This window comes from Panicum virgatum, chromosome 2K (genome assembly GCF_016808335.1).
Source record: "Panicum virgatum strain AP13 chromosome 2K, P.virgatum_v5, whole genome shotgun sequence".
Classification (NCBI taxonomy): Eukaryota; Viridiplantae; Streptophyta; class Magnoliopsida; order Poales; family Poaceae; genus Panicum; species Panicum virgatum.
This window is the reverse complement of record NC_053137.1, coordinates 50552304-50623456: the sequence shown is the minus strand read 5'-3', so window position 1 is coordinate 50623456 and position 71153 is coordinate 50552304. Positions and strand designations below refer to the sequence as shown.

Here is a 71153-nt window from a genome sequence, read left to right as displayed (position 1 = left end):
GCGCGGCGACGGACGACGACACGGCCACCCGCGAACCGTGCCGGGACGCGGGAATTTAACGCGCCCGAGCCCGGCGGGGCGTCGTCGTGTTGCCTTCCTTCCTCCGTTCGCTGCATGCATTCGCCGTAGTAGTAACGCGTCGCGTGGCACGGCATTGGCATCACGTTAGGACTTTGGATTTGATCGAAGCCGTTCCGATCCGTACGTGGCCACCAGCTCATCGCCGGCGGCGCGCTTGGAAGTACCTTCGCCCTTCGCCTCCGGCGACGACGCGGCGCCGCCGCCGCCGCCGTGGCCCGTGTGCGCACGAAGATCCGGGCATACGTACGTGCGCGCGCGCTTTCCGTCGCGGATCGGAGGAGATCGAGCGATCGACGATGATCGTGCGCGCACGACGTGCGGCGACCCTATACCGCGCTCGTCGTCGAGTCGATCACTGGATAGGATCCAGGTCTGGTTGTTAGTGACGGCGACACAGAGCGTTCTGCTCCCTAGCTCCTATACCGCGTACAGAGTCAACAATCAAAACACTTTATTGTTCAATTATAATTATACCATTATTTTTCTTAACTTTAAGATTTTTTCCTTGATGTTCACAAGTCAACTTGATTTTGCCCCTAGTCAGTGGTCAGCGTGTTTTGGTTGTTGACTAGGAGAAAAATCGTGTTCACTTATGAATAGTAAGGGTGGAATTATAAATTAAAAAATGAAGATAAAATTATAGTTGCACTATAAAGTAGGAGTAATAAGAATACAAATACCCGGCCAAAAAAACTACTCTAAATGAATCGAACATCTCATGATACTATTTGATTGCGCAACCCGAGCTCAAGACAATGACATCGTATCCTTATCTTATTTTTAATCCTTTTCTTATCTATTTTCTCCGTTCCAAATTGTACATCGTTTTGGCAAATCTAGATATATATTTTTTACTAAGTGCCTAGACATAATATAAGCTTTTATATAGCTAAATTTATATATCTAAAAAATTAAAACGTCATATAATTTGGAACAAACTTGAGAACGTATATTTTTTTGCAAAACACATATTCACCCACCTCTCTTGCGAAATCCAGATCCTTTCAACTTTTCGGCGGAACCCCGACGAATAGAGTTATGTTGAAGATGGCGTGGGAAGCCATTGGTGCATATTGCGCAAAGTTTATATAAAATTATCTAAAGCATCTCAAGTTCTCAACTGCTTCAAAAGAAAAGAAAAATCTCAGAACTACAGTAGTCTTTGGCAAATTAAAAATAAAATTTTAGATAATAATAAAGGTTGAAACTAAAAAAAGAATAGGGTTCAGCTGGGCCAAATGCAATGCGCAGACGGGCCCGCTATTCGCGGCCGATGGTAACTAGCTTGACATCGTGTTTGAAAAACCAGATAAACGGGAATTTTTTTTATTTTTATATTTTTTTTCGTCGATTTATCAAAAATATATGTGGCTATAATTTTTTTTCAAAAATGTCACCCTGCCGCCGGTTGGTTCGGCGGTAAGGAGTTACCGCCGGTTCATCCGGCGGTAAGATCCTTGGCCCACGGCCCATGAAAGATACCGCCGGATCAAACGGCGGTAGCTCCTTACCGCCAATCGATCCGGCGGTAAGTACTACCGCCGCGCTGTAGCCCGGCTATAGCCGGCTGCTACAGCCGGCTGTAGCTGGCAGCGCCCTACCGCCGTTTTAAACGGCGGTAGGTGTTCCCCATATTTTTTTATTGTTTTATAACCTTTCACTGCTATAATTTTTATTTTTAATTGTTTTATAAGCTTTCACTGCTATAAATAATTGTATAATTATTTTAAAGACTATCTGAACTGTAATTATTATCTTTACATTTAGAGATATTTCAGAAAATAATAGAGATAGCGGAGGTTAGGGAAATATTTTTTAAAAATTTATACAAATTAGATTTAACTCTAATAATATGTGAAAATATATTTTCATGAGATATTCATGAGTTTCAATTACCATTTCGATGTCTTGTCATCTTGCATCAGATTCTTCTGCACCCCCACTATAATTAAAAATATGGGAGTACTTACCGCCGTTTCAAACGGCGATAGACATGCGTAAACCATGCCTATAGACCAAATAGCTCCATCTATAAATAAAACATCGCCCCATCTCATATGAAGTCAGTAGCCATCTCATACGGAGTCTTTAGCCATCCACGCACGGCCACCATGTCTTCCTCTGGTTCTACCTACATTCCGTGGAACAAAATTAGAGAACATGTGCCTCAAGGAGTGCAGGTTCCAATGTGCTTCTGCGGTTCGTTGTGCAAGCTGATGGAGTCCAAAGTTTTGGGCGATGACTTCGGTAGGCGGTTCTTCATGTGTGAGAACTACGAGTTTGATCCGCCAAAGCGCTACGGCAAGGATAAAGCGAAGGTATCACCTCGCACTATCTAGTTTGCGCCTTCGGAGTTCAGTATGTTAATTCTAACTCGGCTTCGAAATAGAGTCCACCACCTTTTTGTGATTTCATACAGTGGCTGGACACGGAGCAATCGACCGAAGCTAAGGAACACGTTGAGCGCCAAGCAAGGTGGGCTGCGGAAAGGTGGCAGCGAATGCTGCAAGAGGAAAAAATGGAGGAGAAGCGCAAGAAAGATAAAGAAGAGATCGAAAAGAGGTTCGCAGAAGTTGAACGTCGGCAGGCGGAGGAGCGTGAAGCTGATAGGGAGAGGAAGCGAGAGAGGGCCCGCCATGCGAAGGAGGCGGGACCCGAGGCTATTAGGAAGGGGAATTATCCTCGGTGCACTCAGTAGATGACTATCATGTAATGTTCGAATTTCATATTCCCTAAGGCATGTTAGGTCTAAATGGAACACGACGTTACCGTGTTCCATGTACATGCCAGTGCAATTGTTTTTGTAATTTCAATCTCAAATTAATCGGCATTGTGTAATTTGTACTAGCTGCAACTAAATTATTCAGAAGCATTGCCCTACAAATAAACTTTTCAGACCGACGCGATAACAACTCCGTTGGCATATATCGGCCAGTACACACAATAAAAACAATGAAAACAATCACCGTTCAAACATTGAACACAAATTAAATAGTGGTCCACACAATTCAACGCACAAAACACATGACATGGCATGTCAGGACCTGTTGCAAACTACGGTAACGAGGTCCAATACTAAACCTAACATGCCTTAGGTAATTCGAACAAACATTACATTATTTATTCAGACGTAGCAGTACAACATCAATCATTCACGGGCAGTACCCTTATCACATCCCGCAATGTCTGGTTTTGCACGCTCGCCTTTGCGTAAATCTTCATTCACCTTCTTTAACCACTCCATATATTGCTGATCACGATGGGTGATCCACGTGTCGATCCACTCATGGAAATGACACCAATGAGTATGCGTATCATCACCAGCGTACTTTTGCAAACAAGAAACGATTCAAAATTAATAAAAATAATAAAAGCATATTTACAAATTAATCTATACCTGTGATGTTGCACCTCTTTTTTGGACTTCCTCGATATTCTTGCAACACCAATATCTCTGGCCAAAAGTCTCGTAATCACGAGATATGTTCGGAACACAACGCATTTGGCAGTAGCAATCTGGTGGCTCTACACCTTTCGGCCATACCTTGCAATTTGTAATACAACTATTGGGATCGTTAGGAAAGGGTCCTAAATTAGCCTCCATTTCCCGACGGAAAGCTGCCCGGGAGAATGAGGAGCTCATACCTGTTTGGTTGGGCTAATTAAAAAAAAGTGGAAACTGAATTGCAAGTCTGTGCTCTCAGGAACCACAAGGTTCTCTTTTATAGACGCAGGGCTGCTTACATGTCCAAGCACTTTGAACACAGATATTATCTCTCACTGCTCCATAGTCGTCCACGGTTCTGCACTCGCACGCTCCACAGTGCGCACTCATTCCACTAAAAACAACAACAGGACCTCTCACTGCTCGTACCATCAGCACTCGCACGCTCCACAGCGTTCACTGCTACCACTTTAAACACAGATTATTGCATCGACCTACTCATCGCATCGCCCACTTTAAACTCGTCGTACTGTCACTGCATGGACCTACTCGTGATTATTGCACTGCCCTGACACATCCCATCGCCCGGAACACTACACGGTACCGGCGTAATCGTCACAATGTTAACCATAGGAATTACATCATAATACAACGTTAATGAAACACACAGCAGAAATGCAGTGGCATGGCAGAACCCGTTGCAACTACGGTAAACAGATTTTGATCTAAGCTAACATGCCTTAGGTAATATAAAAAACCCAACAAATACAACGATGCAACATGTCACTTGGACTAGGTAGTCCTAATAGCCGTACCCCCACGTAGCAAACTGCGTTGAGCCTTCTCCGCAGTATCCACCCATTGGAGGTTGCGCAGGCGGTGGTGCCGGAGGGCCAGGGCCCTTGTTCTTGTGACAAGGGCAGTTGCAGTAAGGAATAGTGCATGGTTCATCTTGTGAAGCGGCAGCATTGCTGTTATCATCTTCGCCGTCTTTGTTACCCTCGCTTACTTCCTCGTAATGGTTCACCTTGCACTTCAGATCAAATATCTTAATCTGGAGGTACTCGATGAACTCCTGAACAGAATCAATTGGTGCAGGATCGACCCACCTGGTAAACCCACAGTTTTCTGGAGCATCTGAAGACTGCAAAACAAATTTCATGTAAGATGTCTCAATGAATAAAGAAATAAAACAACCGAGCATTACCCATGCGTGAGGCCATTTGAAGAAACGCCGACCGCCATTCATCCCGTCGGTGCACATCTGCACTAAGCAGTCCTCACTATGTCTGCATTTTGGCCACGTTTCTCTACGGTTATCGTATTGTCGAAGAGGAGTTTTATTGATAAATTCACTCTTGTATTGTGACGGAAACTCAAACACTGGTTATGGAAAGAAATCGGGTCCAAGAGACCCCTCTCATATTATGGGGTCTCCCTTTCTTGACGCGCCTTTCATCCCACGCGGCCCAACCAACAATGAACCAATAGCCGTTTCTCAGTAGGAGCACCAGACATATTTTCGCTTCTTGACATGCATCGGCATAAAAAAAAACATTGGCAGCCTCGCTGGCATTGGCGGTGCTGCCGCATTTTTTTCAAGGCGTTCTCCACCCGAGAGATCTTAAAACGGCCTGGGGAGATGGTGGAGGGGAATTTCAGTATTCGGAACTCAATTCACATGTTTCGCATAAATTGACACCCAATTTACAAGCCATTGCACGTCTTGCTGAAATTGAAACCTATTCACAATCCTTTCAGAATTTGACACCATGCACGCGAATTCTTTAATTTTGGGTGTTCCTTTTCTATTTCCTCCATTTTCACCTTTTTTCTTTTGTTTTATTCTTCGGGACATATGAAAGGACGCTTGTGCCCCTGGCCTTATCATCTCTAGGTCCAGGGATGCCTCCGCTCTCCGTCGTGTTCTCCTTGCGCTCTAGCACCCTAGGAACCGCTGCATCCTGCACCTAGATGTCTAGGCCCCAATCTCTGATCGGAGGAACCTCGCCGCGCACGGTCCTCGTGTCCGTGACACCGCATAGAGCTAGCGGCTATTGCAGGACATGGGCTTGTGGACGAAGCGGACGATGTCAGGGCGGATCGGTGCACGGAGGACGTCCGGTAGTGGGGCACTGGGGCGTTGAAAGAGTCTACAGTTATCGCTCTCCAGGAGACCAGGGGGTGCGCGGCTGTGGTGATGGGGAGCGGCGCTATAGCTTCGGTGGTGGGGCGGGAAGGGTAGAGGCGTGAACGGCTAAGGCCAGAGGCTCAAGCCAGTTGATGTAAATGGTATAAATATTTTCTGACCGTATTTGAATTCGATCTGGTTTTGAAGGGTTTTGTATTCATTTCGTCCGTATTCGATTTCGGATATTCAATATACGTAATCGATCTATATCTGGATACTAAATGTTACATTTTCACGATGTTGATATCCATTACAATGTTATCCGACAAAAACTAACACTATGCGTATCTGTTATCGCCAGAATTTGAACAGGATTGGTAGGCCAAATGTCAGAAGAAGCTCACGGTAAAGGAGTCCACTTAGCCATGCTTATATCATAAGTTTGGCCAAATACAATGATAATTGGGCACTCAAGGGTTGAGCTGAGATGGGGTCACGGGCCTAATCCATGTTGAAGCCCAGTCTATTCGCGAGGCGGGTTCGGACTGCAGAAAGAGGCCGCACAAAAATGGATGCCCAGGTCACATATGGACTCCGTTTTGGATGTTCTAGATATGCATGGAAAGCTAAGAAGATAAGCTTTCCATTACAACTGGAATCACGTCCAGATTCGCTCGGAGTTGACGGGAACTGCCGAAACAATAGGACGACCAGAATCTGCCACAATTATACGACATGTTTCGGCTGATATTTGGAAGCTTCATGAAGATCTGGACCGGTGGAGGGAAGAGTCTAGATCATGTTATCTAATCTTTGAGTCTTTATTGAGTTGTAATCTATCTCTAGTCTTCGTTTAGGAAAGAGTTTAGAGGTTGCCTTGCACAACAAGAAGTCTCCGGACTATAAATATGTACCCTATGACATTTGTAAGGGAGAACGTCATCACTTTTTGCAAACAACAACTCTCAGCGCACCGCCACCCCTAATTCTAGGGTTTCATCCAAGTAAGCGCCATGCTGCCCTGATCGCTTCTTGCGATCAGGGCAGCGTTGTTCTTGTTTTTACCTTGGTATTACTCGTACTGAAACGTTTTTGATGGTGAGTAGTGTTAGTTATCCTGATTTTCGTAGCATGAATTTTAGTAGATTCATCGTGCTTTTGTTGCTTATCATCCACGAACATCATGTCATCTCTGCGCAATCATGTTTTAATCTTATACTAATTCTCGTTGTATGGAATTAGTCGCGTAGAGATGACACCCTGCTTCTTTTTTATCTAGTAGATCTAATCTGTTATGGTTTGTTCTTATATGTAAGAATTGGCGTAATATCTGCTAAGTTAGGCCTTGCAAACGGGTTGGATGATCCGGTGACGTATTAGATGCTTTGCTTTAGTCTTAATAGGGAATTGATTCGGGAATCGGATTTCGCTTATTCTTAGGCCTCTATTCTGGTTAATGTTTAGTTATTTATTACGCTCATTAGGTCCAATTACGTGTAGGATGTTCCGATCTAGCAGTGAAACTTTTACCGTCGTGGATTAGATTAGTTAGATTTAAATGAAGCAGCTTTACAGTTATTTGCTTTATTTATCAATATCCGGATATATATAGATCTGATCTGACACCGGGACTCGATCGGCTCTTCAGAAGCCGATGCAAGAGTCGTCCCGGGGAGCCGACCACGGCTCGGATTTTATGTTTGCACGTGTTTGTGTATGCAGGCAAATCATCGCAAGCTCGTTCGCACCTTCCTGATCGGGTATAGGTCAGGTGGCACGCCCTGCGTTTTAGAAAGCCGCGGCGTGTGCTAGGATTGCGGGCCGTTGACGAGGGAGCAGTGGCTGCCAGCGCCCCGGCGACCTCCCGGCTCTTCGTGTTGCCTGTCGCTACTCGCCGGTAGGTTTTGACCGACAACAGTATCTAACTCCGTATTTGAATAAAAATATAAAAACAAACACAATATTGGTAATATCCGTCTATATTTAATCCGTTTACATCTCAAAATAAAAATAAAAGAAAGCAGAGTGAAAATTGAGGAAAAAGAAGAGAAGCACCCAGAGTCAAAGAATTCGTGCACGTGCCAAATTCTAAAAATCTTCCAAATTAAACGTTAACTATAATAAAATGTGCGAATTAAGTCTCAGGTTCTGAAATTTCTGACCGCGATGTGTTCCTCTGCCGAGCCTGTCCCACCACATGTTTTTGTTCCATTCCGCACTTGTCCAGGTGGGTCAAACTGTTTTCACTCGGCGTGTTGTTTAGGGCGCGTTTAGTTCCCGAAAATTTTCACCTCCCCTTTAAACACATATATGAAGCACTAAATATAATTAAATAACAAAACTAATTACACAGTTTGGATGTACATGACGAGACGAATCTTTTAAGCCTAATTAGTGCATGATTAGCCATAAGTGCTACAGTAACCCACATGTGCTAATGACGCGGTCAAAGGCCTCAAAAGATTCGTCTCGTGGTTTCCAAGTGAGTTCTGAAATTAGTTTTTTAATTTGTGTCCGAAAAATCCTCTCGACATCCGGTCAAAGTGCTGATTTGACATCTAAACATTTTTTGATGGGAACTAAACGCGCCCTTACAGTACTCGATCTGCGCGTTCGAGGCTGCATCGATCTGTCGATTTGAGCTTAATTAACTGCGGCAGCCATAGTATCTCGACGATTTCTAGTCGCGGGGTTCTCTCGCTCAGAAATCGGTGAGCTGGTGCTGCTAGGGATGGACGAATTTTTAGAACAAATTTGATATTTTAAAATAGATATACTTAAAATTTTATGCTAATTTTTTTTATATTATCAAGCATATTATTACACATAAGAATAAAATTTTGTATAAATTTTTTTATGTATTATTTTGCTCCCTACAATTAAAAAGGTGAAAAAAGATTCGTATCCGTATCCGATCCGTATTCGAATTTTTATATCTATTATTTGAGAATATATATGATGAATTTAAGGTTTAGTTTTTATGAATTTTTATAAGATCAATGTTAAATACAAGGCTATGAATTTATTATGTAAATTCTATATCTTATTTGTCCATAATCGAAGAAAAATGACCAAAAATCTGAGATTCGAATAGACATCCGAATCCATCGTTAGGTGCTGCCGCAGCGAAGAGGAGGGAGGGGGATGGCGCCGCCGCCGCGCGTGTGCGGGACCGGAGGCGGCGGGTTCATCGCCTCCTGGCTCGTCAAGCTTCTCCTCTCCCGCGGCTACGCCGTCCACGCCACCCTCCGTGACCCAGGTAACAACCCTCCTCTTCCTCAGAGGGACACGGCCGCTCCTTCCCTGCTGAAAATGCCCCATTTTCGAGCTGTCGACGCGCTCTGAAATCATGGATGCAAGAAACTAAAATGCTTCATTCATGCCGCCATGGACGTGACTGTGCCAATTGATTATTGCGGATTCTCGTTCAGGCAATCCAAAGAACGCCCATTTAAGGAGCTGGACAAGGCCCAAGAGAATCTGCGTCTGTTCAAGGTCGATGTGCTAGACTACGACACGCTAACACCTGCAGTTGAAGGATGTGAGGGGGTCTTCCATCTTGCCACTCCGGTGCCTGAAGATAAGATTGTTGATCCTGAGGCAAGTCCTTGCACACTTGACACCAATGGTTATCATCAGCGTATTCGGAACTGTATCTAGATAGATAGGTGGAGCTGGTCAGCTGGAGTAACTTCTAAGGTCACTTCACAGTTAATGCATTTCCAGACTCCTATAATTTCATCCATGTGCCTACATATGCGCTGACTATTAACGAATTAGAGGAAATGTGTAAGTGGGTTTTATCCTGGGAACCTACAGTCATTCATGCTTCCAAAACCAGGCTGTTTTCTGACTTGTGTTTTCAGTACTAGCTCCTGGAGAATATTCCCACAACCTATTGTAGCATTGGATGAGTAATAAAATTTGGATCATTATGCGCTGTGTTAAGTCAGATTACGTTGTAAGGCTTGAATGCTGGAAGCCCTCTTTGTTAAATTGCAATGTTTATTTCTACTGTGAATCTTGCAGAAAGCTTTGTGTTGTATAGAAGGTTAGTGCTCTTCGGTCTTCACTCACCATGTTCTGGATGCATCTGTGCAGTCACAAGTACTCGATACTGCTGTGAAAGGTACCTTAAATGTACTAAAGGTCTGCTCGGCTGCAAAGGTTCAGAAACTTGTTGTGATGTCCTCCAATGCTGCTGTGGATTTTAACCCGAATTGGCCTCAAGATAAAATTAAAGATGAGACTTGCTGGTCAGACAAAGAGTTCTGCAAGGAAAATGGGGTCAGTAATGCAAGTTAGTACCGCAAGCTTTGCAATAGCATAAACATGCATGCTTACCCCATTTGTTGGTTCCTTATAGTTATATCTCCATTGAAAGGCCGATTGTGTTTTTTCTTAACATAGGCTAGTCTTTTTACTGGAGATGTTTTTTTGAGGGAGGTCTAAATTGGGACCATTCTCTGCTTTTTACTGGCAGGACTGGTATTCTGTTGCCAAGATTATGGCTGAACAGGCAGCCTTGGAATATGCAGATAAAAATGGACTGAATGTTGTTACACTTTGCCCACCTTTGGTTTTTGGCCCACTGTTGCCGCCTACGGTGAATACTAGCAGCAAATTCCTCATCTACGTTATGAAAGGTTCCCACTTTACATTCCTTCTCATGTGTTACTAGGATTATCACTTCTCTGGTGATTTTTTTGTCCTGACTCACTATGTTGTTGTGCTCCCTTACCACTAGTAAAGTTGCGTTTTTAGTGCAAATTGTATCTGTCGGTGCATTATGGAATGCATTTATGTTGTACAGTCTAAAGCCTTGAGAGGAGATCACATTAATAGTTCCTGTTAATGGATTCCTTCCAAATTCAAATGATGGCAAGGTTCAAATACTGTAGTACTTACTGATCATCTTAGGATCTGTTCGTCACCGTTACCTTTCCTGTCCCATGTTCGTCCTTTACGTTCTTTTCAGAAATAGCTGCTATGCTTTTTATTAATGCTCTTCAGCTGTTCAATAGGAACCTTCATCCATTAGCAGATTCTTCACAATCTATTGCTTGCGATTCCACATTCGGCTCATTTATGGTTGATATTACATGTTTAAGATGAATACAAACGACAAAACCATGTACATCATATTCCATGATAGAATTATTTCATCTTAGGAGGATCTGGTACCCATCCTATTCGCATGTTCCGGTGCATTAATGATGTTTTGAGGCAACAGCAGTAATGTTACTTCTCCTGAGCTAATCTCGCTGTTTCGCACTGTAAACTGCTACTGCTGGGTACAAGTTTCTTTTTGATTTGACTATATTAACTCCATCGGTTGGATTACAGGAGGCCCTGATGTGATGAACAACAAACTATGGCACATAGTAGACGTCCGTGACGTGGCTGATGCTTTGCTTCTGCTGTACGAGAAGGAAGAGTCATCGGGGAGATACATCTGCTCGCCGCATCACATTCGCACGATGGATTTGGTGGCCTTGTTGAAGAAGATGCACCCGGAGTACAACTACGTAGACAAGTAGTTTCTGCCATGGCGATGATTTGGAACTTGCGCTGATTTACGCTATCTGAACCGTACCACTCCCTTTTCGCTCTTGCAGCATCCTCGATGTCGATCAGAAAGCGTCGTTGACAAGCCAGAAGCTGATGGACCTGGGCTGGGAACCCAGGACGCTGGAGGAGACGCTCTCGGACAGCGTCGAGTGCTACAAAAAGGCAGGCGCGCTCCAGGATGTACCTGGGCGTCCTTGCCGTCTCCCCCATCTCTTCCGTCTGGCTGGTGACCAGTGAATCAACTGCCGTGGCAGTGTTTCATTTTGGCTGTTGATTCATTTTGTGATCATCGCTTTGTCGAATTAAGAAATGATCAAAATAAAAGTTGTAGATTTTGAGGAATTATATAACTTTATAGTTAAATACTTTTTCATTTGAATTAATTTACTGCTTCAAAATGTACTTTGACATTGTCATTTGCTAAGTGTTTTTTGTCCAGCACTCGATAAAGACCTTGTTTGCTCGGCAAAGCATATTTTGTTGAATGTAAAAGGAAAAACACTCGGCAAGAGTCCTATTTGGTGAGTGTTGTTATTTTGCCAGAGTGTTTTTGACAGCACTCGGCAAAGAGTCTCGAGTGCCCGATAGGAGGATGCACTTAGGTAAACTATGGGGCACTCGGCAAAACAGTCGGAGGATTCCGGTAGTGGTGACTGCCCGTGTATCCCACGACGATGAATACAGTTGTGAACTCTACTTTGGATGCTGCGCTGCTCAACCTCGACGTGCCCCCAGGCTCCAGCGCACTACGCCATCGTGCGCACCGACCGCGCGGGGCTTCACCTCGGGAGCCCATCGCCAAGAGCCACGCTCATGTGGTCGCCACTCGCCAGGCCGGCGCGGGCAGGGGCGGCTCCACGGCTCCGTTGTGAGGTCAGCCCCGCAGGCGTGGCGGTGGAGCAGCTCCTCGCCTCCTCCACGGCAACGGGCAAGGCTGCCGCGCCGCTGCCACCACCGCCTAGCCATTGCGCGGGCTCGATTCGGAGGTAAGCACCGCTCCTTGCGCGCAGGCCACCGCAAGTCCGCCTGCTCCCCCGCCGGAGAGGCTATACATCGCCTGAAGACAAATGCATCTGGAGCTGTAACCAAGAGAGCTTAGGAAAAAAATATATGGCTGAGACCGCGGCCCCAGCGTCGCCCACCCGCTCGGGCGACTCGGGCGGCGGCCCAAACCCTAGCCGCCGCCGCTGCCTACCCCTGCCCTCCCCATCTCCTCGTCGCCTCTAGAGGGCGCCGCCGGAAGCCCGTGCGGCCCCTGGGATGGTGGCGGCGGGGCGTTTTACGGCGTCTTGGGCTGCTTATGCGTGGATCTGGCGGGACTCCGCGCATGAAGGCCGGTGCCGCCGGTCCCATGCCACGGGTCAGGGCAGGGCGTTTGTGTGACAGACCCGTCGAGTTAAAACGCTTAATTAAGCGTAACCACCATCATTTGAACACATCAGGCGGTTAGCTTAATTAAGTATAACTTGACACGCTGTTTCCAACCCACAGACCGATCGAAACACACCAGAAGTCTCGCACGAAGGTGAGCGTAGAAGGTACCAGTAAGATACAATTTTACAAAAATAGTAAATAATATTAAGGCTTTGACAAAACATCTTTAAATTTAAAATTTACAAAAGAAATGATAACAGCGGAAGGGAATCTAACTTACAGAGCATTTTCACTAGAAAAATAGTAAAACAAACTAAATAAGTCGAGAACTACCAAGACGTGAAGACGAGGTGCCACATCGAGCCCACCGATGTGAAATGTAGTTAGCTCTTATACCTGAAATAGGGTAAACAACAAACCCTGAGCAACTAATACTCAGCAAGACTTACCCGACCAGTGGGTATAACTTAGCCCACATACCTAGACATGCAAGGCTTTTGGCTGGTGGTTTATTTTGCAGAAAAGCAACTAAAAGTGGATCTTTATTTTTCATATTTTAGCTCAGTATTTTGTAGGGTAATCATCATCTAATATTTGCCTCCTAACTGGAACAATCATGGTGGAACATTACATAATAATCCAAAGTAATCCTCATTATATATTTATATTATACACATTCCATCTCATCACTACGATCCAGTGCTGCGATCGAGGTGCTCATATCTGAGAGCGACTGACGGCGAATCGATTCGATTTAACCTTGCAAGGTGGATCTAACCAACACAGCACGCGTATGCCCCGTCGGACCACACGCACCAACCCTTCCCCTCCCTGCTTCGAACTACAGAACCGCCCCACCTACATATAGTCAGCCGAGCTCAACGAGAGACCACCAAAAGTAAATACATACATCCCGTTTCTTCGCGACTACTCGACTCGCCCTAAGAGGTGGTGATGAAGTTCTGTACTTTCAAAGCAAGGCAGTACTAGGCTTACTAATTTCGACTACCTCCTACTCCCGGTATGCGGTTAGTACATTTCAAACATGATCAGCAGGGCCAGATAACGGTACGGTCCTTAACCGACACATACGGGGCTAAGACACCTAGGAACCATGTCCTGCTGCCATACCTATACATCAACATCATTCCCCGTCCGGTCTCCAAAATTCCATTCATTTCCATATCGAATACACAACTCATGTACTAGAATAGGAATATATCATATATCTCACGAGTAATCGGAAATTACTCGACTTCTAATCATCTTATATCTCGCGAGTGACAATAGAGCACTCGTCTTCTACCGGGAACCATTAAGCATAGCACTTCTATCGTCCTATACATATTAGTATAACTCAAGGAAATGTAGGGATCATGCAACTAGGGTTCCAAACAATTCATAAACCTAATGCACAAATAATAGAGACATATATAGGTGTCAAAATTTGAAATAGTAGGATGTGTATTGGGGCTTGCCTGAGGGTAACACTAAGTTAGTGTTAATATTATTTTCGGCCTTGGGCCCTTCCGACCTTGGACCGGGTCTTTGGTTGCGTCAGCAGGTCCTTCCATCTTCTGGAGATGTCCACCGAGCACCGTCTTGTGGTTCGGCTCCAACATCGCGTGCTTCACGTTCACGCATTGTACATCTAGCGTATCTACACGAGATGCATATGACATGAGAATGCAAATATGATATACAACAACAACTTAACCAGTACCGAGTATAAACACTACTAGTTTGCACAATTTACACTTAACAATCCTAATGTACTCCGAAATATCCAGATTCCTGTCCGGAATCTCCGGATTACCCGGAGTATCTAGGTTAATAACCGGAGTTTTCGGATTTCACAACATTTTCGCCCCCAAAACTGAAATTCTTGTTACGACAAAACTAACCCACGAAAATCGAAACTCTTCTAAACCCTAGTAGAGTGACTCGTATGGAGATGATTGACCAACAAGAAATCACTTAAAACACCCTAGAACAACCAATCCATTTAGCCCTAGCTTTTGGTACCTTGAGTAAGCTTCCCTTGCAAGAAAACTCGAAAATGAAACCACCCCAAGGTGGAATACTTGGAGGAGAGGATCCCTCACGCCGATTGGAGCTCCCTTAGGCCTTGGGATGGATTTGGAAGGAAGGATTTAGGTTTAGGGCCAAGGGAAAAGGGAGAGCTCATGAGGGAGAGAGGAAGGGAGAGAAAACGGTGTAATAATGTTTGGGAATAGTCACAAGACCCAAAACACGTGATATATAATTTCAGGTCCGGACTATCTGGGTGAAAATCCGGAGTATCCGGATACATCCGGAGTTTCCGGGTTCAAACCCGGAGTATCCGGGTAAACCTAACAAAAGGGCAAACTACTGTGTATGCCACAGGGTGCAGCAGTGCGCGCGGTGCACGGAGCAATGGAGAATGGGCCGGGGAAAGGGGTGGGGAAGGTGGAGGATCTCACCAGGAATCCATTCCCATGATCGATTTGGGTGGAGGAGAACCGGAGAAGCGGAACGACGCGAAGGGGCGGAGCTCGAGCGGCACTCCCATGGCGGTCGGCGATAGGGCCATCGATTCCTGCCGGGGGAAGCTCCAGCGAGGCTCATGGAGATGCGGCGGAGGTGCGGGACGTGGTTGGGAAGGCTCTCATGGAAGGGATCGACGAACGGCGGCCGGAGATGGCCGGGGCGCCGGCGAGAGCGAGCTCGGTTCAGCTTGAGTCGAGGAGGAGGAGGAGGAAACGAGAGGGAGAGAGTGAGAGAGTGAACTGTGAGTGAGAGAGAGTGAGATATTTAACGGCTATGGGGCCCATATGACAAAATAAAAATGAAATAGAAAAATCTAGGTCCGGAGTATCCGGATGACTGTGCGGAGTATCCGAACAATACCGGACAGATCGTTTTCAAATAGATGGCGGACTGTACGCGCCCCCTAGCGGACCGTCCGCGGAGAAGACAATCAGACATCCGATTGTCTGGTCCGGAGTATCCGGACGTGTGTTCGGAGTATCCGGACGTTAGTCCGGACTATCCGGGCTAATACCCGGTTGATTCCGAGGAGAAAAATTGATATTGGGTCGATTTGGATTTCATACGTGGCTCGAACCGTTATTGAAAATCATTTTAAAAGTTATTTCCTCCTCGCATAAGTTAACTTGCTAGCAAAAATTTTATTTAGCGATTTTATTCATGCGTGTTTAAGGCTAATAATCATGTTAATCGCGGGTTTATCCTTAATTACAAGGGATTAACACCTGGGGTGTTACAATCCTACCTCTTTAAAGAAATCTCGTTCCGAGATTTAAAAGGAAAGCAAGGGTCGAGTATTGACCTCTAGGAATTGTATCAGACTCATAAAAGTTGGACATTTTTAAAAGGAGAAACCAAGGAAATATTTGGAAGAAGAAAACGCTCCAAGTCACCTGGATCAGACCAAACAGGGAACAGAAAACCGGAACACATCAAGTCGTTCTAGTGGAATACACGAAGAGACTCTCAATGGATATTGATTAGAAAAGATTACATCAAGAATGTCCTTGAAAGAATTGACTTCCATCTTTGGTTGGAAGCTGGAATCATGATTATATGAAGTGAGTTTCAAGGAGCTGTGGAATCAATATAGAAAGGACATCAAGGCAAATTTCTGCTCAAGAACATTCTTGTTCAATATCGTTTATTAATTTAATTGCACGATGCAAGATGCATATGTTAACATACAGGTTTATGGCCGGTGATTTCCAAAAACTTGAACCTAATGCTACCCACGTACGTTGTTATTCCTATACGGCCTACCCCCTTAAAAACGGACGAAGTAGAAAAAAAAATATTTTATGGGTTGCACAAAAAGATAGCCGTAGCAGTTCATATCCACATGTACTTAAGCACCAGCGTGCACCCAGTGGCACAATCACGTGGTGGCCGCACACGCGAGGCCCTAGGTCCCATCGCGGCACAATAGTTTGAGGGACAATCACCACTATGTAAGAAAATCATAGAGAGCAACCCAAGTAGCACAAATTCAGAGAGAGGTTTTCTGGATTTTTAAAACATTACGAGTTCTACGTGGTCATACGGGATACATAACGTTGGTTAACCTGCCGCTCAGGTTTCACCATGTCAACCCACAACTAAGCACTATATAATTATGCCATGCAACAATATTGCACCCCTACTCATGCAAGATGACTATAATGCATGTGATCAAAATTTTAATTTATTCACATTGATTCGAGCAAGAATGCAAGCGGATGCATATTAAGGGTAGGAACCAAAACAATTAAGAATAACAAATATCAATGTTAGGAGAACAACAGGATGTCTTTAGTCATCAAGGATGGATGGAGTGGATTATCGTTGGGCTTCGGAACGAATGGACCAGAGATGAGGATATACGAATTCAAATTAACATTGATTAATAATAGAAAACATCAATGTTTAGACAAGATGGAATGGTCATATAACCATGGATATGATAAGGTTAGCTGATTATGGTGGAAAAAGGTAAAGAAAAATCGCCAAAGATTTCATCTAAAGCAACGATAACATCCTTATTTTAACCTTGGGCAATGTTTGGAAGAGTCTATCGTCGGGAACTCGGGATTAAGAAACACCCACCATACTACTAGATTCGTAACTTTGCATTTCATTTATTTGCAAGAATGCAACGGACCCATTTTGGATATAGAAATCAAGGCGACATGAATAAATGGATATCGATGCTAGAAAAACCTTGGAATGCTTTTACCCATCAAGAATAGCCGGAAACCAGTATTTTTTGGGTATGGAACGAAGGTCCTCGAGACGGAACTAAACTGCAGATTTTTTTATTTGAAATTATTGCTCAAGAGAACTTATTCAATTCCAGGAGAACCACAAATACCACTCCAAAATGATCTTTTGATGGTGTCTCTGCAAGCTCCGGAGACTCCGAGTTTTAGCCCGGAATGTCCGGGCTCAAAAGTATTAATGAAACCCCAAATCTTACTCCCCAAAAAACTCTGAAACTTTACTACCACCCCAGACTACAAGTTACTAGAACTTTCTAAGTGCTCGGTTTTTGAAAGAAAATGACCTTGGTGGTGAGAATTGTGCCACAAACTATCAACGCAAGATCTAGGAACTTGCGAGACGTGCACTGGGTGGAAAAAGGTTTACACAAAAAGGCTAAATAAAACAAAACACTAAAATCCGATGAGATGTCATGATGTATGCATGACCTATATGTCCTCACAAAGGAAAATTTTTGCCACTCAAACTATGGCAATATACGGAGGTTCTTACAGTGGCACAATACATACTCTCACTATATACACTAGTAGTCTACTATGAACTTCCCTACGTAAGCGGGGTTAGTGTACCTGCAAAAGAATTACATTACATATATATGCACAACTAATGAATGGTTAGAAGTTAGTTTATACTATACACATTGCCACCTGAAATAACCTACACTATATAAGGCTTATGATCTAATCTCTTCTAATCCCTTAAGCACAAGGAGACATATTTTTGTCAAAACTCATTTTTTAGTTTTGAAAAACACCAAAATAATAATGCTGGTACCCCCTGGTGCATTTCAGCTCTAATACCAGCTCTGACAGACCCACCGAGTTAAAACGCTTAATTAAGCGTAACCGCCATCATTTGAACACATCAGGCGCGTTAGCTTAATTAAATATAACTTGACAGGCTGTTTCTAACCCACAGGCCGATCGAAACACATCAGAAGTCTCGCACGAAGGCGAGCGTAGAAGGTACCAGCAAGATACAATTTTACAAAAATAGTAAATAATATTAAGACTTTGACAAAACATCTTTAAATTTAAAATTTACAAAAGAAATGATAGCAGCGGAAGGGAATCTAACTTACAGAGCATTTTCACTAGAGAAATAGTAAAACAAACTAAATAAGTCGAGAACTACCAAGACGTGAAGACGAGGCGCCACATCGAGCCCACCGATGTGAAACCTTGTTATCTCTTATACCTGAAATAGGGTAAACAACAAACCCTGAGCAACTAATACTCAGCAAGACTTACCCGACCAGTGGGTAAAACTTAGCCCACATACCTAGGCATGCAAGGCTTTTGGCTGGTGGTTTATTTTGCAGAAAAGCAATTAAAAGTGGATCTTTATTTTTCATATTTTAACTCAGTATTTTGTAGGGTAATCATCATCTAATATTTGCCTCCTAACTGGAACAATCATGGTGGAACATTACATAATAATCCAAAGTAATCCTCATTATATATTTATATTATACACATTCCATCTCATCACTACGATCCAGTGCTGCGATCGAGGTGCTCATATCTGAGAGCGACTGACGGCGAATCGATTCGATTTAACCTTGCAAGGTGGATCTAACCAACACAGCACGCGTATGCCCCGTCGGACCACACGCACCAACCCTTCCCCTCCCTGCTTCGAACTACAGAACCGCCCCACCTACATATAGTCAGCCGAGCTCAACGAGAGACCACCAAAAGTAAATACATACATCCCGTTTCTTCGCGACTACTCGACTCGCCCTAAGAGGTGGTGATGAAGTTCTGTACTTTCAAAGCAAGGCAGTACTAGGCTTACTAATTTCGACTACCTCCTACTCCCGGTATGCGGTTAGTACATTTCAAACATGATCAGCAGGGCCAGATAACGGTACGGTCCTTAACCGACACATACGGGGCTAAGACACCTAGGAACCATGTCCTGCTGCCATACCTATACATCAACATCATTCCCCGTCCGGTCTCCAAAATTCCATTCATTTCCATATCGAATACACAACTCATGTACTAGAATAGGAATATATCATATATCTCACGAGTAATCGGAAATTACTCGACTTCTAATCATCTTATATCTCGCGAGTGACAATAGAGCACTCGTCTTCTACCGGGAACCATTAAGCATAGCACTTCTATCGTCCTATACATATTAGTATAACTCAAGGAAATGTAGGGATCATGCAACTAGAGTTCCAAACAATTCATAAACCTAATGCACAAATAATAGAGACATATATAGGTGTCAAAATTTGAAATAGTAGGATGTGTATCGGGGCTTGCCTGAGGGTAACACTAAGTTAGTGTTAATATTATTTTCGGCCTTGGGCCCTTCCGACCTTGGACCGGGTCTTTGGTTGCGTCAGCAGGTCCTTCCATCTTCTGGAGATGTCCACCGAGCACCGTCTTGTGGTTCGGCTCCAACATCGCATGCTTCACGTTCACGCATTGTACATCTAGCGCATCTACACGAGATGCATATGACATGAGAATGCAAATATGATATACAACAACAGCTTAACCAGTACTGAGTATAAACACTACTAGTTTGCACAATTTACACTTAACAATCCTAATGTACCCCGAAATATCCAGATTCCTGTCCGGAATCTCCGGATTACCCGGAGTATATGGGTTAATACCCGGAGTTTCCGGGTTTCACAACATTTTCGCCCCCAAAACTGAAATTCTTGTTACGACAAAACTAACCCACGAAAATCGAAACTCTTCTAAACCCTAGTAGAGTGACTCGTATGGAGATGATTGACCAAAAAGAAATCGCTTAAAACACCCTAGAACAACCAATCCATTTAGCCCTATCTTGTGGTACCTTGAGTAAGCTTCCCCTGCAAGAAAACTCGAAAATGAAACCACCCCAAGGTGGAATACTTGGAGGAGAGGACCCCCCATGCCGATTGGGGCTCCCTTAGGCCTTGGGATGGATTTGGAAGGAAGGATTTAGGGTTTAGGGCCAAGGGAAAAGGGAGAGCTCGTGAGGGAGAGAGGAAGGGAGAGAAAACTGTGTAATAACATTTGGGAATAGTCACAAGACCCAAAACACGTGATATATAATTTCAGGTCCGGAGTATCCGGGTGAAAATCCGGAGTATCTGGATACATCCGGAGTTTCCGGGTTCAAACCCGGAGTATCCGGGCAAACCTAACAAAAGGGCAAACTACTGTGTATGCCACGGGGTGCAGCAGTGCGCGCGGCGCACGGAGCAGCAGAGAAAGGGCCGGGGAAAGAGGTGGGGAAGGTGGAGGAGCTCACCAGGAATCCATTCCCATGATCGATTTGGGTGGAGGAGAACCGGAGAAGCGGATCGACGCGAAGGGGCGGAGCTCGGGCGGCACTCCCATGGTGGTCGGCGATAGGGCCGTTGATTCCTGCCGGGGGAAGCTCGAGCGAGGCTCATGGAGGTGCGGCGGAGGTGCGGGACGTGGTTGGGAAGGCTCTCATGGAAGGGATCGACGAACGGCGGCCGGAGATGGCCGGGGCGCCGGCGAGAGCGAGCTCAGCTCAACTTGAGTCGAGGAGGAGAAGGAAACGAGAGGGAGAGAGTGAGAGAGTGAACTGTGAGTGAGAGAGAGTGAGATATTTAATGGCTGTGGGGCCCAGTGGAAAAAATAAAAATGAAATAGAAAAATCTAGGTCCGGAGTATCCGGATGACTGTGCGGAGTATCCGGACAATACCGGACAGACCGTTTTCAAATAGATGGCAGATTGTCCGCGCCCCCTAGCAGACCGTCCGCGGAGTAGACAATCGGACATCCGATCGGCTGGTCCGGAGTATCCGGACGTTAGTCCGGACTATCTGGGCCCAAGTTGATTCCGAGGAGAAAAATTGATATTGGGTCGATTTGGATTTCATACGTGGCTCGAACCTTTATTGAAAATCATTTTAAAAGTTATTTCCTCCTCGCATAAGTTAACTTGCTAGCAAAAATTTTATTTAGCGATTTTGTTCATGCGTGTTTAAGGTTAATAATCATGTTAATCGCGGGCTTATCCTTAATTACAAGGGATTAACACCTGGGGTGTTACAGTTTGGGAGGCGTGGTGGCATATCGCGGGGCACGGCGCGAGCAGCATCCTCTGAGGCCGCCGGATCTGTGCGTCTTGGCGGGCGGGTGATTGCTGCAGGCAAGGCCGGGGGTGTCCCTGTCGGAGGCGATGGCGGGGCCCTTCTTCCTCGCCGCTGGCGCGGCGGTTGCTCGTTCGACCCGCCATGGACGTTGTGCCTCCTCGCCTCCGCGGACGCCGCCCCTCCTCACTATTGTGGCCGTCACCCCCTGCCATGCCGTCCTTCATGGATGACCAACTGAGGGTTGTGGCGGTGGTGGCGGGCTCCTCCTCCTCCAGATCTAGGGAGGGCCCCTACTGAGCCGCCGCTGGGGGCTCCTGGATGTACAACGACGGGGCGGTTCTGCCTTGCAGCAGCGTCGGTGGTCAGCAGGTGCCCAAGTTGGTGAGGCTGCCGACGATGGTGAGACTTGTGCTTGCGTGCTGTGGTAGATAGATTTTGCAGTGGTGATGATGTGGTCGTGCAGCAACAACGGGCGAAAGCTTCACCTGGCTGTAATGCCGGTGTCAGCAACGACGGCGCCATTGGGTGTCGTTTTTCTTCCTGGAGGTGTTGACTGTGATGCTTGCTTGCAAGGTCATGGATCTTCTAGGTGAAAACTTGGTTCCGGTTCGTCGGATGGGCGATGGCGGCGGCATCGACGTCGTGTCCTTCTTGAAGGCATCGCCTTAGAAATCCTTTGACTCGACGTTCATTATTACCGATGGCGAAGTCTGTTGTGTGAGAGATAGAAGATTTGTATTCTAAATCCAACATCAAGTTTCTAAGCAGACGAAGATGAAAGACTGAAGATGGATCAAGACAACACAAGATCGATTATGGGCGAAGAAGAAGAAGAACAAAGCTTAGTCTTCAATTTTTTTCTTTGTCTTAAGAGTTTTCCTTGTGTTTTTTGAGCTCCTCGTTTGTGAGGATTGGAGTCTAAAAACTCTTTGTAACCTTTGGCTGTATATATCCACAATGTGGATATAGAAGGCCGGATTTTATCCTTAATTAAAAAAGAGTTAAAAATACCAGCGGCCCTCGAACTTCTCCCCAGGTATTACTTAGGTCCACGAACTTGCAAAATTGAAATCTGGCTCCCTAAACTTGTTAAGTTGTGCCACTTAGATTCATACCCCTTCAAGGGGCATGAATATATGCAAAAATGCCCTTGAGTTTTATCGTCTTCACATCCTTGAGGGATAGAAGGCAGGGCTGCCACACACGGCGCGCGCCTGCCTCTGCGAGCCACCGGCCTCCCTGCCGCGAGTGCGCCTCCCGCGGCCGCAAGCCACCGACCTCCATGCCACACGCCCATCTCCGGCGAGCCGCCGACCTGCGCTCCTCTCCTTCCTCCGCCGGCGTGCCTCTCCTCTCGCGCACGGCTGTCCTCCTCCGTCCCGGCGTGCCCCTCCTCCTTCCCTCCGCCGGCCAGGAGCTGTAGTGCGCGGGGAGAGGGCGAGCGCGCGAGGGCTCCTCCTACTCCGGCCACGCCGGCTCCTCCGGTCAGGCCCCTTCCTCCGCGTGTCCATGGCGGCAGCGGGGAAGACTGTGGTGGTGGGGTAGGAGAGCAGGGGTAGGGGCATGACCCCCTCCTGCCTCACCCTCCCCATCCTCGAGCTCGGCCCTCCCCGGAGGCATGAGCCGCGAGCCACGCCACCGCGGCGTGTGTGGGGGCTGCTAGCTCCGACGCCGCCGCCTGCGCGGGAGCCGCGAGCCACGCCGCCGCGACGCGTGTAGGGGGCTGCGAGCTCCACCGCTGCCGTCTGTGCGGGAGCCGCGAGCCACGCCACTGCGGCGCCTGTAGGGGCCGCGAGCTCCGACGCGCCGCCTGCGCGGGAACCGCGAGCCACGCCTCCGCGGCGCGTCTGGGGGTTGCGAGCTCCGACGCCGCCGCCAGCGCGGGAGCTGCGAGCCATGCCGCCGCGGCGCGTGTGGGGGCCGCGAGCTCCTCCCCCGCCGCCTGCGCGAGAGCCGCGAGCAATGCCTCCGCCGTCGTGCGTGCCGAGCCAGGGTGCAGTGGTCCAACCGTGTGCGCGTGTGGCGGCAGCCGAGTAGGGGCTGTGTTGGCGCAGAGGTAGTGGCGAGATAGTGGGGGAGCTTGACGAACTCCTCCGCGGCCGCGCGGGCGAGGCCCGCAAGCTCCGTCGCCGCCGCACATGGCTCGCGAGTTCGACCCGCGAGCCAGGGGGGCGGCCGCGAACTCCAGGGGCGGCGGCGAGTGCGAAGTCCGCGAGCTCCAGGGGCGGCGGCCACGAGCTCTAGGGGGCAGCGACGTCCGCGAGCTTCGGGGGGCAGCGGCGTCCGCGAGCTCCAGTGGAAGGTGAGGAGGCAGGGGAGGCATGGGGAAAGAGAAAGAGAGAGAACGGGAGGGAGGGGGCCGAAGGTAGAAGATAATAATTTTAGAGGGGTTTGGTGCATATATTCATGCCATATGGCGTCATATTAAGGGCTGTGGACCTAAGTTGCACAACTTAACAAGTTCATGGTGCTAGATTTCGATTTTGCAAGTTCATGGATTTAAATGGCACTTCAGAATAAGTTCGAGGGGCTGGCGTATTTAACTCATTAAAAAAATACATCGCCTGAAGCGAATAGTGTGTGCTCCGCCTGCTCCACCTTTTATTTTTGAGGGGTGTTTTCTATCACCTGAAGCGAATCGTGTGTGCTGGTGGGTAATTTCGGCCCACGAAAAGTAGAACTCTATTAGCCCACGAGGAGCGCCATAGCCTGTTAGCCCATGAAGAGCACTGAGCCTAAGCCCACGAGCTGCAACTGCAGGCCGTTATTTGCATTTTCATTTTTTTATATATCTTTCAATCTCCTAGACTATTTTACTTTTCAACTTCCTTTCCTTTCAAATTTTATTTTTTTTCCTATTTTTCATTCCGATTCTGTATGTACGCATAGAAATAGAGTATCAAAATATTTTTTACTTGTTTCCAGATATGATCCAATGATACATTTTTCTCATTTACAATATTTTGCACCCGTCAAAAGCCGATAAGTGACTCTGTCACCAATATTTGCAATTTTTTGTTTCCCGCATTTATTTCTGCAATTAAATATTCAAATAATATTATTTAAAAAAAATCCCCACTTGCCGTGCATTGGCGGCAGCTGTTTTTTCTATATGTGGAGGGAATCAAGAATGGGCTGGGACTTCCGGACATGGAATTTGACAATCTGTCAACTGACGCTGAGGCTGCAAATTTCGCCGGCAACCTCCGACCAATCAAGCGGCAGAGAGAAACATCGCGATGATTTCAAAGCCGGCGATCGGCATTCCTGGATTTTTTTTTTCGTGCGTTCGGTATCTTTTCCCTGATCGGTTCATCGTCGTGTTCTTCTCGTCGGCTTGCGCTGGTGGACTAGTGGAAGGACATGGAATAAAGGATCCCACCTGTGGGGGATGCACTGAATCGAGGCTGCATTATGGCGTCGGCGTCGGCGCCGCCGCCGCCGCCGCCGCCGCCGCGGCGCGTGTGCGTGACCGGAGGCGGCGGGTTCATCGCCTCGTGGCTCGTCAAGCTCCTCCTCTCCCGCGGATACGCCGTGCACGCCACCGTCCGCGACCCAAGTAAGCATGCTGCGCCGCCCACACGCCGCTCCGCCTCCGCCTCGCTCGCCGTGATCCGCCGACGTGTGTCGGAAGTTGGGGACTCATGCATGGCGCGTGCGGGCTCTGCTCCAGGTGATCCCAAGAACACCCACCTGCGGCGGGTGGAGGGAGCTCCGGAGAGTCTGCTCCTGTTCAAGGCCGACGTGCTCGACCGGGACGCGCTGGCCGCCGCGGTCGCCGGGTGCGAGGGGGTCTTCCACGTTGCCTCCCCTGTGCCCGCGGATAAGGTCCTCGATCCTGAGGCAAGTACCAATCTTGATGCTTATCGACGGCCAGAATTCACTGGTTTCCTGCTAATAATAAGATGCATTCTGAACCGTTTGTCCTATATAAGTATAAAAAGTTTTTTACTGCTTATAAACATATGCCTAGTACACCGTGCAGTCAGAGGTGTTGGCTCCTGCTGTCAAAGGCAGTCTGAATGTTCTTCAGGCTTGCTCCGCGAATAATGTTCAGAAAGTTGTTGTGGTTTCATCCACCGCTGCTGTTCATTTTAATCCGAGTTGGCCCCAAGGTAGATTGAAAGACGAGAGCTGCTGGTCGGACAGAAATCTATGCATGAAAAATGAGGTTAGTAATATAGATTCAGTTTCCTTAAACGGTTGCTAACATAAACAGTGTTTTTGCCCTTAAAAATGTAAATAGTATTTTTTAAAAGGAAAATTAGTGTTCATATCTTTTATAATCAATTCTTATTGCTCATTAATCGGCCAGGGAGGACCAAACTATGACTAACCTACTTTTGCTCCCAGGACTGTTATAGTGCTGCCAAGACAATTGCTGAAGAGACAGCATTGGAGTATGGAGAGAAGAATGGGCTGACTGTTGTTACAGTTTGCCCCTGTATCGTTTTAGGTCCGCTGCTGCACCCAGTGGTCAATACTACGAGCGAATTACTCATCTACATTATGAAAGGTTGGCTGTATATATTTCTGCTAGTTTCCACTATTTCTTATCGATTATTTGAATAATCTATTATCTTAATATAATAGTGTTAAAAGAAACCACCACGTTTGTCGAGAGGGTCTAGAAGTTCCCACATTAATCTAAAAAAGAGAAGAATTTGCACCATCAGATTTTATAAAGATCTAACGGTGTAAAAAAGCTCAAGAGTCCATATCAAATATGATTAATAAATAGCTTTTGGAATTAAAAAATAAGAAAAATTAGTATGTGACCGAAGAGCCCGCACCAAATATAACACATATGCAATACGATGCTATGCAGACGCGGCTTGGCTTAGCACCGAAAGATAAAAGCCGCGCAGAAGCAAGCGTGCCGTCCACTTCTCTCCTGCTTTGACGCGCATGCATCTTCCGTCGCTCGACAAATACATCAGGCCGCTCGTTACGCAGCGGCCGCGGCCGGACCTGCAGCAGCAGGCTCCATCAGCCTCACGTATCATCAGTCATCAGTCATCACCCATGCAGCAGCAGCACCCGCCTCATGCTAGATTCATCCTCCATCCGATTAACATCTTCCAAAAGTAGGATCGTTGGATCGGGTCGGATCTGCGGCAGTACTAGCTATTACCTCAAGCTCGATCAGTGCAGGTTAGGTTTGCTTGTGGCATGTGATTTTCTGTGCAATGTAGTAGTGAACAACTTGGAACACCAAACAATTACTTTATTATTTTTCTTCTGAAACAAAGAACTGTTGATTGTATTAAAAAAAGAGAAATATGAACTCTATTAGTTTTTATTTACATGATGTAAAACTATAATAATATAAAGATTTTAATATTTGACCAAAGAGTACATATCAAATATGACTAACAATTAGATAAAATAAAAAAAACTAGTAGTTAATTTGTATAGCGATTAAGAAACAAATTAGGAAGGAAATAGCTCAAAAATAGTATAATCTATCTATTATATTAATAAAAAAGTGTTAAAATAATGCACCGTGTTCGTCAAGAGGGTCTAAAAATTTTAATGTTAATCTAAAAAGTGAGGAATTTATACTGTTGGATTTACGAAGATGTAACGATCTAAACTAACTCAAGAGTCTATATCAAACATAATTAGTAAATAGATAATTTGGAAAATAAAAAATTAAGATAAAAATAAAGATTTTCCATTGTATACAATTAGTATATAGCTAAATTTAAAATTAGAAAAATATGAGAATTAGCATTTAACCCAGTGAATACTAATTTCAAAATTAAAAAGATTAGGACAATACCAAAGTGTACTTACCGAATACAATTAGTAGATAGCTAAATTTAGAATTTGAAAAATAAAAAATTAGGACTTGATCCAACAATTAGTAAATAGATAATTCTAAATTTAAAAAAGTAAGAAAATTTAGGACATGATCAAAGATTCCATACCGAATACGATAAGTAGATAACTAAATTTAGATTCAGAAAAATAAAAAATTAGAAGTTAACCCATTCAAAATTAAAAAAATAAGAAGCCACCACGTTCACTGAGTGGATCTAGAAATTACCAAAAAAAGAGAAGAGTTACACTATTGGATTTTTTTGAAAATCCAACGGGTCTATACTTACTCAAATAGACTATATCAAATACAACTAATAAATACACATATAAAATTGAAATTTAAATAATATTCTTTCTTTTCCAAACTTAATAGGTGTCTTGATCAACCTGGATTTCTATGTTCCCACGTTAACTAAAAATATGACCTATTCGTAGAATCTTTTTAATCATGTGATCAAGATTCAATTATCATGATTGAATAGTTTAATTCAGTCGCCTCATCTTGCTGGTGAATCAAAAGTAAGCACATGCACTATCAGCACCCACTGTATGGATGGAAAGTTGTAAGAAAAGAGGAGAGTCAAGTCGATTTGTGATTTTAACCGATGCTCAGAGCACACGTACGTGATTCCTACAATAAAAAGGATTTAACTACAACCTTCGTTGTCCTGGAGACACATCTAAGGGTATATAGTTTTTGGAATTAAAGCTTAAACATGGTTAAAATCTATTGATTGCCTTAGCTTGATTTAAAGGTCATTTACCCTGCACATTAGCATGCTTACTGCATTATGGATACGTAATGGAGGAAAATAATTGCCAAGTTGGACAATGTGCACTGTGGAAAAATTTGTAGGCATGACTACATTAGTAAGGCAGCCATAGAGAAGCACAACTTAATAGCAGCAGCTTATGTGGAACTATGATCAAAAGGAAATACAGAAAAAATTCAGCATGGTTAGATCACAAGATGGCTGGGTAATTACCAACATGGAGAAAAAAATAGTATTTTGTTAGAAAATAAATTTAGTCGCAGCATATACATAGAGAATAATTGTACAATCAGAATATAAAAAAGAATTACACTATTAAGAATCAATTTCAATCTAGAAAGCAATGAGCTAATAAGACTCTCTAGAATTGAAAAGCGCAATAGTACTAACAAGGGTATGAAAAAATAGAGCATGGTAATGATAGCACAATGGTGCAGCCACAACATAATCTCAACCCATTCACCAGGTTGAGCATTACCTTACGCAGACTACACTGTTGCTATTACAAAAGTATATATAGTATCACTACCACCACTAACAACAACGAGAAGCATTGTGATTAATTGATAACTGAGATTCAAACATTTATGAGAGAGAAAAGATGATGCAATCACGATAGAGTGCCGATGCGAGCTAGAACAAAGCATCTAAAACATTTGATGTTTCACATGCATACAGTGTATAGCAGCCACAGGTAGGGTTCAACTAGAGAAAAAGACGTGTACCATCATGTGTGGGTCATCTTCCATGACCATGTTATAGCTATACCAAAGCTAATATGGGGGCATACATATATGGGGTTATATCAATGGGTGATTGAAGGACAAAGAAAATAAAGTATATTGTTACTTTTAGCGGTATATATTGAACAACACACCTAAATCTTTTTGTAAAAATCTAGGGATAATTTATCACGCATTGTAACTAAAACACTTACAAAAATCGTGTAACACCAATAAAAATTAAAAAGGAAATACTCATGTCAAAAGTAAATATTAAAATAGTTTCAGTAAATACCAAAAGATATGATTCTATCAAAGGCACTCATTTCTCTATTAAGTCATGTAAAAAACACCATAGAATATGATAGTAGAAAAAACATAGATAGCACATGTCTCAATTATAATTACATGTCTAAACAAAACTATTTGCATCTATTACTCTAGAGTAAAAAATTCTAAATATTGGAGAGAGAAGAGGAAGGAGGAGGAACTGGAGGAGCAGAACCATGCGGGATTGAGAAAACAGAGAACGGTGAGGAGATGCGGCTGGGCGGAGAAAAAGGAAGAAGGAGGAGGAGGACGAGGACGAGGAGGGAAGGAAATTTTATTTGGTTTCGTCCTGCAGCCACCACAATGGAGAAGATGATGAGGACACCATTGGCACCGGAAATGGTCACAGCTGTAGGGGAGTGGTGGCGCACGGCAACAGAACGCCTGTCTGAATACAACAGACCATAGATAATATACCAACATATATACTAGGAGAAAGGGACCGGCTCACCTCCCTCTTCTCCACCGGCGAGACATCGGAAGAGAAGAGGAAGGGGCCTGAAGCGATGGGATCTGGGTGAGCTATAGTAGAAAGGGTAGGAAGAGAATATGGACGGGAGAAGCTTTGCGCACGAGGGTTGCGAGTATGTATTATGCTATTTAGATAGGCATTATGTAAGGCATTACATTAAATGAATGATGGTTTAGTAATGAGAAAAATTATAATCCTAATATATTCTTTTTGAAAATGCTTATAAATACTTTGATCTATGTGAACTAATCAATTGATCTATGGAAAAATGTTTAGGTTGATTAGATATTGAAATTAGAAAGACTATAAATAGTTGATAAAAATAGACGTGCCGATGAGACATTCGTTGAGTACAACAAATAAATACAAATAAGTTTTAAATAATAAGAGAATTTATAAAAAATATCACTTTAGTTTTAAAAAAAATAAAGGAATAAATATCATTGAATTTTATGATGATTTAATGACCTTGATTATCCTGTGAGGTTACCTTAGCCTTGATTTACCTTGATATAACTTTGATGGTCTAAGAATTTACTTGGTCTTGAAACAACAAAACAAAATTTATTTTTTCAACTTTAAAAAGATACCAAAGGTTAGTAGAAAAGCTAGATACCCGCGCTATTTGCGTGGGCCACCTTGCTAGTTACACGCATGTGATGATTTTCTTGCCTTTGATTATGAAACTTCGGTTCAGAGTCGGTAAACTGAATAATTACACAACTTGCTGTTGGACATCCCCGCAAATTCATGCTTGGGTACAATACAACAGCTTCGTTTACACGACTGAAATTCCATTAACGTCATTACAGGAGGTCCTAGTGTGATGAAAAATGTGCCCTGGAACATAGTTGATGTCCGCGATGTGGCTGATGGTTTGCTTCTGGTCTACGAGAAAGTGGAATCATCTGGGAGACACATCTGTGCGCCAGATCGGATCAGCACAAAAGACATGGTGAACTTGCTGAAGAAGGCCTATCCTAACTACAATTATGTGAAGTGGTGAGTAACGATATCCGAATTGTCTGATCTTGAATGTCTATCTCATCACCCTTTACAGTTATATCATATGTGTCTTAGTTGTACTGTGTAATCTTAAAAAAATATGCATCTCTCTGCTGCAGCGACGACAAGGACTACGTATCTGCAATCTCGGGAGTTACATCGGAGAAACTAACGAATCTAGGCTGGAGACCGAGGAAAATGGAGGAAACTTTGTGCGACAGCGTGGAATACTACGAGAAGGCGGGGCTTGTGCAGGACGTGCAGGGCCGCACCTGCCGTCTTCCTCATATTTTTCATTATGCTTCTGACAAATGAAGCGAAGCTATGCATTACATCTACTACTTTTATCTTATTATAAGCTCAGAACGTTATTGATGACAATATTATATTGCAAGATAATTTTTTTCTCTGGAAATACGTAGGAGAAATACATGTCGTGGTGTTTAGAACCAGAAACTGCATTTGGACAGTCAGCTTGTCTCCTCTGCGTGCTTGTTACCACGGAACGTTCAATTTCCACAGCGACTGAATCGATCGGGTAACAGAAAACCTTCGTATGCAACAGAAGTCCTAAAACTACATGCTCTCATGGATGACGAGATGTGATTCCGTCCGGCTGTGCTCGACAACCTGCACAGCATGACACACCCAGATCATCACTTCATCAGTCCATTGACGCACTGTCGGAGGAAAAGCTGGTTGTTATTCCTTGGACAGTTGGACAGAGTAATGCAACTGAAAATCGTGAACCAGGAGGGAGATGTATGCAAGAGAGCACAGCTGACAGCTCGTTCGATGTAAATTCAGCAACTAATCTGGAGCTGCTCCTCTCCGAGTGATCGATCCCCTTGCTTGAAAGATGCTAAACGGCAGCGGGCTGCGCGGGAGCAGAGCGCCCGACCGGCCGGCGGCGTTAGGTAGTCGGCGGAGACGGCGTCGTGGCCGCCTCCGCACCACACGTCTTCAATTTTGTCGTCTAAGATCAGTAAGGGTAGTCACTGTATGTGGTTTACGTGAACCATGGGCACCTGACTGGCAACAGTGCAGGCGTGCAGCACGTGATTGCTTCTCACTGTATATTTTTTGGGCAGTCTACTTGTGAGGAATCGTAGTAAGAATTTGATTAGCTGAATCGTCATTGGGTGACCTCTTGTACAGTTGTACTGTAGAATTCCAATTTCCGTGCATGTTCATTCATTTCTGAATATTGTATATGGGTCCAGATGGTCCAGTTTTGTATCTGATCAACAACCATTCGGCATCCGAAATGAATACCCAGAGCGTTGTGACCACTGACGAGCAGCCAATGTCGATCGAGACGTATTCAGTACTCACTCTTGGCCATGCGACGGTAGCCTGCTCAGAAGTCAGAACATATACCTCTGTGCCAGTGTTAGCAATCGTTGCATGAAAAGCTGCCGAGCTGTGAAGGACGGAATATTGGATCAGAGGGGGTGAACAGGATGGCTATGGGCACAAGGAATACCCATACAACGAAGCCGGAACATACACGTGGAAGCAAAACGGTGAAAAGCTTACACTGACGCACACACGCACAAGCGCATGAAAGTAACTAGGAGCAAAAGCACTGGAAAGAACGCATCTCAAAAACTCGCGTAAAAAGGTTAGTGCACAGGTAAAAGGAAAGCTAGAAGGACAGAAAATAAAAACTAGCAAGCAAGATCATTAACTAACTAATTTTTGTTTTGTTTACCTTTTTGCTTAGCACTAAAAAGATTTAATTAACACAAGCGCTAAAAAGCAAAACTAACTTGATCAGAAAAAGATACTATTAACAGGGCACAAAAATAAACTAGTCTAACACACTAAACAAGATTAAACAATAACAAGAGTGCTCACATTAGTAGATAAAAACCTTATCTGGCATAGCTACAAACACCTAATGGGCATCGATGACTTGCTACAGACGGGCAGGTTTCCGCTCCCTAATTTCCCACGCACGCATGACTTGCTGCCGCCGGCCGCTTGCTGAGCTTGCCTGCCGGCAGCGTTCCCTGGACTCAAAAGTCGAAAGACAACAAGCACCAAACTTGATTCACTTGGCCTGAGTGCTGCGCGCCTGCGCCTGCAGTGCGTGTCGCACCGGCCTCCTCCTGGGACGTCTGTGTTAGAAAAAAATAGTAGTCACGATAATGCGGATCTTTGCGGCACAATATGATTCAACAAGCATGGAAACTTTCATCAAAATATGCAAACACACCTTGCTCCATATTGCAACCTTTTCTTGATGTCTTTCTTCTTCTCTTTGTCTTACACCGTCATGCCTTCTGGATGGATCAGAGAAATGAACGTGCGCTGTGCTTGTGTTGATGTGCAAAACTCCCAAAATGAACCAGCAACTGACTTGCTTTTATACTTAGCGAAGAGCAGGGCCGTACCGGCAAATTCGAGGGCCCTGTGCGAAACAATGGAGTGGGCCCTAGTGGCCTAGTGCAGGATCGCGAATACCAAGCGATAGCAGCCGGCAAGCTCGATGTGCTGTGTGAAAGTACAAATGTTAGAAGTCACACGTGTGACTGACAGTTAAATCATCACAAAAAGTCCAATAACTATTTTTTATTCCAGAATAATTTCTTTTATTACTGGAACAATTGTTATTGTTTGAGCAACAAAAAATTTTTCCAAAAAAAAGTTTGTTCTAGCAACAAAGCATTGAGGGGCCTGGTTTATTAGGCCGATTTTAAGTTCAAAACATGGAATCCTGGAGAGGTTGTGGTGCTGTGATAGGTCCACTCGAGATCACACACGTGACCCCGAGTAGCACTCATGTAAAAGGAAGTGACAAGTGATACGACTACAATGATTTATCTTTTAGGAGCAATTTGGGCCATATTTTGTCATAAATTGGATCAACAATCAATTAAATTAAAGTCTTTACATGACTATATCTAATGTATATCTAATATTTTGGGAGTCTTTCAAATTCGAGGGTCCTGTGCGGTCGCACGGCCCGCACGTGTCTAAATACGGCCCTGCGAGAGACATGCCTGTTGCCAAGAGACACCTTCCAGCGAACAGCCAACCGGCCAGCCGCAACCCGCAACAGACGCCTGCCAATCACATCCACAGCCAAACGTACAGGCGTCCATTTGCTTTGTGCATGCAACCGCTAAGTACTTGCCACGTTAATGCACCGGCCAGTTACCACTAATACATGTTCACGTACGTGTCAACACACATCATCAATGCACAGGTGATAGTGCATATTTTATGCATATACACACATTCATTAGTGACTCAATTAAGCAAGAGAAGAGGGAATTAAAACCCATAATTCTAATTAATAATATTTAGTAACCATCATACTAAATCTTTAATACTAGAATTAATCTATTATTTACATTGGCCACTAAAGATTAAAATAATCTTACAATCTCCCACTTGGCCAATGTACTGACTTGATTATTTATCAATACTTTATATGCGCTCGTTATAGTAAATATGTCAAGTCAACTGTAAGACGAAATAAATTGTAGGGATCATGGCGGTCTCAAGTCGATATATTGACAAGATTCCTTCCATGTATCACGAACAACTAAAATCAGGTCACTTTAATAAAAAGTAATCATAATCCCTTTACTTTAATTTTATTTCACTAAACAATACTTGTATACACTATAATGTGAATAAGTGAAGTACAAATACAACCTTTATAGAATTCATAATGTCAGGGTAACATTTCATATACATGTATATCAAGCTAACAAGGACTTAGCTGTGATGCCCATACTATTGACATGGCCACTAAAAGTCTTGGGCGGCAACCCCTTGGTTAGCGGATCCGCTATCATGAGTTCAGTACCGATATGCTTAATTGACACCCTTCTATTTTGTACTTCTTCTTTAACTGTCAAGAACTTCAAATCCATATGTTTTGCTCCCTTCGAATACTTGTCATTTTTGGAGAAGAAAACAGCTGCGGTGTTGTCACAATAAATTTGCATTGGTCATGATATTGTGTCAACCAGATTAAATCTCATTACAAAATTCCGCAACCATAATGCTTGAATTGTGGCTTCAAAACACGCCACAAATTCAGCCTCCATAGTGGAAGTAGCAATGACGGACTGCTTCGCACTTTTCCATGACACTGCTGCTCCAGCCAGCAGAAAAATATATCCAAATGTAGATTTTCTTGAGTCAACGCATCCGGCGTAGTCTGAATCCGAATATCCTATGACATCAAGATGATCCAACCTTCTGTACATAAGCATGCAATCCTTGGTGCCTTGTAAATACCGAAGAATTTTCTTTGCAGCTTTCCAGTGATCCATTCCAGGATTACTTTGATATCGACCTAACATACCCACAGCAAAACTTATATCTGGTCGAGTACAAGTTGAGAGATACATTAAGCTCCCAACAACTGATGCATACGGAATTGATTCCATTTCTTTCCGTTCCAAGTCATTTTTGGGACATTGCATTGCACTAAATTTGTCACCTTTTTGGATTGGAACAATTCCGGATGAGCATTTGTCCATTCTAAATCTCTCCAAAACTTTATTGATATATCCTTGTTGAGACAATCCTAATAGCCCTTGCTTTCTATCACGGAATATTTCTATTCCGATTACATAGGATGCCTCTCCCATATCTTTCATTTCGAAGTTCTTAGAGAGATATTTCTTAACATCATGTAACAAAGAAACATCATTAGCAGCAAGAAGAATATCATCAACATATAGAACTAGTATAACAAACTTGCTCCCACTGACCTTCATGTATATACACCGATCAACGGTGTTTTCTACAAAACCATAAGATGTAATGGTATCGTTAAATTTAATATACCATTGTCGGGAAGCTTGCTTTAGTCCATATATTGACTTCTTCAATTTACACACTAAATTTTCCTTTCCTGATACCTTGAAGCCTTCTGGTTGGTCCATATATACTTCCTCTTCTAAATCACCATTTAAAAAGGCAGTCTTTACATCCATTTGGTGAAGCTCTAAATCAAAATGTGCCACCATAGCCATAATGATTCTTAAAGAATCCTTCTTTGAAACTGGGGAGAAGGTTTCTTTATAGTCAATGCCATCCTTTTGAGTGTAACCTTTGGCAACAAGTCTGGATTTATATCTCTCAATATTGCCTTTGGAGTCGTGCTTGGTCTTATAGACCCATTTACACCCGACTTGCTTTGCATCATTAGGCAATTCAACTAAATCCCATACTTTATTGTCATCCATTGATTTTAACTCTTCTTTCATTGCATTATACCACTTTTCAGAATCATCACAATTCATGGCTTGCTTAAATGAGAGTGGATCTTTATCAATACTCAAGTCACATTCTTGTTCTACCGAGTATACCACATAATCATTTGAAATGGCAGGTCTCTTTTCTCTTGTAGACCTTCTTAATGTGGTTTCTACTGGTTGAACCTTTTCTGCTTGCACTTGAGTATTATTGGACGGTTCTTCAAGTGTCATAGTATCAGAAATACTAGTACTCAAATTTTCCACCTGAATTTATTTAATCTCCACAATTCGTGGTTCATTACTCCCACTGAATTGGCCATTCTCAATTAATCAAGCATTACCAGATTCTACAATTCTCGTACTATGGTTTGGACAATAGAATCTGTACCCTTTAGACCGTTCTGGATAGCCGATGAAATAACCACTGATGGTTCTTGCATCAAGCTTCTTTTCATGTGGATTATATATCCTTACTTCTGCAGGGCAACCCCAAACATGAAGATGTCTTAAACTGAGTTTCTTTCCAGTCCATAGCTCATAAGGAGTTTTAGGAACCGCCTTACTAGGAACCCGGTTTAATAAATATGTTGAGCTCTTTAATGCATGCATCCACAAGGATAATGGCACAGAACTATAACTCAACATACTCCTAACCATTTCCATTAGAGTATGGTTTCGCCTTTCGGACACACTATTTTGTTGAGGTGTACCGGGCATTGTGTATTGTGCACAAATACCATGACTTTCGAGGAACTTCGCAAAGGGACCTGGACATTGTCCACTTTCATTGAATTTTCCATAATACTCACCACCTCTATCAGATCTCACCACTTTAACTTTCTTATCATGATGCCTTTCAACTTCATTAACGAATATCTCTAAGACATTCACAGATTGAGACTTTTCATGCAGCAAGTATAAGTAACAATATCGTGAGAAATCATCAATAAAAGTGATAAAATACTTTTCACCATTCCATGAAGGAACATCAAAAGGACCACATATATCAGTGTGTATTAACTGTAATGATTCAGTACTTCTTGTAGCAGGATACTTTGATATATGTGAGGTTTGCTTTCCTTTAATGCAATCTACACATATGTCCCAATCAGTAAAATCCAACTGAGGTAAGATGTTATTTTTTATTAACCTCATCACTCTTTATTTGGATATGTGACCAAGTCTTTTATGCCACAAGAAAGCTGAATTCTCATTATAGGCACTGCGCTTTTTACCAATACTTTGCTCAATATTAAACAAGGATTCAGCAAATTTAACATCAAGATTAAAACGGTACAAGTCTTCTATTAAAGCACCAGATGCATAATAGTACTTATTCTTACATAATGAAAACACACCATGTCCAATCTCGAACTTAAATCCTAACTTATCCAACTTTGCAACAGAAACTAAACTTCTAGCACACTCAAGAACATAAAGACACTTTTCTAGATCCAAGTGATAGCCAGTATCAAGGATCAAACGGTACGTCCCAATTCCTTCAATTCGTGCCTTCATTCTGTTCCCCATATACAAGAATTGACCACTTCTTCTTATGGGTTGGATCGAAAGGAATCCCTGTGTAATATGTGAAACATGAGTGGTAGCGCCAGTATCTAACCACCAGGTATTATTAGGCACTTCCATAAGATTTGATTTGAGGCATACTGAAACATAATGCATACCTTTCTTTTCGAACCAACTCTTTCTTTTCAGGCAATCCTTCTTATAGTGACCACTCTTCTTGCAGAAATAGCATATATCCTTTCGGATTTGGCCATCGTTAACCTTTAGTGATGCATTGCCCTTCTTGTTGTTCTTATACCTTGGTTTAGCCTTACTGCTGCTAGCTTCATTGTGAACCGTGAAGTGAACATAATGCTCTTTCGATTTCTTTAATCTCCCTTCCTTCTGAATCAGCATGGCCTTTATCTCTTGAAGATTCCACTTATCTTTAAGGCTGTTATAGTTTACTTGAAATTGGCCAAACTGAGTCGGAAGTGAGTTCATGATGAATTGCACAACAAGAGAGTCATCTAGCTTCACTTCCTTTGATGCCAACTTTGCTGCAAGGTTCACCATGCTAGTCACATGATCATTCATAGAGCATGACCAATCAAACTTCTTGTTTGTAAGTTCAGTAAGAAGGTTCCCAGCAATTGACTTATCTGTAATGTCAGACTGAGAGTATTCCTTAAGCTTTGCCATGAACTCTTTTGCATTTTCAGTCTTAGGCATCGATGGCTTAACATTTTCTGCGACCATCAATCGCATTAAGTTTAAGCTCAATCTGTTAGATCGATCCCAAGCTTAATAAGTAGACTTTTCTGCATCAGTGCTCTCATCAGTAAGTGCTGCAGGCTTCTGTTCCATGGCTAATGCCAAATCCAGATTCATTACACCCAATTGGAATTGGATCTGTTCGGCCCATTCAGCATAGTTAAAGCCATTGAACTTAACAAAGCCACTGCTCTGCATAGGCAGGTTGAGGGAGGCTGCAACCAATTAAACATGCTTTATCATTAAGACAAGTAGTAAAATGGATTTGAACAGTAAGCTTTAATTTTTATATCTAAGGTCATCTTTGGATGAAACTTAAATATAATATTTATCAATTAGAGATGCTTCTATATTTTTATGAACGATCAGACAATCACAAGTTTATATACATGTCATCTTTGGATAAACAAGTATATTTTTAAATCATGTCATCAGTTCCTTTAAATCACTAATTATGTGTAAATAGCCCATCTTTGGATGTGCTTTAGAACACATCAATTAGCGATTACTATAATGTCATTTGAAACATCAGAAACCAAAAACAATAATAATCAGATCCATTTATGGTCTGTACGGTGATTTCAAGCTCTAGATCACTTTGGTGATAAACTAAGCTTATTATTCAATACAGGCATGATTAGCAAAGACTAATCAAGATGATCGCTAATGGGAATTGCATTTCTGTGCGATCCCTTGCACACTTGCATAAGGAAACTTTAATGCTCTAACTTTTCTCTCTTATTCTAGTAGAGTATTGCATTCACAACAATAAAAGAGAATCAGAACTGGCAAAGCACACTATAGTGAATGATTACCATGATCGACAACTCTAGTTGCATTAATTAATCGGCAAACTATTATGAATCCATATAATCAGAACTATAAACTGTCAGTTTCAAACAGTCATGAACACACGTATGTGATTGCAATTATGATCCAAACAAGCAAAGGATCTAGAAGAAAAACGAACCCATAATGTGAATCAAAAGTACCGCTAAAACCTTGCTCTGATACCAATTGTTAGAAAAAATAGTAGTCACGATAATGCGGATCTTTGCGGCACAATATGATTCAACAAGCATGGAAACTTTCATCAAAATATGCAAACACACCTTGCTCCATATTGCAACCTTTCCTTGATATCTTTCTTCTTCTCTTTGCCTTACACCGTCATGCCTTCTGGATGGATCAGAGAAATGAACGTGCGCTGTGCTTGTGTTGATGTGCAAAACTCCCAAAATGAACCAGCAACTGACTTGCTTTTATACTTAGCGAAGAGACATGCCTGTTGCCAAGAGACACCTTCCAGCGAACAGCCAACCGGCCAGCCGCAACCCGCAACAGACGCCTGCCAATCACATCCACAGCCAAACGTACAGGCATCCATTTGCTTTGTGCATGCAACCGCTAAGTACTTGCCACGTTAATGCACCGGCCAGTTACCACTAATACATGTTCACGTACGTGTCAACACACATCATCAATGCACAGGTGATGATAATGCATATTTTATGCATATACACACATTCATTAGTGACTCAATTAAGCAAGAGAAGAGGGAATTAAAACCCATAATTCTAATTAATAATATTTAGTAACCATCATACTAAATCTTTAATACTAGAATTAATCTATTATTTACATTGGCCACTAAAGATTAAAATAATCTTACAGTCTGCTCCTGGCGCTGCATCACATCGGATGCTTGATACCAATTAGAAGTATTAGATATAAGTTAATTACAAAACCAATTGCATAAATGGAGACTAATTCGCAAGACATCCATTAAATCTAATTAGTCCATGATTTTGTGCTACATTAATATATGCTAATGATGGATTAATTGAACTTAATAGATTTGTCTCATGAATTAGCCCTGGTTTATGCAATTAGTTTTATAGTTAGCTTATGTTTAGCCCCCCTAATTTGTATCCCAACATCTGATGTGACCCAAACTGAAAATTAGTCATTGGATCCAAACACTACATTTTGTGTGAATGCACTTAAGGAACAACTGAAAAATTACTCCCTCCATTTTTATTTACATGTCATATTAGGTTTGTACTGAGTCAAATTTAACTAGTTTTGACCAAGTTTATAGAAAAATATAGCAACAACTATTACTACCCAAATATGCACTATCAATATAATCTCATAGTGAATTTAATGAAACAAATTTGGTGTTGTACATATTATTATTTTTTCTATAAATTTGATTAAAATTGATCAAGTTTAATTTAGGATAAACCTAATACGATATGTAAATAAAAATAAGAGAGAGTACTAGTAGTAATTTTACCTGTCTATTGGGTCGTGGCTGCACCATCCACGAACCGAAGGCGTGGAAAATCTAGAGGAAAATTGCTCGATCGTCTGGTGGCGCTGGTGTTTCCAAGGACAGTGCGCGTGAGTTCCAGTAGGGGCGCGCCCCTTCTGTTCCCTTAAAAAAAAAGGACAGGGCGGGGGAAACGTGATCTGCCGGGACACAGGCAGCGGGCAGCGAGTGCAAGATCGCAGCGCAAGATGGCCGCCGTACGCGCGGAGGGCGCCGCCGGGAGCCGGGAGACGGTCTGCGTGACGGGCGCCGGCGGGTACATCGCCTCGTGGCTCGTCAAGCTCCTCCTCGCCCGCGGCTACACCGTCCACGGCACCGTCCGCGACCTGGGTGCGCAGCTCCGACCTCCGAGCACTACTAATCATTCGTCGCTTGTGTGTGTCTGCACTAGCTTAGCAAGATCAGTACACATCTTGCTTGAGAGGTGATGGCTTGGTCTTGTTCTGTGTGACTGTTTATAAGTATCTGTGTTTAGGCTGAGAGGAAGACTGCCCATCTGAAGCAGCTGGAGAACGCATCTGAAAAGCTCAAACTTTCCAAGGCCGATCTCCTCGACTACGACGCCATGGCGGCTGCCATCGCGGGGTGCCAGGGGGTTTTCCACGTTGCCACTCCAGTTCCTTCGGGGAAGATAACTGATCCAGAGGTAGCCTTTTTTTGCCGTGGGATACTACTACTAGACTTGCAAACCAAAGCGCTAGCTCACTGTCCGAGAACGATGCCCATTATCCGAACTTGCCACGGCTTTCTGCTGCTTTTTTTTCTCGTATTTTGTTCTCCACACGTATTACATGATTACTACGCCGTGCGCAACTGTTCAGCGAGAAATGCTGGGCCCTGCTGTCAATGGCACCACAAACGTACTCAAGGCCGCCTCAGCTGCGGGTGCGCGGCGTGTGGTCGTTGTTTCATCCATGGTGGCTGTTGAGATCGACCCGAAAGATTGGCCCAAAGACAAGATCAAAGATGAAGGCTGCTGGTCAGACCCAGAAGCCTGCAGGAACAACCAGGTAAGTAGGTAACTGTAAACACAGCTGCAGTCAATGTCCGGCAGATTTGAATTGGTCACTTCGCCCTGGGCGACTGCAGGACTGGTACTCTGTTGCCAAGAGGTGCACTTGAGTATGGGAAGCAAACCGGGCTGGATGTTGTTACTGTCAACCCAGCCCTGGTCTTCGGTCCCCTTCTGCAGCCAACGCTCAACACAAGCTGCCAGTTCCTCGTCTACTTCCTGAAAGGTTTCACGCACTCATCACACATGAGCTAAATATGAGCCGGATTCCCTTTTTTTATTTTACTATTGGTTTCAGATTTTCAGTCGACCACCTTATGCTCACATGTAAATTACTTTTCTTGAAGTGGTAAATACATCTGCACAACATCTTTTATCTTCATGCCGCAGGAGGCCCTGATCAAATGAGGAACAAACTTTGGCACATCGTTGATGTTCGGGATACCGCCGATGCTCTTTTGCTGGTCTATGAGGCACCTGAAGCCTCTGGCAGGCACATCTGCGCACCTCACTTCATCAGCGCCCGTGACCTTCTGGACTTACTGAAGAGCATGTACACTGAGTACCCTTTCATGAGCAAGTAAGCCTTCTATTAGCTTGGCAGACATTTCTCTTGTTTTTTTTCGTACTTTTTATAAAATGATAAACGGAAGCTAGCAAAAGTCTAACTTTGACACGATCTGCAGGGAGAGCATCTGTGACATGGATCACCCAGCTCCAATGACGTCTGACAAGCTGAAGAAACTGGGGTGGAAGGCCAGGCCGTTGAAGGAAACTATCGCGGATACCGTTGAGTTCTGCAAGAACGCTGGGTTTCTTGAGGATGTGGAGGGGAGTCCCTGCCGTTTTCCTGATGTTTACAACAAAATCTAGCTTGAGAAAGAATCTTATTGGATTTCGTTGTGGCTTCGATGTCTCCTCGGACGGATGTTGCTTCTCGGTGCCTTCGGTTTTGGGGGTTGGCAGCGTGAAGTCGGAGTTGCTGCGTCAGAGGCGTGGCTCGGCAACGATAACACGTGTCGACCCTCCCTAGAGCTGGGAATCTACATCCTCTGGGGACGAGGCGAGAGTTCATGATCGGAAGTCGGAGCTGCTCTTCACGGGGTGTCGAGCTTGGCAACGATAACTGGTTGTGGCTACTTACTTCGGGACCGGTGGTATGTGGTTTGTGGGTGGCCTGCCATGGGAAGTCGGAGCTGTTGGCAACTTTGCTTCCATGCTCGGCACTAATAACCTTTGGTAGTGTGTCGTGTATTGTACTCCATCGTGTCGCGTGGGTTGGTAGCCTCTCGGGAGGTCTTTTTTAAATTCTCGTTGGGCTATTGTTTTCTTGTACTCGATTCCTTTCGACTTAATTGATCAGAGCTCCTGCCTTTAGTTCAAAAAAAAAAAGAATCTTATTGAACGTACACCGGAGGAAGCACACGTGTGGCAACTGTTTCGCTTCAGCTGCTTGATGCTTATTGTTCTGATTTCAAGTATGAGAACCACTTCAATGCTGATGCATTTCATTTTTAAAGAAACAATACTTAGAACCCTTACTTTTTTTCCACGAAGTATCTGAATATGAGCATTTATGTCCTGAAACTTTTCAAGTAGTTCACCATAAGTCCACTCCATGTCCAATCACGAACCTAGATTTTCACTTGGAACAACCACTCAAAATGATGAAGATTCAGATGCTCACATGAAGTTCATAGAGCATCTGAATCTTCATCATTAATGAGGATCCAAGAAACGTTTAAGGATCTCCCGTGCACTTTACTCTTCATGCATCTCTGGTCTCTGGAACAAGCATCCTCTCCGTGTTCCAAAGTTTCTGACGCTGGGCACACGAGGGCTCATGCGCAGCTCGATCGGCGAGTGGCAGGGAGAGCATCGGCGACATGCGTGGTCACCCCTGCTCGGATGATGGCCGGCGAGCTGAGGAGGCTGGGGTGGAGCCGCCGGCCGCTGGAGGAGACGATCGCCGCCACCGTTTCCCTCCTCTCCGCTTGCAACAGAATTTAGCCTCGCAGAGGGAGCAGAAGGATCAACACACATTCTGCCACGGATGCTTTTGATGCATGCAAGATAGAGCTCCTTGGCATCAAAACAACAGTAAGATGCCGTTTTGCTGCCACTCATACAGAGAAATAAAGTTTCCTTCAGTCGTGTTCCAACTCAAAAAGGCGATGGCTAACACACACACAAAAAAAGGCGATGGCTAGGGCCGAATATTTTCAGGGTGCAAAAAAAAAAAGAGAGAAAAAAATCAGAAATTGATCCAATTTATGATGCTGGTGCTAGGCCTCAACAGCTGTGGAGCACAACATGCTAGCCTCACTGCCTCAGTTTGAAGGAGAAATCTTTGAGAAGTTTTTTACCCCAGTTTCACACTAATTTTTCCGAACTTTCTTAAACAGTGACGATTATTGACGCTTAAATCATGGTCTTATTCGTACCAGACTCGCATGTTTCTGCAACAGCTAGGGATGCAAGTTCCATCTTTTTTGGGTTAATAGGTCGATCCAAAACTTGATAAAATGAACTAGAATGGCATGCTACGCAATTAATTTGGAAAAGAAAATGAACTAAGATGAGAAATCCAAAAACACCAATTTGCATTCCTAGCAACAGTAATAAATAAACCACTACATTTCACCATTATTTGTTGTGCAAGAAAGAGATCGCGATAGTTACCGTTTTTTCTTTCCTAATGTCTAAACTGAAAAGAGGGGAATCCTTTTGCCCACGATCGGGACACGATTGAAAAGTCATCGGAGCCCCCAACACAACGGACGGGGGGGCGGATTTGTGCCGTCTAGAAGCTTCCGTCCACGCCCTCGTGGCCCACCGTCAGCCTCAGACTTGGCCATCTGAGAATCACGGAAATGCCCCTGGCCGCCATTTCTTTCCCCTCTCGCAAGCCAGGGCCGCGGACTCGCGAGGGGTTTAAGAGGCGCGCACGCTTAACGCCGCCGCCGCCGCCGCGCACTAGGGTTTTTCGGACCTCGCATCCTCCTCCTCCTCCCCGTCACGCCGCCGCCGGGAGCCGCGCCCAAGCTCGAGCGCCAGCCATGGCCTTCGGAGCTCTCGTCGCCTCGAGGCTGGCCAGGTCCGGCCGCACCCTCGCCTCCGCCGTTACCCAGGTCCGCGCCGCCTCTGATCCCCTGCACCTGCCCGTTGTCTCTCGGCCAAGGCCCAGTTTCTATCCTTCTGAGATTCTAGCAATTTCTGGTGTGTGCGTTCGTCTTATGGTGTTTGTGTTGGTCCGGTGTGCTGATCTGTTCTGCTCGCGCGATCTGATTAGGCTCCCGCGGCCCAGCGAACGGCGCCTCCTCTGCTCTCCAGGCTCGGAGCTGTAGCTCGTGCTCTCAGGTAATTAGGAACTGGAGATGTCATGTCATCAGCCGTTCTGCATCCGTGACATTTTGGTTCTTCACTTTTCCGATGCCTGAGTGAGTGCTATGTGTGCAGCACAAAGCCGGCGGCGGCAGATGTCATCGGGATCGATCTTGGCACAACGAATTCCTGTGTCTCCGTCATGGAGGGAAAGGTGTGTTTTCCCCCTGTTCACTCAGAAACTTGCGATGCCCTGTTCCTTTTTTTAAGTAAGATGCTGTACCTATATGTAATAAATGTCATGGCTTGAACAGCTGCTACTAGTTTAAGTCATTAGCTAATTATTAGTATCATGGCTTGAAATTACTGGAATAGGAGTACATGTTCAATTGGCAGTTGATTGTGAAACTGGTTGTCAGGAAGTGATTTATGAATTTGCTTGTGCAGACACCACGGGTTATTGAAAATGCCGAAGGCGCGAGGACGACGCCGTCCATTGTCGCCAAGAATCAGAATGGTGACCTGCTAATTGGTATCACTGCGAGCCGGCAAGCAGTGACCAATGCCCAGAACACAATCCGTGGGTCTAAGCGTCTGATTGGTAGGACTTTTGATGACCCACAGACCCAGAAGGAGATGAAGATGGTGCCTTACAAGATTGTCAGGGCACCGAATGGTGATGCCTGGGTGGAGATGGGTGGCCAGAAGTACTCCCCAAGCCAGATCGGTGCATTTGTTCTCACCAAGATGAAGGAAACTGCAGAGGCTTACCTTGGCAAGACAGTCTCCAAGGCTGTTATTACCGTCCCAGCTTATTTCAATGATGCTCAGCGTCAGGCTACCAAGGATGCTGGTAGGATTGCTGGACTGGAGGTGATGAGGATTATCAACGAGCCCACTGCTGCAGCTCTGTCGTATGGAATGAACAACAAGGAGGGCCTTATCGCTGTATTTGACCTTGGTGGTGGCACATTTGATGTGTCAATCCTTGAGATATCAAATGGTGTTTTTGAGGTAACTTTCTTCTCACAGGACAGATTCTATATGCAGATGTTGAAATAGGCATTCTAATTCTTAATTAATTTTAACACATTGTTCAGGTCAAGGCAACCAATGGTGATACTTTCCTTGGTGGTGAGGATTTTGATGGTGCCCTGCTTGAGTATCTTGTTTCCGAGTTCAAGAAATCTGACAACATTGATCTGAGCAAGGACAAGTTAGCGCTGCAAAGGCTCAGGGAAGCTGCTGAGAAGGCCAAGGTCGAGCTTTCCTCCACTATGCAGACTGAAATCAACCTCCCCTTTATCACTGCTGATGCCTCTGGTGCGAAGCACTTCAACATTACCTTGACCAGATCGAAGTTTGAGTCTCTTGTGAGCAACCTCATCGAGAGGACTCAGATCCCTTGTGTGAACTGCCTCAAGGATGCTGGCATCTCTGCAAAAGAGATTGATGAGGTTCTACTCGTTGGTGGAATGACAAGGGTGCCAAAGGTCCAGGAGGTTGTTTCTCAGATATTCAACAAGCCACCAAGCAAGGGTGTCAATCCAGATGAGGCTGTCGCCATGGGTGCTGCTATTCAGGGCGGCATCTTGAGGGGTGATGTGAAGGAGCTCCTGTTGCTGGATGTCACACCCCTCTCCCTCGGAATTGAGACTCTTGGTGGCATCTTCACCAGGCTGATTAACCGGAACACCACAATTCCAACCAAGAAGAGCCAGGTCTTCTCCACCGCTGCAGATAACCAGACACAGGTTGGAATCAAGGTGCTTCAGGGTGAGAGGGAGATGGCTACAGATAACAAACTTCTTGGTGAATTCCAGCTTGAAGGCATTCCACCAGCTCCAAGAGGCATGCCCCAGATTGAGGTCACCTTCGACATTGATGCCAATGGCATCGTGAAGGTGTCAGCGAAGGACAAATCCACTGGCAAAGAGCAAGAAATTACCATCAAGTCTTCTGGTGGTTTGTCGGAGGGTGATATTGAGAAGATGGTGAGGGAGGCTGAGCTGCATGCTCAAAAGGACCAGGAAAAGAAGGCCCTGATTGATCTCAAGAACTCTGCAGATACCACAATCTACAGTATCGAGAAGAGCGTCAGTGAGTACAAGGACAAGGTTCCTGCTGAAGTCACCAAGGAGATCGAGTCTGCCGTCTCTGATCTGAGGGCAGCTATGTCTGAGGACGATCTGGACAAGATCAAGCAGAAACTGGAAGCCGCAAACAAGGCAGTGTCGAAGATTGGAGAGCACATGCAGCAAGGTGGTGGCGGCAGCACAGGCAGCGGCGGCAGCAGTAGCGGTGGAGACCAGACTCCTGAAGCTGAGTACCAGGACGCCAAGGAAGCCAAGATGTAGACTGAACCTGCATCAAGTCTCCACTTTTGCGTGTACCCATTTAGGAAGTTGATATCTTCACCTGCCTCCGGTCACTTAGTTTTCTGTGAGGGCTACGAAAATTGTAACATTTCTTTCGGCAAATTTTGGGCTGCTGGATAAATTGTGTGGGGCGGACAAACTCATCTGTCACTAGATTTAATTATCTGTTTTCTGTGAGGGCTAAGGGAATTGTAATATTTCTTTTGGCAAATTTTGGGCTGCTGGATAAATTGTGAGGGGTCAAACTCACTGTCACTAGATTTAATGATCCTTGCTGATTGCTTGTTTGTCACAGATACATTGAAAATTTCAAAAAGAAGTTGAAACATGTAGTTTCAATGACTATTTACTTTTGTTCTCCAAATAAAGTTGCCTGGTCTCACTTCAGTACTAGCAGTAACTGGTCGTCGATGTTTCTCGTGCTTCGTTATGCAAAAAGAAGATGCAAGTGTTTTCAGCCATTGTACATGTGGTGTAGGTCTGATAGAACCCTTCTGGCCATCCATGGCAGATACTGGCCACATCCACGTTCAGAACACGGGAAGTAGGTCTGATTGAACCCTTCTGGCCATCCATGGCAAATAACTCAAAACGTGTTATTTATATGTTTTTCACCTTTTCAATTAGGTCTGTATCATTGAAATGCAAATTGCTGTCTGACCGTAACTTGTACAGAATAAAGTCATTTCTCACCTATTGACAACTGCTAACCCACTGTTGCATCTTTTTCTGCATTTACATATTCAGGTAAGTGAATAAGCAATGATATTGAGACCTTCAAGGTTATTAAGAGAGCTTGGAAGCTCATATATGTGGTGCTATGAAAGGAGAAGAATGTCCGTAGAGCAAACTACTTTACAGTGCCAGGTTTAAAAATTTCCTGTTTCAGGTTTATATCTGCTGTCCTGTCATTGTTGTTGCTGAAAATTTTTCAACATGAGTAGGGTGTAGGGCACATCATATTGTAGAATGTAGAGCGGATAGTACAGCTAGAGCAGAGCTGTCCTATGTAAGTGCATCTAATGCTTGCCAGTATATCATGCTGTGTTTACATCAACTTTAACCTTTTGTTCTAAGGAATTATTTACAGATGTTCAATTGAGGTTATTTCCTTCTGTCGTTAGCTATTGTACAAGAGATAGCTCTGGTGAGATGATTTGAAATAGTTATTACAGTGGTGCAATTACCAATTAGTGTTGCCAATTTATTCGATGTGTACTGTCGTAAATGATTTCTCAGCTAGAGAGATCCCAAAACAAGTGCTTATACATATAGTATTTTCCAATGTATCTCTTGGTAATTTGTACAAGGCAGGTGGCCGATGGCAAATGTCATCGACTACAACCTCTTTAGAAATCCTCCCACATTCGAACCTCTTTGGAAATCTTCAGTAGTGCTCAATCATGCGACCCACTGGAAAGACCAGATAATGGAAACCTGAACACAGGAATGCCTCAGTTCCCAGAAGATTTTCAATGCCTGACGGCAAGGCAAGGTCAAGCAGTAGAATGCCTCAAGATAGGGTAATGCATAAGTAGAATGACATACAGATCCTCTGCAAATCATCGTACAGTCAAGAAAAAAATGTGCTGATATTTGCTATGTGGAGTGTTGCAACTAACGCCCCGATTCCAAGCCCATGGCAGCTTTGTTTGTGATGCTGAAATTTCCTGTAGTACCAGCGGAGTTCACCACAGACGGCTCCCCGAGCAACCTGTCCAGCTCTTCAGGATCCTCATGTGCCCATGGATGCTGCATGACCTTTCTCAGCCTATCAAGCTTATCTGCAACTTCCTTCATTGACGGCCTATTCACACCACTCATCTCCAAGCACTGCCTCGCTAATTCTGCAATCTCTTCAAGGTACTCCATGTTCTCATCGTTCCTGATCTGCTCATCTAGGATATCCTCAAGCTTGTTTTCCTTCATTGCACATAAAAACCTCATCGACAGGCTCTTGTCTTGCTCAGGTCCTTCAAGGCTGAATGCCTTCCTGCGTGTGAGCAACTCCAGGAGAACAACTCCGAAGCTATACACATCGCTCTTGTCTGTCAATTCGTAGGTCTGCATGTACTCCGGATCAAGGTACCCACAAGTCCCTTGGACAACCGTGACGAACTGTGACTTGTCATTTGGCGCTAGGATGGACGCGCCAAAGTCGGAGACTCTCGCCGTGTAGTCGCCATCTAGAAGGATGTTCGTCGACTTGACATCGCCGTGGAGGATCGGCGGCGATGCGCAAGAGTGGAGGTAGGCCAACGCCTCGGCGGACTCGTAAGCAACCCTCAGGCGAGTGCTCAAGGAGACGCGGCGAGTGTGGTCTCGGTGGATGAGGTCGAACAGCGTGCCGTTCGGGATGAACTCGTACACCAGCATGGGGACCTCGACCTCGAGGCAGCAGCCGAGGAGCTTCACGATGTTCTTGTGGTTGATCTGGGACAGGATCAGCATCTCCCTGCCGAACTCTTTCTTCTGCTGCTCGTCGATCGTCGTGCACCTCTTCACCGCTACCTCGACGCCGCTCTTCAGAACCCCCTTGTAGACGGTCCCGTGGCCGCCATGGCCGAGGACTCGCTGCGCGTCGAACCTGTTCGTGGCCTGCTGCAGCTCTTCTTCGGGGAAGATCTTGAACGACACGCCCTGTTGCGACTTCATCTCCTCGAACAGGAGCAGGCCGCCGTGCTGCCGGAAGTACCGCTGCTTGACGCGGTGCAGCTTTCGCCTCTCTCTGACCAAGTACGCGCAGGTGATGCCGATCACAAGAGCCACAAGGCCAACACTCGCACCTGCATGATGATTCAAACTGAGGTTTGAAAATTGAAATTGGTAGCTTTTGTTCGCTGCCTTGAAGGGGAATGAAAAGACAGATTCAAAAAGGGGGACTTGCTAATGCAGCCTCCTCAGCAACCTACCAACAACCGGCGCCATCAAAGCTGACCTTCGATTTCTCACGCACACGCCATTGACCATATCTCTCCCTCGCGGGCAGGAACATGTGAAATTCCCCAGCGTGTTTTCACATATCCCAGCGCAGGGGTAGGTAACATTGTCTGCGCACTCATCGATATCTGAAGTCGCAAAAAAAAAAGCTTCCTTAAAATCGTTGCATTAATTATTAGCTCTGCATGAAAACGAGAACGAAAATACAGTAGTAGATGAAAAACAATTGAATGCAACCCGGAAGGAGGTGTGCAAGAAAGAGGAGGAACCTGTACCTATGCATCCGTCTACGATGTACGGGTTGCCTGTGAACCCGTCGGAGCACCTGCAGCGGTAGCCGGCGTGGCCGTCGACGCAGTCGCTGTGGCCGCTGACGCACGCGTAGGGCACGGTCCTGTTGATCTTGGCCTGTTTGCATGTCTCCCGTGTGATCCCCCACTCCATCACAACCGGGGTCCTCGAGTCGTCGGCGTCGTAGAACGCCCTTGTGGTCAGGTAGCTGGTGCTGAAGCTGAAGTTGGCCCTCTCCATCACGGTGACGTAGTTGCAAGGGGTGTCCCTCCAGATCTCGCTGGTGTTGTAGAAGGAGTTGAAGAAGCCCGCGTAGTACCGGACGCCCGGGGGCAGATCCGCCTCGCAGCACCCAGCTGTGCGGGAGCACGAGCCGTTCCTTAGTGGCTCGTCGCACTTCGACAGGCAGCCGATGATGTACTGAGACAGACACATTTTTTTTTAGATTATGGATGTACTGAGACACATGGGTTGCAGAGATATATACAAGCTGCATCACTAGTAGCTTCGCTGGAAACCTTCAAAAAGAAGAAGAAGATGATGATGGAGCATGGGTTAATTAGTTACCGTGTCGCTGAGCATGTAGGCCATGCTCCGGCAGCCGAGGACGATGACCTTGTTGTCGTCCGCGGAGAGCACGTAGGGCAAGTTGCTGATGTTCATCCACGCGTTGCCCTGGAACACGGTGGCCGTGGCCTGGTCGTAGCACTGCCGGGAGATGAAGGTCTTGAGCCAGGCCTTGCCCTCGGGCACGGAGAACCGGATCACCTCCAGGGTGCCGTGGAAGAGCTTGGTGGCGCCGCCGACGGTGGTGCAGTTGACCCGGAACTCGGCGTTGATGGCGCACTGCGGGTCCAGCCCGAACGGGTACGGGACGGCGATGTCGCCGCACCTCGTCGCGCAGCCGGGCCACCGCGCCGCGGGGACGTCGGCCGTCGACGCGGCGGCGGCGGCGGCGAGCGCCGCCCACACGGCCAGAAGGATGAGCAGAGCCCGTGGCAACTCCATGGTTGGTGGTGCTGTCTGCCCGGCCATCAGAAAGAAAGGGAAATCCTCTGTTTTGCCTGCGTGGGATCCGGTTGGTTGCACTGCACCTGGTGATCACAACTTGGCAAGGATGGATGACCTGACCCGTTCCTTAATCCTTACTTCCTTTTACCAATTCCCAGTGGCCTTCCTGGGATTACTACAGGTGCCTCATCACCTTGAGATTTTCAAGCGTCCTCCCGTTGCAGCATCGCTCGCAACGACTGAGCCCTCGTTGAATGACGAATGGTCGACAATGCATCTTCTGCAGGGGCGGAGACAAGGGGGGCGGGCAGTGGCCTGGCATCCCCTAATGATGCCGTAGCACTATTATTAAAGGTGGAACTTACCCCAATGGCAGTCTGCGGCAAGATTTTTGACCCCCCCCAATTACTGCTTGGCCCCCCAATGATTAAATCCTGGCTCCGCCCCTGATCTTCTGCACACCACGGCACAATCAGATTAGTTACTCCATTCTAAATTACAAATCTATATGCGTTATATCTAAATAGTAGTAAAAATAGTATATTTAAGAATGTGAAAACGATTTCTTTCAAAAAAAAAGAATGTGAAAACGACATATAATTTGGACAAACTACTCTATTAACATGTGCTCCCCCATGAGTTAGTTAGAGATATCCAATAATTATCTATCTAACACTCTCTTTAACTAATTAAATATTCTAATCCAGTACTGCAAAGATACATATTTATCATTATGTAATTGTAATAAAGACAACTGGCAGCCGCAGCCAAACCCTCAAACACAACCCAGTCAACCCACCATCCAAGCTCAACCAACACAAGAGCAGCTACCACCACCCCCAGTTCACCCACCAAAACAAGAAAACCAAACCACAAATAGCCAACCCGCGGCACTACCAACCTTCGGGATGATCATGCCCATCTCCGGAGGTTCCACCCTAGACTTCGAAAACAAAAGACAGCGCAGAGACTACTTCAGGCAAGTACATTGCATCGTCTCCGAAGGTCAACCAAGAGAACCCAGTGGTCACACTCTCCGATCACCTTTTCCGAAGAAGATGTCAACCTCATCAGCTACCCACACACAGACGCTCTTGTCATCGAGGCAAACATTCAGGGCTGGAGGATTGTCAAGATACTAGTTGACACTGGCAGTTCTGCAGACATCATCTTTTCCGACACCTTCGACAAGATGGGCATCACCGAAGCCTGCTTCAGCCTTCGGATATCCCTTTAATGGGATTCGGAGGAAAGAGAGAGAACGCAATCGGCAAACTATCACTCCCTGTGTCCTTCGAAGACACGGCCAACGCAAGAACAGAGCACATCACCTTCGATGTGGTAGAGATGACCTACCCATAACGCGCCATCCTAGGAAGGGGGACAATCAACAAGTTCGAAGCTATCGTTCATCAACTGTACTTGTGCATGAAGATTCCAGCTCCCGCGGGGGTCATCACCGTCCGCGGGGACCAGCAGCTTGCACGGGACATTGAGCGGGGATACACCCTAGGCCAGAAAAATGTCCACAACCTTCGGATTGAATCCAAGTCTGTTACCTTCAAAGAGCAGCAGAGAGACAACGAGAAAGCAACCTTCGAGGAAGACTACGAAGTCAAGAAGGTCCCCCTTGACGTACATCTACCCGACAAAATGGTAACCATCAATGCAACCCTCGAGCCCGAGGAAGAAAAAGAGCTTCTTGAGTTCCTCCGCAAGAATCAAGATGTTTTTGCATGGTCCGCCAGTGACCTACAGGGTGTCAGCAGAGATATCATTGAGCATCGCTTGGATATCAACCCAAACATCAAGCCAAAGAAGCAGAAACTTCGCAAAATGGCAGATGAAAAAGTCGCAGCAGTCAAGGCCGAAGTCCAGAGACTGCTAGATGCAAATGTTATTCGAGAAGTCAAATACCCAACATGGCTGGCAAACACCTTGCCGGTCAAAAAGAAGAATGGCAAGTGGCGCATGTGCATCGATTTCACTTACCTGAATAAAGCCTGCCCGAAGGATGACTTCCCACTACCAAGAATCGACAGAGTCATCGATGATGTGGCAAACAGTCAACTGATGTCTCTGCTGGACTGTTTCTCCGGATACCATCAGATTTGGATGAGGAAAGAAGACGAAGAAAAAACAAGCTTCATAACCTCCTTCGGCACCTACTGCTTTGTGAGGATACCCGAAGGATTGAAAAATGCAGGTGTCAGCGTCCTGACCCGGCGGTCCGGACCCCAACTAGTAATGCTGCGTGTTTCCTCATCCCAGATGTTGATGCAAGAGACAACATAGTAACGCACGGGTTTATCCTGGTTCTGGCCGCGGGGCCGTATGTCCAGCAAGGGGGTGTGCGATGGCACTGTATTATCTTGCACCGGAGGTGCCTGTAGTAGGGGATACAGGCGAGGTAAGAGAGGAAGGGAAGCTCCCAGGTCTCTGCTAGAGGAGAAGTTGATTGAGGCGAGTGCCAATATCGGGTGCTCAATGGTGCTGAGTGTTGTGTTCTACCGAGTGGTCTGATCGCGCGATGTTGCCGACGTAGGTGATGATCCCCCTTAAAGGAAGCCCGCCTCCTCCTTTTATAGTCACAAGGAGGGACTGTGTACATGCACAGGGGATCGTGGAAGTAGTCATATTTCCCCCGAATCGCGGGGGTGCAGTGGTCGAGCACTGTGGGAAGTACACTGTGAGGCATGGCGTCGGGCATGGCTGTCGTCCTGGGTATCGTCCTTGGTCTTGTGGAGATCGCGCCGGCGTCCTGCCAGCCCCAGCAGGCGGCGTGGTCGTCTCTGTAGGGTGTACAGTCTTTTTTCAACCGTGGTGTGGTGGCGTTCCGTGGGAGTCACGCGGAGGTCCCGGACCCCTCGAGGGGGGAGGTCCGGGCCTCCAGCTGCTAGTGCTGAGCGTCCCCCCTTGGGGACACGTGGTGACACCGGACCCCTTCCCGAGCAGGGGGCGGGTCCGGACAGCAGGAGTTGGCAGAATAGTAACGGGAACTGTGCCGAGCACGTCTCATCTCGTGTTGCGGGTTCCCACAGTACTGCCACAGCGTCCGGGATGGCGGAGCAGTGACCGGAGTTGGCGGACGGGACTCCGGTCACAGCCACTGTGGGGGATGGCGGCCTGACGCCGTCTGTCCTGGGCGCTATGAGGAGTGGTTGGTATTTAATGGCTTTGTACGACGGGCGGGTGAGCGGCAGAGCCGTTTGTCCTTTCCGTCGAGGGGTGGCCTCGAGCGAGGCGGAGACGATTCGCCCTGCTCGAGGGTAGGTTCGCTACCCTCGAGCGAGGCGGAGATGATTTGCCTGCTCGAGGGTAGGATCGCTACCCTTGAGCGAGGCAGAGACGCGGGGCGCAGTCGAGGGTCTCGATGAGAGCCCTCGAGCGAGACGGAGATCGCCCCGGGAGTCCAAGGGGGGTGTGGATGGGCCACATGCTGGGCTTCTTTGAGTCCTTTCCTTTCTTCCAGATTGGATGGAGGCCGTAGGCCTTCATGGGCTCAGTTGCCTAATATGTGTTTGCGTTTTTACGGTGATTTTAGTACCCCGATTAGGGTGTCCCTAATCGTGGTCCCCGACAGTAGCCCCCGAGGCTTTGGTCGAGTCAAGGGATTAGGCCAAAGGGTATTTCGGTGATTTCACCCCTTGATGTGATCGATCGATGCTGTGCTCCCGTCAGGCGCACCTGGGTGCCGGCCCAGCGGGTGTGAAATCTCGGCAGTCGGGGTAGTGTGCTTGCGGAAAGAGTTCTCCGAGGCGTGCGCCCTTCTTGTTTCATTCCTGGAACAAGACGCGTCAGCGTGCTGAGCGGGCCAGGGCTACGACGGCGCCTGCTACTCTGCAGCCAGTGTATTTGCCACGCTGTCCCGTGCTCAGGGTCTCGGCCCTGCTTCCCCTGGTCGCCTCGCGGCGCGCCGTTCGAGGGCAGTCGGCCAGTGCCGATGCTGCGCCGCTCAGCGTCCAAGGGCTCAGCTTTGCTTTGTTGCATCATGTCTCAGCACGGTAACCGAGGGTATCTCTCGTTCGTGGAGGGCCGCGCTGTCACGGGCGGTCCAAGCCTTCGCCCTTCGACAGGCTTGAAGCTTCGCGCCCGACGCAGCTATAAATAGGGGTCGTGGGACTCCCCTTTCCTCTCCAACTTTCCTACTCTTACTTCTAGCATCACCTAAGTCTCGTAATGTTTTCCTTCGCCTTTCACGATCGGCCCCCAGATGGGGTGGCCTGGCTTTTTTAGGCTTTGATGCTAGAAGAATGCTTGCGAGCGGCGGGGGAAAGCCGGAGAGGGTGTGCGCACCATCCCTTAGCTTCAGTGGGATCAGCAGAAGGGCATTGGGCCCATGGGGTCCTACTTCTGCGATGTCCCTCAGCCTGAAGGGGAATGGAGACGCCTGACCATGGCGTTGGTGCCAGGTTTGGTGGTTGTTCTTCGCATCGTCCCCCTGGGCGACAACATCGCTCTCGGGGAGATGGTGTGGAGGGTGCTGTCCGCCTGCTTGACCCCCCGCATGGTCTTCGGTGGAGGAGATGCTAGAAGAAAGCTTGCGAGGAGGGCATCTCGCTGGGCCCGTGCGATCTGGGGGCCGTTCCTCGCAATCCCTAGCAGCCTGGCCGTCGCGCCGGCCAAGGGCTCGGTGCTCTTCATCGTCGCACACTCCTCCCCAAGACAGGGAAAATTACCACGCAAGTGGCAATGCGTTTGTACCTTTCGACGGCTTTAAGCCGGTAGCCCTTTGTAATCTTTGTTTATAAAGAGCAATGAAGTCTCCTTCTCCTTCACGGAGAGGACGACCATAAGTGTATGGGTTGGTGCCACCCCTGCAGGAGATTTCGGTCCTCGAATGTGTGAAGCTTCCTCTGTGGGGGCGCGTCAGCGCACCCGCTGGTGTAGCCCCCCGAGGCCTTGGAGGAGTGTTTATACTCGTCCAAGGGCTATAAACGTCGCCTCGCTTGGTTGCTTTACTGAGGTGGCCATCCAGCGTCTTTTTCAGCCGGCATCGGCACTCCTTTCAGCCGGCCTCGGCATTTTTCGTGCTGGAACAGCGACCCAGTGTCCAGCTTAACCATATAGCAGGCGTGCGTCAAGAGTGCGAGTTTTGGTTAGACACATGGAACTTCACAATCGACGGTCGTCGACCCATTCGAGGGTGCGGCCTGAGCCGCGGCGTGCGAGGAGCCCCCGAGCCCCGGCCTACGTAAAGGCGTTCGGGGAACCCTCGACTTTAGTTACGGCCCTCGTCGCCCTTCCGCAAGGAGGAGGGGTGAAGCGCACCATGCTACCCATGCCCGGGTCGTGAGCTATGGCTGCTTCAGTGAGCTGTTATCGGGTAGTTCAAGTGGACGTCCGTGCCCCGTTCGATAAGGGTCGGCTCGTGGTCTATGGACATGTCACATAAAGCACTCGCAAAGGTTCGCTAGGCGGGGCTCGGACCCATTCAATAGGGTCCGAGGGCTCGATGCTCTCCCTCGATGGGATCCCCCTGCTAGGCACCCTCAACTGGCCTTGAACACTGCGTAGGACGTCTCGAACTCCGCGTTTGAGGGTAGCTTGTATGACACGTCCATGCAGTCCCTGACTCTGGTGATCTGGGGTGCCTGTCGAACCCTCGACGGGCCAAGCTTCGAACCCCTGATCAGTAAGGCCTCGGAATAAGTTTCCTTCGAGGGTGAAGAGCCCCTAAAAGGAATATTCTGTCACAGTTCGCAAGCGACGTGGAGTCGCTAGTCGTGTGCGCGGGTCTTCTGCTAGTTGTGGGCGACGTGGCCCGGTTCGTGCGGTGCAGTGCGGGCGCGCCTTTTCAATCAGCTACCTCGGGTAGACGAAGCGGCGTGGGCGGCGGCTGACGGATGGAACAGTGCAACAGTCGCGCCACGCCCGTCGGTTACCACGCTGCAGTTATTGCCGAGTGCATGTGTGGGAGACTCCGCGGTCATGGGGCCCAGCCATCAGCGACGGCGAAATCTACCGCATTGAATGTGGCAGATTCGGGCCATGGTGGCGTATCCGCGCGTCATTGTGAAATAAAAGCAAGAGAGGGGGATTGTTTGGGTTCACCTGGCCATTTGCATCCATCTCCCTTGCCTTCTCTACCTCCCCTGCATCCTGAGCCCATAGCTGAGAGCGAGAGGAGGAAGGAGAGAGCGAGAACGCACCTTATTCACCACAGAGCTTGCCCTCCCACATCTTGCCGTAGCTCGAAGAAATGTCGGATGTCCAGGAGCCGCTGCCGTGGGGAAAATCCACCGCCACAGAGTCAGTTCTAGAGCAGCTGGTCGCCGACCGGCTGCTCCCGATGAACATCAGCTCAAAGCAGCCGGTGTGGATCCCCCGCGGTCGGAGGAGACCGAGCCGAATCCCCCCGAGGGCTACGTCGTGAGCCTCGTGCATCTCCACGAGCGGGGATTCGACGTCCCCGTCAGCAGGTTCATGCGGGCTTTGTGCGAGCACTACAGAGCTGAGCTGCACAACTTCGGCCCCAATTCCATCTCGCAGGCGGCGGTCTTCGTCGGTGTCTGCGAGGGGTACTTGGGGATCGAAGCTCAATGGGACCTGTGGGTCCACCTGTTCCGCGATGAGCTCTTCGTCGAGAACGTGCGGGGCCAGCCGAAGAGGTTCGCACGCGCCAAGGGCCTGATGCTCCATTTGCGCCCGAGCCAGAAGAACCTCTACATCCCCAACAAGATGACCACGAACAACGCCGGGTGGACTCGAGGGTGGTTCTACCTGCGCAACTTCGGCAACAAGATCCCGGTGTTCACCAACAAGGTGCTTTGGGAGAGGCCCGCGAAGTGGGATTGGGGGGTGTCGCGCCCTGCGCACCAAGCCAGGCTCGAGGTCCTCACCGAGGTGCTGGTGCACCTGGCGAGGAAAGGGTTGACGACGGCTACCGTCATCGCGAACTTCCACCGGCAGAGGGTGATTCCTCTGACGGAGAGGAGCCTGCCGATTTTCGGCCTCACCCCTAGGGTTCCAGCCTTGGGGTCGAGGACGTCGACGATGCTGCTCCCCCGAGGCATCACTGCTCGGAGGGCAAGGAATGCGGTGGCGGAGTTCCCCGACGGCGCAAATGATCTCTGGGAGATCAAGATGCGCCCCGAGCCGGGGTTCCTTTCAGTGGTGAGTCTCGATTTCAATCTGTTGTCGATTTGTGCTATCTCCTTCCCCACTCCCTAACTCTGATTTGATTGCGTTTTACAGGGGGTGAGCCGCAAGTGCCACCCCTCGAGGCCTTCGATCCCGGAGGAACGCAAGGTCAACCGCCTGCACGCAGAGGCGGTGAAGAAATGGAAGGAAGCGGCGGAGGCGGCCGCCGACAGGAAAAGAAGGAGGAAAGAGAAGCACGACAAGGCGTGCAAAATCGCACGCGAGGAGGGGATGCCACGGCCCGCTACGCCCGAGTCCACGAGCGAGGAGGAGGATGACGCCTCGAATACCGAGGTCAATCTTCCAGGTGATGGCGAGGCGGCAACAGGTGCGGATTCCCTGCCGGTCTATCAAGAGGCTGGCGACGAGGACGCGCAAGAGGCGCTGCGTGAGGCGAGGCCCGCACCGGGGCTGTTGGCGGACCCACCCCTCGCGGGGACGGAGCGGAGGTCGCCCATGCCGGTGGCGGGCGGGAGGTCATCTACGTTCGCGACAGAGCGGAGGTCGCCCCTGCCAGCGACGGGCGAGGGGGACGCCCGTGCAGACGGCCTCGAGGCCTCAGGCGGGTCCGACGATGACACCCTCAGATCAGTCGTCAAGGGGCGTCAGCATGCCGCGGTTCCGAAGGAGTGGCACGGGCAAACGCAGCATGAGTGCCCGGTCCGGGTAAGTATTTCTGGTTTTATTCGCTGCATTGATTTAATCGATCCCCAATCCTGCTAACCTCTGCCTTTCTTCCCCGATTTCTAGCTCCGGGGCCGTTGCCAAGGATGCAGCTCTGCTCGCGCCGGCTAAAGCCCTCAAGACCGGGGCGTGCGCCACTCCACACTCAGCACCGCAGCCCTCGCACATCGTGGATATCGTGGCGGAGGCCACGAAGCTGCGGGAGGCCATGGCTCGAGGGGCCCAAGCGGCCCAACAGGCTTGAGCGCCGGGAAATGGGGGCGATGCCGGCCAGAGTGGCGTTGAAGCAGCCGCTCAGGCCGACACCGTGGGGGAGGCCGGCCGGGGCAGCGTAGATGACGCCGCCCGGCCGGATGTTGAAGTCGGGGCCAGTTGGAGCGACGCGGATAAAGCCGCCCAGCCGGTCGCAGAGGAAGAAGCTGGTGGGGATGTGCAGGAGCGCCTCGCCAGCCAAACGGAGGTGGAGACCCTTGTCCCTGAGCCCCCGAGGGCTGGGGTCGAGGGCGTCGCGGAAGAGGAGTCGGCGCCGAGGGCGTCGGTGGCGGAGGAAGCCCGCGTCTCGGTGCCCACAGAGGCCCGGGACGAGGGTGTCATTGCGACGGTGACGGCGCAGGCGGCGCCGGGAAGCGTGGTGCCGGTGGAGGGATATCGACCCCGCTGTTGCGGCAAGCGCCGCCGACAAGATCGCTGAGTTCACATCGGCCTGCGAGGAGGTGCTCGACGAGGGGACATCCGAGGGACCCCATCACGGGGCAATCATCCCGTCCGGGGTCCCCCCGGAGTTTCTCCACGACGAGCGGGAGGAGGAGGTCGTCTGGCAGGTGCAGATCGAGGCATGTTCTCAGATCCTGAACCACCTCGATCGTGCCCTGGAGCTCCATCGGACGACAGATTACCAGATCAGCCAGGTAAGCGGCTCCCTCCCAGGAATCATTCGTATTTTGGCCTTGATTTCATTTGTTTTACCCACTCCTTTTCTCTTGTAGCTGCTGAGGGACATCTCGCGCAAAAAGAGCGCCGAGATGACCCGACTGTACTCTCAGGTGCGCTGGCTTGGTCAGCACAATGCTGCCTTGGTCTTCTAGAACATCGACACCAACACCAAGATGGGGGATCTGGGGGAGCGTCAGCAGGCGCTAGAAGAGGAGCTGGCGCGGGCCGCCGGTGAGCATGACGTCCAGCGGGCCACATCGGAGCAGAAGGTTCGGGAAGCCGAGGCGCAAACCACCGAGCTGCAGCGCACTAGGGCGGCGTTCGAGTAGAAGGAAGCCGAGCTCCAGCGTAAGGAGGCCGAGCTCCAGCGCAAGAAGGCAACCGTCGCCACGCTCACCGGGACCCTCGAGGAGAAGGGCAAAGCCCTCGAGGAAAAGGATGTGGTTCTCCGGAATACGGAGGCCGCCCTCAAGGAGAAGGAGGACTCCTTGTCTTCACTCACGGAGGCCGCCCGGGTCCAGCGAGAAGAGGCGCAGAAGAACCTCGCAGGTGGGTGCTCGAAATTTTGATGTTGTTGAATTCTAGTTTTTCGTAGCTTATCTTGGTTCCTTTGATCAGAGCTGAGGCAGCAAGTGGCAGACGAGACTACGGCAAAGGAGGCGGTCCACACAACGCTCATGGCGGTGCAGGCGGAGTACGCTAACCTGGAGCGGACCGCCGTGAGTGTGTGCTAGGAGCTCGAGGGGGAGGGCGCCATCCCTGGTAGCTCGGTGATTAGACGCCTGCGAGCGCTAGGTGGCCGGATCGCCGAGCATGCCAAGAGCACCTTCCGCCTCGGTGTCCTGCGAGCCCTTGCCGTGGCCTCGATGCATTATATCATGGATCTCCAGAGGGTGTCGTCGGGGTACGTCGTTCCCAACGACGCTGATGCGGACGCCGCGACGGCCATCATGGACGATGCCGATGCAGCTGCCGAGGAGTTCGCCATAGCCTTAGCCGAGTTCGACGCTGTTGCTGATCCACAAAGGGGGGATGATAACCTATAGGAAAACTGGGCCTCGGAGCCCATGTAATGAATCAATACTTGTTGTAATTGTATTTATAAATTAAGAAATTTGTTATTGTTTAACCGACAGTGTGGCCCATCGAGGCCTTGTGCATTCGAGCCCTCGTTTTCTTTACTCCACTTCCGTGTTCTCGTATGCGACTTAGGTAAACTTCTGCGAGGAATTTCGCATTCATAAGCAACATAGGCGTGGGGTGGTGAGGGTGGTGCCGTATCCCGGAGGCGTAGGCGGCCCCACGACTCAGCCGGCCCCGTACCGTAGTGCTTATGCCTCGCGTCAGTTTTTCCCAAGTGTACGAGAAGTTTAGAGACGGAACCCCACAACTCGGCCGGCCCCGTACCGTAGTGCTTATTCCTCGCGTCAGTTTTTCCCAAGTGTACGAGAAGTTTAGAGACGGAAGTTTTTCGAAAAAACGTTGGCGATTTTTGGGGACGTTCGGGGGTTCCCCCCGTAGTAGCCCCTGAGGGAGGCTTGGCTTTGCCGAGGGTAAAGCCAGGCATACCTCAGTGTTCATGCGCATCCGAGCCCCCGAGGGTCCGGAAGGTTCCCAAAAATAAACAAGTAAAGCGTACTTCTTTATTATTTCGGAAAATCGAAAATGTGAGTACAAATGATGTACAAATAGCTCGAAACTCTAAGGATAGAAGCGACAGAGCTGCTGTATGTTCCAAGCATTGGTGAAGACTTCGCCATTTTCGTTCACCAGCTTGTACGTGCCGGGCTTGAGCACCTCGGCGATGATGTATGGGCCTTCCCATGGTGGTGAGAGTTTGTGGCGGCCCCTGCTGTCTTGTCGAAGCCTCAGCACCAAGTCCCCTTTGTTGAGGTCTCGGCGCCGGACTCTCTGCGCTTGATATCTTCGCAAAGACTGCTGGTAGCGTGCAGAGTGTAGGAGCGCCACGTCTCGAGCCTCGTCCACTTGATCCAGCGAGTCCTCGCGGGCTCGCTGGTTCAACTGCTCCTGATAGGCCTTGAGCCTTGGAGACCCGTACTCTAGGTCCGTGGGGAGTATGCCCTCGGCGCCATAGACTAGGGAGAACGGCGTAAAGCCTTCCCGGCCAAAGGAAATGGTGTCCTTCGACCAGTCGAAGTAGGATGGTGTGGCCTTAGTGACGGAGAAGACTTCCCGGCGCTCACGCTTGCGCTGCCGAGAGGTTGTGTTCGTCGTTGGTCCTCCAAAGATGAAGAAGGCGTTCTCCACCAGGGGAAACTCGGCATCTCCACCTTTGTCGCCAGCATCCTTCTTCTTGTCCTCATCGCGATGCGCGACACAGTTGTAGTACTTCTTGAGCATTTCACACTGCTCGAGGGTGTGGTTGACCGAGCCCTTGTGGTAAGGGCACGGTTTCTTCAGCATGTCGTCGAATAGGCCGCTTCCACCACGAGGGGGGCCTCGAGGTCCTTTGCGGTCTGGGGCGGCGACGAAGGCCTCGCCGGAGTCTTCTGCCTGCCTTGGTCCATGCTGGATTGGTGGGGCCTGCTTCTTCCATTTCCTCCCCCGCTTTTGTTTCTTGGCGGGGGCGTTGATCTTGGCGTTGCTGCCCTCTGCGGGCGCATCTTCCTTGCGTTTGTTTGGCTTGTCGTCAAAAATGGCACCAACTACCTCCTCGCCGGCGGCGTAGTTGGTGGCAGCATCGAACAACTCGTTGGTGTTGGCGGGACGGCTTCGCGCAAGCTCGTGCACCTGGTTCCTGCACGTCGTGCCCTCGAGGAAAGCGTTGATGACCTCGACGTGGGTGACGCTGGGGAGCTCGGTGCATTGCTTGGTGAGCGCCGCACGTAGTCGCGCAGGGACTCATTGGGCTTCTGACGACACCCTTTAAGGTCCCAGGAGTTCCCAGGGTGCACGTACGTGCCCTGGAAGTTGCCCACGAAGATCTGGACCAAGTCGTCCCAGTTGTGGATCTGGTCCGCGGGCAAGTGCTCGAGCCATGTTTGTGTGGCGTCAGCAAGGTGAAGGGGAAGGTTGCAGATGATAACCGCATCTTCCGTCGCTCCGCCCAGCTGGCACGCTAGGCGGTAGTCATTGAGCCAGACTGCGGGATTGGTCTCGCCCGAGTACTTGGCGATGGTGGTGGGCTATCGAAAGAGCGGGGGAAAAGAAGCGGTTCGAATCTCCCGGCTGAACACCCGGGTGCCCGGAGGCTCCGGTGACTCACCCCTGTCGTGCTCGGGGTCGAAGCGTCCACCCCGTCGAGGGGTGGACTTCCTGCCGTTGATGATGTAGCAGGCGTCGCCATCGTCGACTTGCCCGCGCGTATCGTGGAGTCGCTCCATTGCGGGAGCTTTTCCGATGCGGTTGTGCACCGAGGGTGCCTTCACGTCATGCGCTATGGCTGTCTTTCCCTTCCCCCCTGGCGGAGTGTGCACCGAAGCCTCGTGGTCCTAACGTGCAGTCCCACCGGGCTGCTTCGGGGCTATCGAGCGTATGCGAGACGCAGAGCTCTCGGCCTGCTGCACAGCAGCTTGCTCGATGAGCGCCAGTGCCTCGCGGCGTAGGTTACGACCCGAAGTAGTCGACGGCTTGGGCATCGCTTGGAGTAGGTAGGCCGTAGTGACGAGTTTTTCACCGGCTGTTTTCAATTCCGGAGGTTTGTCGACGTTGTCATCGGCTAGGATCCAATCCCGTGCAACGCGAGCCGCCGCCTGGGCATGTGCACCAGGCACAGTGCGCTGTTGCTCGAGCACGGTGCTCAGCTCCTGAGTCTGCCGACACTGCTCGTCGAGTTCGCTTGAAGCTCCTTGAGCTTCGCCAGCTGCGCTTGCCGCGCCGCTGAGCTTGACAAGGAAGATGGGGCCGCAGGTAGCACCACCGGTTGGTTCGCCTGCGCGTCTGCCCCGCCGTTCCTGTCATCACCCGGAGCGTTGTCCTCTTGCCCGTCCGCGAGCTGGACCATGAAGCACTCCCGGGCGGGATCGTAATCCCCCTCGCTGGAGTCCTCGGAGCAGGTGAGGCAATAAGCCGTCGCCAGCTGGAACGAGCGGAAAGCGCCGGGGTCGCGGACCCCGGAGTAGTCCTCGGCCTCCTCGGCCGTGAAGTTGTCCATGAAGAAGTTGATGTCGTCGGTGACCGAGCTCGCCGTCTTGGGGTAGGAGTCGTTAGGGGATGATGCGATGAGGCTGCGGATCGACAGGAGGTGATGACCCGACAGATCCTCATACTCGGCGAAGTTGGTGCTGGACGAAGAAGCGTAGGAGGCAGCGTTGCGCATCCCCTGGGAGGCACTAGGGCTGAAGTTGATGATGGTGTCGGCGCAGCTGACGCCGAAGCACGTGATGACGAAGTGATGGCCCCGTCGGCCGCGACGCTGAGCCGTGACATTGCAGCCTCAACCCACGTGGTGGAGCTGCGTTGTGCCGCCCGTCGCCGCTCTGCGCGCGCTTGTCGCGAGTGCTGGCCCGTGCGCCTGTTGCGCCGGGCTGGTGAAGTCGGAGTGTCCGGGTTGCGTCTGGGCGAGAGAAGCTCCATGACGTAACCATTGCAGGTTGCTCTGAACTCGAGACTCCCGAACCAGATCACTTATCCTACTGGGAGCGGATCCGAAACGCCCATGGGGTATGGGTTGGATCTGGTCGCCATCCTTGGAGATCAAATGGGAACAAAAGAGATTATATCACACAGCGCCCCGACCTAGCGCGCCAACTGTCGGCGTCCTGACCTGGCGGTCCAGACCCCAACTAGTAATGCTGCATGTTTCCTCGTACCAGGTGTTGATGCAAGAGGCAACACAGTAACACACGGGTTTATCCTGGTTTCGGCCGCGGGGCCGTACGTCTAGCAAGGGGGTGTGCGAGGGCACTGTATTATCTTGCACCGGAGGTGCCTGTAGTAGGGGATACAGGCGAGGTGAGAGAGGGAGGGAAGCTCCCAGGTCTCTGCTAGAGGAGAAGTTGATTGAGGCGAGTACCAATATCGGGTGCTCAGTGGTGCTGAGTGTTGTGTTCTATCGAGTCGTCTGATCGCGCAATGTTGCCGACGTAGGTGACGATCCCCCTTAAAGGAAGCCTGCCGCCTCCTTTTATAGTCACAAGGAGGGACGGTGTACATGCGCAGGGGATTGTGGAAGTCGTCGTATTTCCCCCGAATCGCGGGGGTGCAGTGGTCAAGCACTGTGGGAAGTACACTGTGAGGCATGGCGTCGGGCATGGCTGTCATCCTGGGTATCGTCCTTGGTCTTGTGGAGATCGCGCCGGCGTCCTGCCAGCCCCAGCAGGCGGCGTGGTCGTCTCTGTAGGGTGTACAGTCTTTTTTCAAATGTGGCGTGGTGGCGTTCCGTGGGCCCTGCAGGCCAAGGTCTTGCATACACATGTGCGCCAGCGGTAGCGGGGCGCATGGCGGTCCCGGAACCCCCCCGGGCGGAGTGCTGGTGCGTGCACTAAGGGGTCCGGGAGTCACGCGGAGGTCCAAGACCCCTCGAGGGGGGAGGTCCGGGCCTCCAGCTGCTAGTGCTGAGCGTCCCCCCTTGGGGACACGTGGCGACACTGGACCCCTTCCCGAGCAGGGGGCGGGTCCGGACAGCAGGAGTTGGCAGAATAGTAACGGGAACTGTGCCGAGCACGTCTCATCTCGCGTCGCGGGTTCCCACAGTACTGCCACAGCGTCCGGGATGGCGGAGCAGTGACCGGAGTTGGCAGACGGGACTCCGGTCACAGCCACTGTGGGGGATGGCGGCCTGGCGCCGTCTGTCCTGGGCGCTGTGAGGAGTGGTTGGCATTTAATGCCTTCGTACGACGGGCGGGTGAGCGGCAGGGCCGTTTGTCCTTTCCGTCGATTCGCCCTGCTCGAGGGTAGGTTCGCTACCCTCGAGCGAGGCAGAATTGATTTGCCTGCTTGAGGGTAGGTTCGCTACCCTCGAGCGAGGCGGAGACGCGGGGCGCAGTCGAGGGTCTCGATGAAAGCTCTCGAGCGAGACGGAGATCGCCCCGCGAGTCCAAGGGGGGTGTGGATGGGCCGCATGCTGGGCTTCTTTAAGTTCTTTCCTTTCTTCCAGATTGGATGGAGGTCGTAGGCCTTCGTGGGCTTAGTTGCCTAATATGTATTTGCGTTTTTAGGGTGATTTTAGTACCCTGATTAGGGTGTCCCTAATCGTGGTCCCCGACAGCAGGACATTCTTTTTCAAGAATGTCTTCGTTGGTTCTGGAGCACCATCTCATAAAAAATGTCCTGCTTACGTTGATGATATTGTAGTAACCAGTTCAATAAGAGGTAACCATGTGGCAGACCTGGCTGAAACCTTCGCAAGCCTAAGAAAAGCAAGGCTGTCCTTGAACCCCAACAAGTGCATCTTTGGAGTTCACAAAGGAAAGGTGCTAGGATGCCTCGTGTCCATCAAAGGCATCGAAGCAAATCCTGATAAAGTAAAAGCTCTCTGGAACATGGAGGAGCCCAAGTCCATTAGGGACGTACAGAAGCTCACAGGGCGGATAGCAGCCCTAAACAGATTTATCCCTCGCTCTGCTGACCGAAGCCTACCATTCTTCAAGGTCCTTCGCAATGCAAACAAATTTGAGTGGGGCCTCGAGCAAAGCGAAGCCCTTTAGGCACTCAAAAACCATCTCCAGAACATGGTCAAAATGACCTCACCTGACCCAAAGGATGTGTTGCACCTATACATCGCGACATCCTACTCTGTTGTTAGTGCAGCGCTCGTGCTCGAGAGAGAAATTGAGAGAAAGAAGAAGCAGCTACCTGTTTACTTCGTATCTGAAGCTCTTGCATGCTCGAAGCTCTTGTACTCAGAACTAGAGAAAATTGCATATGCAGTAGTCATGTCTGCTCGGAAGCTTCGACACTATTTCGAAGCTTACAAGATAATCGTAGTTACAGATCAACCTCTGCATGACTTGTTCAACAACAGAGAGGCCTCAGTCAGAATTGCTAAATGGGCTTCGGAACTCTCTGAGTTCTACATAGACTTCGAGAGAGGAACAACCATCAAGTCACAAGTATTGGTAGACTTCATTGCCGATTGGACATCCCCAATTTTCAAGCAGGAACCTTCGGCTGAAACCTGGATCGTGCATTGCGACGGGGCCTGGTGCAGCGAAGGAGCGGGTATTGCTGCAATCATAGAATCTCCTTCGGGAGCAAAAACAAGATACACAGCACGTCTAAGCTTCGACAACCTCGAATCATCAACCAACAACACCACTGAGTATGAAGCCTTGCTCCTGGGCCTTCGCAAAATGAAAGCCCTTGGCCATCAAAATTTCATTGTCAGAACAGATTCGAAGATTGTCAGAGACCACAATGAAAAAGACTCAGAAGCAAGAAAACTAGAGCTCATCGAGTACCTCGATGCCGTCAGAATGATGGAGAAATATTTCAAGGGCTTCGATATCGTTCATATCCCAAGGCACATGAACGACGAAGCTGACAAGCTGGCAAAAGCAGCATCAAGAAAGGAGCAATTACCTTCAGATGTATTCTACGAAAAAATCACAGAACCTTCAGTCAAGCCGAAGAAAGAAAAACAGGTTTCAGTCATAGCAGCTGAAGACTGGAGAACACCCATAATGGAATACCTTCGGGGAAACAATGAACTGGAAAATGAGAGAGAAGAGAAAAAAATGTTCCAAAGAGCAAGGGGCTACATAATCTCCGAAGGTGAGCTGTTCAAGTCAGGCGTCACCAGCCCATGGCTGAAGTGCATCTCCACAGCCGAAGGCATTGAGCTCCTAAAGGTAATACATTCCGGGTTCTGTGGATCCCGCATTGGCTTCAGACAACTCGTCTCCAAAGCTTTCAGGCAAGGATTTTTCTGACCCACGGTGCTAAAGGACGCCCAGGACATAGTCAATACATGCCAAGCATGCCAAATGATGGGCCCGAAGTCCTCAAAACCTTCGGAGCCAACCCAGCTAATACCTCCGACCTGGCCCCAGCAAAGATGGGGAATTGATCTCGTTGGACCCTTACCCACCGCTCAAGGCAATTACAAGTACGCAGCAGTTGCTGTCGAGTACTTCACAAAGTGGATCGAAGCCAAGCCCCTAATCAACATCACATCAAAAACAATTAGAAAATTCTTCTGGCAGAACATCATCTGCAGGTTTGGGGTCCCACGGGAAATCACCGTCGATAATGGCAAACAGTTTGATTCACAACTCTTCAGAGAGTTCTGTCACAGTGTGGGCACAAAGGCAATCTTCGCTTCGGTTTACCATCCGCAATCAAATGGGGCCGTCGAAAGAGCCAACGGCATCATCTTCGGCAGCATAAAAAATGCCTATTTGATCAGAAAAAGGGCAAATGGGCGGATGAACTACCAAAGGTCATCTTGTCCCACAACACTTCAGAATCAAGAACAATGAAGTTCACATCATTCAGGCTACTCTATGGTGCCGAAGCAATGACACCAGAGGAGCTTAAAAACCGAAGCCTAAGGGTGACTCATCAAGTTGAGGTCATACCATCGATCGACAAGGATCTTATGGAACTAGATATCCTTCAAGCTTCGGAGAACCTTGTGAAGTATCAACATGAAACCACGAAGTGGAGAGACAAAAAGGTCGTGAAAAAGAACATCACAGTCGGGGACTGGGTCCTAAAAAGAAAGCCAAACGCTGAAACCTCCGGCAAGCTCCACTCAAAATGGGAAGGGCCATTCCTAGTAATCAAGAGCAACAGGCCAGGGTCATATCACCTGTCCGACGCCGAAGGCAATGAGCTGCAGCATCCTTGGAATGCGGACAACCTCAAAAAATACTACATATAAGCATGTAAAAAGGCCGCATCACGAAACTATAAGCGATTGCGGACATTCGCGGATATTTTTAGTTCTTTTTACATTGTAAAAGGGCCGTACTCTTTTCCTCACAGGGGGAAACTCCACGCCGGAGGTGAGGTTTTTGACGAGGCGGACCCATTGTAAACTCTCTCAATGCAATGAATTTCCCCCAAACAAAGTGTCACCTTCGCCTAAGCATCTCAAATGGCAAGCTTCGGCCAGCATCTACATGCTGCATAAAACAGTAAGTTAGCAAAGTATGCAGAATCCGCAAACTTTGCATACTTATCAAACGAACGCCAAGGGGCTTCGACCTTTCAAAAGGTTCAAACCAAAAAACCTTCGGCACAAAAGGCACAAAAGGTGCTAAACGAACACCAAGGGGCTTCGACCTTTCAAAAGGTCCGAACCAAAAAACCTATGGCATAAAAGGCACAATAAGTGCAAAACGAACGCCATGGGGCTTCGACCTTTCAAAAGGTCCGAACCAAAAACCTTCGGCACAAAAGGCACAATAAGTGCAAAACGAACGCCAAGAGGCTACGACCTTTCAAAATGTCCGAACCAAAAACCTTCGGCACAAAAGGCACAATAAGTGCAAAATGAACACCAAGGGGCTTCGACCTTTCAAAAGGTCCGAACTAAAAAACCTTCGGCACAAAAGGCACAATAAGTACAAAACGAACGCCAAAGTGCCTCGACCTTTCAAAAAGTCCGAACCAAAAACCTTCGGCACAAAAGGCACAATAAGTGCAAAACGAACGCCAAGGGGCTTCGACCTTTCAAAAGGTCCGAACCAAAAAACCTTCGGCACAAAAGGCACAATAAGTACAAAACGAACGCCAAAGTGCCTCGACCTTTCAAGAAGGTCCAAACCAAAAATAACCTCAGAAGAATCGAAAGATGGATGCCAGAAAGGGGGGAGACATTTTTCCATCTGAACCCTCGGCACCCATCATTCGATCTACCCGAAACAAAAAGAACAAAACCCCTCGAAGACAACATCGCGCAAGAAAGGGGGGAGACATTTTCCCCAAAATACAAAATTTCCGCGCGTTGCCTCGTCAGTAAACAAATTATCTATCGAGGTTCCACAAAGAAAGAAACCCCCTTTTTTCATAAACAACCTCCGGGCGACGACTCGTTAGGAAGGGGGGAGACGTTTTTCCAAGAAACACAACCCTAACGAGCGTCGCCTCTGACGACAACAACTTACTTCTCGAAGGACACTTCCGGCATTCAACAAAAGCCGACCAAACTTTACCGAAGGGAACTAGCCCCTGCAAAAAGCAACCTTAGAAATGATCCCCTGGGACAACACGCTGGCAAGGGGGGAGACGTTTTTCTCGAAAAACAAAATCCCCGCATGTCGCCCAGTCCTACATTACCTAACAAACCTCCGGGAGGAATATACCAGAAAGGGGGGAGACGCTTTCCTTAAGACCCCTCGCACATCCCACAACAAGGCACCTCGAAGGATGCACAAAACAGAGTACCCCGAAGGATGCACACAACAAGGCACCTCGAAGGATGCACAAAACATAGCACCTCGAAGGATGCACATACCAAGGCACCTTGACGGATGCACATATCAGAGCAACCCAAAGGATGCACACAACAAGGAACCTCGAAGGATGCACAAAACACAGCACCTCGAAGGATGCACATAACAAGGGACCTCGACGGATGCACATATCAAAACACCCCGAAGTATGCACACGCGTAAAGCACCCCAAAGGATGAATTCAAAAAGTCATCTCGAAGGATGCCCGCAGAAAGGCATCTCGAAGGATGCACACAGAGAGGAAGCCTGAAGGATGCGCAATAAGAAGCCCAGATAAAGGCAATCGCGAGAATAACATACACGTCGAGAAGCGTCGCAAAGGTCACATTCGGACGAAAAAGTAAAAGAGATTACAATGAATCACGACCGGACCAGCATAAGTATTCTGCAACGCTGCATCCGGGACGAGCAAGGCTGAAAGCCTCCCAGCTCATCAATACCTTAGCGCTGTTCACGTCCTGCAGCATGGGAATATTTACAATCAAATTCTAAAGCCCCCAAAACAAATCCCTACAAGCTAATCTTTAGACCTGAGCCCTCGGCGATCCATCCGCGTCGCGTCCCGAAGGAGACCTGCTAGCCTCGGGCGTCCCACCGACCAACAAAGGTTGATCATGATTTAATTCC

At 47.9% G+C, this 71153-nt stretch overlaps 3 protein-coding genes and 2 pseudogenes across 4 annotated transcripts; 4 read left to right on the top strand and 1 right to left on the bottom strand.

Moving 5' to 3' along the window:
• The first annotated feature begins 8247 nt into the window (after positions 1-8247).
• LOC120683370 lies at positions 8248-11729 on the top strand (annotated as a pseudogene).
• A 13148-nt stretch (positions 11730-24877) lies between these two features.
• On the top strand, positions 24878-31075 carry LOC120683353 (cinnamoyl-CoA reductase 2-like). Of its 2 annotated transcripts, XM_039965440.1 has the most exons (6): positions 24878-25037; positions 25152-25321; positions 25464-25649; positions 25832-25994; positions 30414-30603; positions 30726-31075. In XM_039965440.1, exons 1-6 carry the CDS (start codon positions 24893-24895, stop codon positions 30919-30921), a joined length of 1050 nt encoding a protein of 349 aa, XP_039821374.1. In that variant the 5' UTR covers positions 24878-24892; the 3' UTR covers positions 30922-31075. The 2 variants fall into 2 exon arrangements, with proteins under 2 accessions (XP_039821374.1, XP_039821368.1); XM_039965434.1 differs by having other exon boundaries at positions 24878-25321.
• A 9510-nt stretch (positions 31076-40585) lies between these two features.
• On the top strand, positions 40586-42870 carry LOC120683336 (annotated as a pseudogene).
• A 1500-nt stretch (positions 42871-44370) lies between these two features.
• Positions 44371-47508, top strand: LOC120683327 (heat shock 70 kDa protein, mitochondrial-like). The gene is made up of 5 exons (XM_039965403.1): positions 44371-44592; positions 44754-44821; positions 44921-44999; positions 45233-45799; positions 45886-47508. Exons 1-5 carry the CDS (start codon positions 44521-44523, stop codon positions 47140-47142), a joined length of 2043 nt encoding a protein of 680 aa, XP_039821337.1. The 5' UTR covers positions 44371-44520; the 3' UTR covers positions 47143-47508.
• Positions 47509-48407: 899 nt separating this feature from the next.
• Positions 48408-51516, bottom strand: LOC120683318 (putative wall-associated receptor kinase-like 16). The gene is made up of 4 exons (XM_039965393.1): positions 50962-51516; positions 50379-50814; positions 50076-50231; positions 48408-49949 (listed from the first exon to the last, which is right to left on the bottom strand). The coding sequence occupies exons 1-4, from the start codon at positions 51427-51429 to the stop codon at positions 48781-48783; spliced, it is 2229 nt and encodes a 742-aa protein (XP_039821327.1). The 5' UTR covers positions 51430-51516; the 3' UTR covers positions 48408-48780.
• Positions 51517-71153: the final 19637 nt, after the last annotated feature.

Coding starts and splice junctions, on each gene's coding strand:
- LOC120683353 (XM_039965434.1), top strand. CDS start 24,893: ATGGCGTCGGCGTCGGCGCCGCCGCCGCCGCCGCCGCCGCCGCGGCGC. Junction 25,322..25,463: donor ATAAGGTCCTCGATCCTGAG/GCAAGTACCAAT, acceptor TACACCGTGCAG/TCAGAGGTGTTGGCTCCTGC. Junction 25,995..30,413: donor ACTCATCTACATTATGAAAG/GTTGGCTGTATA, acceptor ACGTCATTACAG/GAGGTCCTAGTGTGATGAAA.
- LOC120683327 (XM_039965403.1), top strand. CDS start 44,521: ATGGCCTTCGGAGCTCTCGTCGCCTCGAGGCTGGCCAGGTCCGGCCGC. Junction 44,593..44,753: donor TCGCCTCCGCCGTTACCCAG/GTCCGCGCCGCC, acceptor CGATCTGATTAG/GCTCCCGCGGCCCAGCGAAC. Junction 45,800..45,885: donor TATCAAATGGTGTTTTTGAG/GTAACTTTCTTC, acceptor CACATTGTTCAG/GTCAAGGCAACCAATGGTGA.
- LOC120683318 (XM_039965393.1), bottom strand. CDS start 51,429: ATGGCCGGGCAGACAGCACCACCAACCATGGAGTTGCCACGGGCTCTG. Junction 50,815..50,961: donor CCTACATGCTCAGCGACACG/GTAACTAATTAA, acceptor TGTCTGTCTCAG/TACATCATCGGCTGCCTGTC. Junction 49,950..50,075: donor TTTGATGGCGCCGGTTGTTG/GTAGGTTGCTGA, acceptor ATCATCATGCAG/GTGCGAGTGTTGGCCTTGTG.